The sequence below is a fragment of the Amblyomma maculatum genome, chromosome 1 (assembly GCF_055883805.1).
Source record: "Amblyomma maculatum isolate TAMU_Amacu chromosome 1, ASM5588380v1, whole genome shotgun sequence".
Lineage (NCBI taxonomy): Eukaryota > Metazoa > Arthropoda > Arachnida > Ixodida > Ixodidae > Amblyomma > Amblyomma maculatum.
This window is the reverse complement of record NC_139344.1, coordinates 413,174,201-413,244,804: the sequence shown is the minus strand read 5'-3', so window position 1 is coordinate 413,244,804 and position 70,604 is coordinate 413,174,201. Positions and strand designations below refer to the sequence as shown.

Below are 70,604 nucleotides of genomic sequence, written 5' to 3'. Positions count from 1 at the left end.
AGGAGAAAATAAGGTAGTACGCCAACATGACCTTGCCGCACGAACGGAAACGGTAGAACAAAACCGAGTCGTTGCGAACTGAGCGCAAGTATCAAACTGTCAAGAAACGAAAATCGTTTCGTGAACCTTCTGTGCGTACAAAATGCAAGGAAACGCAGAACATACATTTTTTCTGTTCAAGAAAGTTGAGACTGATGTTTTTGCGCAAAATCTGCGTAACTCGCCGCGACATGTACCACATGTGCGATGTCATTTTGGCAGCCAGGTGAAAACAAGCGCGTGTCTCACGTTTTCATTTCAGCCCATTCTGGAGCGTTCCGGCACAAAAAGACACAGAATGCAGCAATCCGGGAGGACACTGTTCCCACAAAGCGCAATATGCGTGAGAATAGGCTTACCTTTACAGACGATTGCGTCAGCCGCAAAGTACGCTGTCCGCCTTCGTATCACCGGCACCGAACCAACCAGTGCAATTTCAGCGAGAGTGCAATGTAGTCGGCGCATATACCTCTTAGTCACGCAGAAAAAAAAATCGTCCATGCCTTCTTCTTTCGAACATCTCAAACATAAAGCGGTGCAGCAGTCCTTCGGCCTGAGCAAAGCAAAAAAAAGCCCGGACACTTGCCGACACGATAAATGCCCGTTTGCGTTAAACACCACATGTAGAAGGCACTTCACAAGCGTACACACTTCTGTAACACATATGCATGGGAAATGCAACACATTTCACGAGGGTACACAATCGAAGAAGCACATTCAGCATTCGCCGAAACGTGGTCGAAACGTACCCCACAATGCTAACGGCCATATTGTGAAATTTGAAGAGCGTTCGTAGCTACCGGCGGCCTCCTGGCGGTGAAATTTTGTTTCAGTTTCTGTTTCATTTTTAGAAAGCACTCGTGTGTAATTTTAATTTTAGCGTTACTTTTGGTGCTTTATTTAGGTGTTGGGTTATATTAGCAGCGCCGCTTGTGTATAAAAGGCTACGAAGTTACGCAGCCATATACCCCCAGCATGTTAGGTGATATTGCTTGCCCGTAACACCCTAAGGCATATTCTCCAACCAAAGCACCCCTTTGGCATGCAAGAGGTCATATCCAATGGCACGAACACCCTATACTCAGGGTGTAAGGGTGTTTTGAATCAGACAAATGCCCAAAAAGGTGTTTTTGTTTTTACAGTGTATCCCTAGTTTCTTTCGAACATAATCCTGCCGACAAACTTCTTGTGACACGACATTCCCGACGTCTCACTGATGTATTTGGTTTTAAAGATTTAAATAATGAACCTGCATGTACACAATTCATTCCCCGGCGAGCGTTTTTCATCCTCTATCTAGCTCAAATGTTCATTTTCGCATCACTTGTTTAGTTCGAACGTAAGCCTGGCGACAATCTTCCGGAGAGCATGACCTTGAAATTATACCCACCTAATGATTACGTATTAAATATAAATATTGACTAAAATAATAACCATATACGTAAGGCATAATAAAATAAAAAAAAAACAAAAATATTATAAGGTAAAATACACAACATTTTAAGAAATAACAACGTAAAAATAACAGAAACATCTCGACAACGCTAATGACTTCGTATTCTGCCATTGCGGTTTCTGTAGTTACCTCAAATGTTTCCACTGGATAATAATTGACCACTTATTCAAAGTTCGCAGGAAACAAGCCAAGACAAGATATGTTTAGTGCGTTCCTTCAGGCACATCAAGCATTGGTTTTTGGTGGAAGTTATCCGTAAAGCCACACAATATATAAGCCTAAGGCTTGTTTTCACATTGGAGAGATCCAATTAAAAGGTCCGTAGACAGCCGACAGTGCAGTTGGGCATGCGTCTCTGACTTCAAACGTTTACTGGCTAGTTATAATTGCTTATATTTGTGAGGCTCGCCTTGATTGAACGTATTGCTTTTTTTTCTTTAGTATCGTTGGTGACAGCGCAACGACACTTGCAGTGTATGAAAAGCATGCGCAATAAAGTGGCGAATATATTTTTCTTACCCCGAGAAGCCTGATGATGTATTCACGCATATCACAGAGAGCACATTGTGACGTTAGACCGTAATGATACAGGAACCTACCACTCTGATTCGCCCTATTGATTTTCGTTTAGGTTTGCCCTCGAGCTGAGCATCAGAACAGCACATCTGCTTCCATTGGCTATCCCGAATCCTGTAACTTGATCGGCAGCGTCTCGCTCAACGAGTGGCAAGTGCAGAGTTTCGAAACTCTTGCCAGCATCGAAAGCAAGGCAAGTTCATTGTGAAATGCTAGTTTTCTTGTAGTATCGCGGTGTTTTTACCATAATGGTGACTCCGTAGAGAAAAATATTTCACTTCCTGCCAACCTTAGAGTATTTTGTTATTACTAATAATGGGTATTTTCATCGCAAAGACTTAGTAAACTCGCCCACAACTTCATACTTAGTGGTTTCACGAGCGCAAAATAACGTACAGCACAACTCTGATGATGCAGAAAGCCTTTCGAGAATTTAGGTCCGCAGATCTGTTTTTTAGAGGCGCTCTGCTTATCACCACTTAATTGTGATATACAGTTCCTCACTAATGCAGTCTCTCTTTACAGTGGCGTAAAAAGAAAATACGAAGGGGAAAATCAATTTGTAGTGGGTTCCTAGTAATCCTAAAAAAGCGTGCTCGTCGCTATAGTACAATAATTGTGAGAGGTTTTACGAAGCGGAAGACAGCGGAAACAGCACAACATGCAAAAGAGTTACAAGACTTCAGTGTGTATGTATGTATGTATGTATGTATGTATGTATGTATGTATGTATGTATGTATGTATGTATGTATGTATGTATGTATGTATGTATGTATGTATGTATGTATGTATGTATGTATGTATGTATGTATGTATGTATGTATGTATGTATGTATGTATGTATGTATGTATGTATGCATGCATGCATGCATGCATGTATGTATGTATGTATGTATGTATGTATGTATGTATGTATGTATGTATGTATGTATGTATGTATGTATGTATGTACGTACGTACGTACGTACGTACGTATGTATGTATGTATGTATGTATGTATGTATGTATGTATGTATGTATGTACGTATGCATGCATGCATGCATGCATACATGCATGCATGTATGCATGTATGTATGTATGTATGTATGTATGTATGTATGTATGTATGTATGTATGTATGTATGTATGTATGTATGTATGTATGTATGTATGTATGTATGTATGTATGTATGTATGTATGTATGTATGTATGTATGTATGTATGTATGTATGTATGTATGTATGTATGTATGTATGTATGTATGTATGTATGTATGTACAAGCTCAACCTTTTGGTCATATAAAAGCTTTTGCCGGAGGGGAGGAATTACCGCTATACATTTCCTAGACACATGCGTGATAAGTCCAATGGTAAAGCACCATAATTCGTCCGATTTTATTTCTTGGTTTGGTCGGTTTGGTTTATGGAGTTTAACGCCCCAAAGCGACCAAGGCTATGAGAGACGCCGTATTTTAGGCCTGGACAACTTTAAAAAAGCTGGGGCTCTTAGATGTGCACTGACATCCACAGCATATGGACGCTTAGCATTGCGCCTCCATCAAAAAGCGGCAACCGAGGCCGGGATTCGTTGCCGCATGCGTGACCACAGTAGTCGAGTGCCACAACCGCTGCGTCACCCCGGTGGGCTTTTCTGTTGTTGAGGGAACCAAATGCAAGGGAAGAAACAAGTCCTTAAACATGTAAAATAGAGCAAGCAACTCATATTCACGACACACATTTAGCATGTTAAATATTATCTTTACAGAGGACCAAAAGTGTATAGTTGAAGTAATCGCTAGTTTCCATGCTTAATTTATAGGATTTAATACCTTTCCTACTGTTGTATCAGAGTTTTTGTTCAGGTGATTTATCTCGTACAATAATGCCTTAGACGTTTTATTATAGAGCAATGATATGATATATGGTGCACTACTTCAGATTTTACGACCATAATATATAGCAGCAAGGGGAAAAGATAAATTTTTATGAAAGTTTCCGCTCGTTACCCATTCTTATTTCAGCATTTTATTTTCCTTGTAAGTTTACGTACCTATTTTTCGAAACTTCAAGGCAATTAACCCGTTTGCAGTCCTGTTGAACCGTTCTCCTGTGGTAGCCAAGAAGGTATTTCAGGCTCCTCTCCCAAGTCACTGCTCATGGTGCAGCAGATGTACCCGTCAAAAGGACGAAAATAGAGTCGAATAGGCTAAAGACCGCGAGAAAAGAAGGTGAATTTTTCTAATTCAGAGAGGGAAAACCAGTGCATGGCTAGTTCTAACAGTATTCAGTATCTTAGAGTATTACACCACTTCGAAATATTAGTGAGAAAGAAAGCACACATACCAAACGAAGATGTTTTCATTCCTACGTAAACAGAGAAAATAATATATTTTATGTCGAAGCGTATTTGCTCCTACATATAAGCGACAATGCGCCTTATATCCTAAACGTTTCTATATCGCAGTTTGTAGCAGAATGAATAATTAGTTTAAAATCGCAAACGCAAAACAAAAAGACGCGTCACAGAACAGTCATACTAGACGTTTGATGACTGCCTAATTGCGAAAGAAGTCACATGTAGTGTATCTGCTCAATGGCAGCACCAGAACTGCTTTACAGGCTTAACCACGTGAAAACATTCCAACCTACCAAGGCACGCAATTTCAGCAGCAAATTTCCTATATGGAGACACCAAATATGAGAGGTAAATATACAGCAGAAAAACGGAACTTTATTTTTAAACACAGTAGTCTCTGTCGGAGCACAGTGAATATACGAGTGGTATAGTGGTAATCTAGGTACTTGATTTTGTCTCTAGGAATAAACGCCATCTTTTTTAAACCTGCTGGACAGAAAAGGGTCTCACATACTGAAGGAGGCAGCGTTCTATGAAAGCATTTCTGTGGCAACTTCTCTTTATGCTGGTACCGAGACTAATATTTTGTTGCTTTGCGATAAAAAATCGTCTAGAAATTGTGTGCTAGCCGACGCGCAGCTTGTGAATTCTTCTATAGACGACACATTGCAGTAATTGCTGAAAATAATCTAGGATCGTAAAACAAATTTCAGGGGACGAGGCATTGTTACAATGCGTAACAAGCCAGAAACAAAAACAGGAAATGGAAGACAAAAAAACAACCATCAATGATAACACCCCTGAAACATTTAAAAACATTCAGGAAGGGCGAGGTATAAAGGAAAATTCGCAAGTATTTAGGGAGTCCTCAATCGTGTAGACGAATGCTTCAGAATATTTTCTGAAGAACAGCGCGACTTCGACAAGGACGGAAGGAAGACAACACGAACGGGCGCTGGCCATTTTCTGAAGAACAGCGCGACTTCGACAAGGACGAAAGGAAGACAACAGCGCCTGTCCGTACAGCGCTGTCCATGTTGTCTTGCTTCCGTCCTTGTCGAAGTCGCGCTGTTCTTCAGAAAATGGCATACCAACTCGCCCAAGCATCAGTTCTAACAGCTTCAGAATAGTATTTACTACTTCGACAGTAAGTATTTTACAGTAACGATTGTCGTCGATATGGCAGTAAGGAGCTGGAATATGAATCAAGGTTATTTTACCGAGACAATTTTGTGATTTGTAACGAAAAATCCCGGCGAGCCTGGCGCTGCCAGGCGGCAGCTGCAGCCGATATTGCCGGGCAATGACGGACATGAAGTTTGGCAGGAGCTGTCAACTCGGGTCTCTAATTTCATGTGGGCGGAAGGGTAATATAAGAATCTACCTGCCACGTCAGTTGCATTCACGTGACCCCTAGGCAACGCAGGCACTTTCATGCACCTCGGTTATATCCGGCCTGTATATGTGGGATGGTAGCCTAAGGTTTCGTGTCATACTCTTAAAGGCGGAACTTAAGTGTCCGCCATATTTTCTTGTTTTGTGAAGGTCGCTAAACAATGGCGACCGCGGCCACATTTATTTAGGGGAAAGCTAAAGAGGCTCCGACGGCAGCGTCGGGCCGAGGGGAAAGTCCTGAGCGTTCCGAAGCTCTCGTGCCGGCGCTACCTCCTCCTCTTCTTCTGTCGCGCGAGCGCATGTGATGGCACTACGTCGTATGTTGTTGCTTCGTCTTCCACTTCGTCTTTTGCCGTGTGGCAGACACGTGCCACGCGAGTCGCTATAGATTCTTAATTAGAAACAGGAAATATAAACATGTTACTAATGCTAAGTTTCTGCGTCGCTGTTTGAAATGTTATTGAATGAATGCTTCGTTCTATATTTTTTCTCTTGCAGATGACCCAGTCCTATAATCATCTGACTCGGGCGAAACGTCCCACTTCCTTGAGCTGGCTGCTTTTCAACGTCACTTCTTATGCAGTTGGCGACGCTTGCCCCACTGGACGCACTCGCATCTACAAAGTTTGGGAAGTTATACAAAGGTTTCGTCAGTAATAACAGAACTCTACTGATATTGCCCCTTTTTTCATGCAGTGCGTGCCGCTTTATGCAATATCCCTGATTTGGGATTCGTTTCGTGAAGACTTCAAACATGTCATTCCTCGCATTCTTCGTGTACGGGCCACAACTGTCCACGTGACGTTTTCGCTTGACGCATAAGTCAGAGGCTTCGAAAATATGTGAATCGTTCCAAACGTATCTAACAGGCCCCGCTTTCGAAAAAAATTGCGTTTAGAAAAGCAACAATTATCCAACGATTAATGTACACTTCAGTCATTTTCTAAACAAGGACATGCCACAACCATAAGACATAGCTGGACAACACAAGTATTAATCCCGCATTTACGTTATTACATTGAATATTGTATCATTTCCTCACGCATTCCTACCTCTTGGGGTAAAACGTTACCTCCGCGAAATATACGCACTTGTGATCCGGCATTTCATGCATGCCCAGTTGTTGTCATATGAGGAAAGGGCGAATCAGAATTATCAGGCAATATTTTTTAGCCCTGAATACATCTACTCGAGAACCTTTGACAATGATCGCAGATAGAAAGTCGTCTGCGTGTGTTTTTTTCTGTCTGTGCATCAATTTCCACAATCATCGCAACACACAGCCGTTTCCTTTTTTTTTTTTGTCGCGGTCACGAAATCTTTTTGAGTGTTTTTATCCTTTGTCATCGTCATTCCTCATTATCTGTTCAATACAGTGTAGATCACATATGCAACACCCGTCCATGCGAAGTAAGAGATATTGTCTTGGATTGATGGCAGGTGGGGAAGACACCGTAGAATATCTCTCTTACGGATTGGGGCTGCGTAATCCAACTACACTGTTACTGCCAACCCATGCTTATTACCGCACTGTTCTTGAGAGTTAAAGTGTGATCAGAGTCGGCTCAGCGCTGATATCTACGTCATGTAGGATGCCAGTCGAGTTCTTTACTGCTTGTTGAATGCAAACCTGTACGAGCTTCAAATCAATATCAATCAATATCTTGCAATAGTCCACTGCTTCCGCCTAACGTACAAAAAGATTCCGTCATTCTCCTATCAGCCAAGCGTACACAGTTTTCTTGCTAAGGTGACTCCCCTTAGCAGTGGGCTAACGCCCCATTAGCGGCCACGTGTTACAGAACGTCCGCAGTAAAGGCACCCGCAAAGGCTGACAGAAAGATAAAGCATGCAAGCACACACGCGAAGAACATATGCGCGCTATAATCGAACGGTACTTTCTTTCGCAGTTATCATTTCCTGGCGATAAAAATTTGATATTACTCTGTGTGCTTTATATAACGTGTTCACGGTGTTCGATGCATACGGAAAGGGTAAGCAAATTAGTCGGCATCACTCCACGCTCGAGACGCCTGGGCAGCAATCGCACGGCTTTCATTGAAGGCTACCTTAACAGAGCTGCACTGAAGAACTGTGTGGCTCCACCAGCCTGTTTACCATTCCTTAAATTAGTCTCGTTATTACCGCTGTTCCACATGGATCGCTGTCAACAGGGGTCGGTCAGTACCACCATTGAACGCCTGGCTGATGCAGCGAAAGCGGCTGTTTCTAACAAGAAGAGCGGTACCAGACGTCGTGGACGCTTTGAGGACGACCCGTTCGTTCCTGTCCAAGGTTCCAGCTCACAAAATGGCTTGGAAGACGGCACGACATCACCAACACCGTCTGCTTCCCGCGTTCCAGCTGCGTCTCCAGAAGCCATGGTCGTACCGCCTCTCCCGTTGGCCCACTTCGACGTAGCGGAGGACGCCGAGGATGATGTGTTTCGGGGCAAGCCCATCGAAATGTTGCGGCGCCCAGTGATGCAAGAGGCCGCTGAGAACGGCGACGCCGGACCAGCTGTTATTCAAGCCGAGGAGGCGGAACCGCTTCTCCCACGCAGGTCTCCACCGAATACATTACGGTACCTAACGTTTCGCCGACGTCGTCGGCCCCGCAGCCAGGGCCCTCGCCACGTGCCGGTCTGGTGGGCGCCCTTGCTGATGTTCGTGCTGCTTGTAACGGCACTGCTTGTGTGGTTGTTGGTGTATCTCTCGCGTCATGTGAGGCATCAAAAAGTGATACATCTCGAAGACTTAACCCCCACTGAGGTTTCTTATACAATCTCACCGGAGGTATACTGAAGAATGCGATGGCATACTAGCCCTAAATTTAGATAGACTATGCAGTCATCCCTATCTTCGTTAAGTTTTGCTCGTAATGATGGCATTTGGATGTGCGTGTAATGTAAGTAATATGGTGACGTAAGTCATGCAGTTTTGCATATTTGGAATTTCTCACTGCTGTTTTTATTACTCTATTGATACTCATAGCTCTCGTTACCATTTTAGAGAACTCGACGCATCAATAAAACTTGAGAAGTATATGATTTGTCTTCGCTTGTCTTTAATAGTGGGAGGCGTAGAGGGGAAGGTGGGTGTCGAAGGTTCAACGCCGACTACCGACGCTGCTTCGCTCAGTGAGCGAGCTATAGGCGATCAGAAGGAAAGCCAAAAAAACACCTTCGTTCGACGCGGCTGCACTGAAATTCAACGAAGCAAAACTCTCAGTTTCAGAACTTTGAGTTACAATATAAATTTAAACGTCGAAAATACATTCTTTCACGTGCTCTTTATTACTGCAAAAGCTCAGTCGAAAAAGAGTAGCTTTTTGCATTTTATACTCATTTATCGAATCAATCCCCCGTATCTTTTATACACTACATAGCAGGCAGTACAACTGAACACTTTTAATCTTGATGCACAAGCGCAAATATCGAGATAAAATCAGTGGCATTTCTACCGCTCGAGAACGTGCAGCCCTCCTTCAACACCTGGAACCCCAAACCAGGAACACAGCCATTTCTCTTGTATGCGTTGTACGATCCAATGCTATAGCTTTCCACCGTGATTCAGTAATAAAACCGATCGATTACTAATCCCTAGGATGCAAGGCGCAAGGCGCCCGTGGGCTGTGCTATGCAAGTGCACGCTAAAGGGCCCGATGCTTTCGAAACTAAAACAGAGCTGTCCACTAAAGCGTTCCTTTTAGAAGACTTTGTTTTGGGTTGTTGAGCCCTATATACTATATGGACCGCGAGATCGACTAAGAGATGGCGCCACAGTCGCTCCGATAGTGTATATCGACATCCGACGGAGCTCGCAGGAACGGACGCGGCACTAGTTTTTTTTTTTTTCTAAATTTACGACAGGCTGTGAGGCGAAGAAAACGTGCACGATCCAGTGGAGTAGTAGATTGCTGATTATACGTTTCTACATTTGGAGAAATATACAGTATAGTATATTATCGCAATACTGCATTGAAGAAGCGCGGATTGCAGATAAACACGACACGCAACTGCTCTTTTTTTGGTTTTGGTGACGTCGTTTGCACGCGTTTTGGTGCTAAATCCCTGACTTGATACGTGTATTAAGTGAGACATACAAGATGACTATCTTTTTGTCGCTTCTTCATCCTCTCGCGCGTGCCAAAATGGGGGCGTCAGATAATTAAATTCAATTTCATTCTCAACCAGTGCATTTCCCGACGTAAAATCTTACTGCGGCGAGAAGGTGCTGCACTGGGAACAACATTTCCATCCAAAATTTACTTTTCGTGCGGAGCGTATCACACGTGAGCTTTCCCTCGTCCCTTCCTATTTTTGTAAAACAGAATGCGGAGCACTCTGTTTCCTGATGTGTGTAGTATGCACATTGAAACTTTCTGCTCTCACCAGGGGCCCTCTTTCGACACACATGGGCGCCACTCAGCGCCGTGCTTGTTCTTTGATTGGTTGTCAAAAAAGTCACGTGTTTCAAATTTGTGGCGCCAAATTGTGGTCGGTCGAAATGGCCTTTTGTGGTGAAGTAATAATGACTTAAGCGCGAAAAGAGATTTTTGGCAGCTCTAATTATGATGCCAGGATGGTATTTATAGTATACTTGGTATAGGTTATAAAAAGGAAAGCACTTACGCTCGTATTACGAATGGGATGAAATGAACTGCCCCCTGTCAAAAGCCGCCACTTGAAATCTTATTGGCTGACGTTTTGAGGAGGGAAATGCGTCATGAATAAACCTTACATGTAAACTATGTGCTGCCATGGCTGTAAAAGATCAAAGTTGGTTTACAAATTTCGCAGCCCTTGCGGCGGCCGCGTGAACAAACTTGGCAAAATCGACTTGGAGTATTGGCTGCAGTTACCTCACCGTAGTTCGGTAGGAAAATTTTGTATTGTGAAGTAAGCTGACACTTCTTGTTCTAAGTGCAAAAAGCACTGAAATGACGTATAAGGGTAATTGTCAGATGTGCAACGTTTTGGAGGTTTCATGATGAAGACGCAAATTTACAGCCGCACGAAGGTCCTAGCAGCCCTCCGTTGCAAGCGTTTTTCCCTATAGGGAAACCATGAATCCGCGCCATTGTTGCTAAGCACAGCAATGGCGGCCTGCCAAATCAAGCAGTTGATCTGCGCTAGGCGAGGCATTTCAGAGAGCATCGCGATGCTTTCTAATTATCTGTCTTACGGTTTGTGAGTACAGTATGAGGGGTATATGGATGCGTGGCTCAGCATAAATTTTGCGTGACAGGCAGCGAGGGATCACCAAATACTGCCTTAAACATCTGCTCTAAACATTGCCTTTTTGTCTCACCACTATGCTCTCACTAGAATGTTAATGAGTTAAAGAGTCTTCCCACAATAGGGGAGGAGGAGGAGGGGAGAGCCAAGCAAATATAGTTTCTTTTTTAATCAAGGAATGTATGTGTCATGTACAAGGTACATGTTGGCTTGCCACGTGTGAAGTGTTTCATTTATATTTTTTGTTTTGATATGCATGCGGGCTCACCATTTGCTGATTTTTAAGAATAAAAAGTACTCCTCAGCACACTATGACGATACGATCTAATCATATGATATTTTTGACATTTTGGGTTGACTGCTTTTTTATAACAGCCGGAAAATAATCTCTCTTTATTGATTTGCCTTTTACCGTTTCGACAGTAAGACATACGCGTGCGCGGCGGCGCTTAGCTTCATACCACGATTTCCTCAGTCATAATTCTCTTTCTTTCCTTATTCTTCGCTTATCCCCTTTTGCACTTGTACGGGAACCTGGAAATTGCCTGGTTAGCCTTCCTGCAATTATTTCTTCTGTTTCTCTGTTTTTCTTTCTCAGACATTTTTTGCGCCTCTCAAGAGCCTTTCGCATGCCAGCGCATGAAAAGTTAACCGACTAGGTGTAAGGCTCAGCGTGTGCCTTCCACTTTGTGAGCGTGTGTATGTGGAAGACACAAACACTCTCCTTCCCTCTCTATCTCTATTCGCTGCTTTCCGCGCTATGCGCAACTCAGGCCGACAAAAGATGTTAGAAACTTAAGCAGTCTTTCTGCCCTGCCTGTAGCTGGTAATAACAAGGCTGTTCGAACAAGGTGGGCAGCATAGGTAGTACCTAACAATAATTAATACCTTGAGACAGCCACCGTTTTCCTCGGACATCCAGCAAGCCGGCGCGCCTGCGCCTCATCGTCAATGCCGGAGCCACTTCTGAAGTCTGTCGACTCCTTTTGTTTACGGCAAGGCCCTTAAACGTTTTAATTCTTGCATATAAAAGTAGGTGAGAAGTGAACGTGAGAGGTCATCGATCGGCGCTTATGAAGAGCGATTCTACTTTCCCCGCCAACTTTGCGCTAGCCCACTGCTGAAACTCTTCAGCTGAACGTTGCGCAGTCTCTCCTTGCGTAGCTGCTGTCGAATTTCCGACCTCAAATATGTCATGACACACTGAGACTGCAACGCCGTAACATATTTCACTTGCCCTAACTGCAACCCGAGGCTGCGGAATCGCGAAATTCACCGCAGCGGCTCGCTTTCTGCAGGGGCATCGTTGTTAATTTATATTTGGCGCCAATTTATAATAGAAGACAACACTACTTTTTTCTATCACTTTATTTCTATTTTTCTTCAGAATGCGTAAGCCGATTGTGTTCTTAAGTAACCTGGCACCGTCATACTGCAAACCTCACGCATACGTCACAATTTCAACAAAATGGTGAATTGTTGAAAATTGGGCCCCAGGGTTAGAAAAGAAGGCACGACCTCGTTCGCTATAGCGTCATCAGCTCGACGAGCAAGCTGATTAAATATTGTTCAGACAGTGCGTTCTCCGGCGGGTTGGCACAGACTGCGACTGCGCATCAACTCCGGCAGGACAAGCCTACACTGCTGCGAGCTATTCCCAGGAAATGACAACACGCTGATACACTGCATGGAATGTCACCGTGCTGGAAAGCTGATTGTTTGCTTGCAGCGCGCCGAATGGAGGCAGTTCGCTGAACTTTAAGGGCTGATTATGGTTTGCAGCTATTGTCAACGAAATTCGATCCTTGCTGCGCGAATGAATCTAAACGCTTATATGAAAAGGACGGTGTTCACAGGATCCGTACAAAGTAGGTGGCAACGTTTTTATATATGGTGTTGTATAGTGGGTAATTATTAGTGCACTATGGTTTGAAAAACAAACTAAATTTGGCTACGTGATAGAAATATTGTGAACTCGCAAAAAGAAAATATCTCTCAGAACTCAGAAAATATCTCTTTGTTAACGTGCAAGGAAGATATAATAGTCACCGCCAGGTTACGGTGTACGTGAGAGTCTTTGCTCGGGCAAGACGTGTTTAGAATTACTTATTTTAGCACTGTAAGTATAGAGCAGCGATACAACCTGACGCAAGCAAATATTTAAAATTGTGGTCTGAGCAGTGGTTGTATCTAAAACATCTTGAAACGGAGATGTTGCCCTATGTATTCTTGCTGGTATAAAATCTATATTGATAGATAGATGGATTTATTGAAAGGAAAAGCAGAGAGGTTTGCCGGAATAGTTCAAATCTGGCCTGCTACTCTTCACTGGGGAAGAGGAAGGAGAGAAGAAAGAAGATCATGATGGGTGAGGATATGGGAGAAGGCATATGAAATACATGTACAGGCACAGTAGCTTGCCTCAGAAGTGCAAATCAGGCCCGCTGGCGCACAAGAAACGGCAAACAGCACGCACTGCCTGGACACCCTTCCCCTTATCCTGCCAATCGTCCAGCAGCAGTTCCTCCGACAAAGGCCTCTTGTCCAAACGCTTCAAGGAAGCGGCTAGCACACTTCTTTCATCCGCATACATTGGGCACACCAATAATATATGGTCTCTGGGATGCCACAAGTTGAACATTCCGGTGAGTCCACCTGTCCAATTAAACGCAAGTACTTTTGCGTAAAAGCCAAGTTTAAACGAAGTCTATGTAGCAAGCATGCCTGATGACGCGGAATATCACGCGGAACATGAAATTTCAATGTTCGATCGAGCCTTTTTAGACGAATGTGTCGGGCTTCTCGCTGGGTCCAGTAAGCTGCTGTAGCATGCTTCATACAACTCGTAAGAAGGCATGTCGTATCCGCTCTTGAAAAAAAAAAAAACAGCTGTTTGGAGGCCATTGATAAGTGCGCTTTTCGCTTCAAAATCGGCCTGCTCATTCCCATGGAGGCCGCAGTGGGCAGGAATCCATTGAAACATTATCCTGTTACCTTGGAGCTGGGCAGATGTGTGGAGCTCCATAATGTTTAGTGCCAGAGACTGGTAGGCAGTGTGGCGTAAGAAGTTTTATAAAATTTGCAATGCAATGTTTGAGTCTGCGAATATACACCATTTTTGAGGTGGTTTCCCATATATGTAGCGAGTAGATTTTCGTATGGCTACAAGTTCAACAGCGGTTGATGTTGAAGCATGTCCCAAAAGGAAATGTAGAGTCGTTTTCTGAGCTGGTATGACCACAGCTGCAGCGGATGCCTGTGCTGACACAGATCCATCGGTGTATACGTGAATATAATTAGAATATTCTGACCAGATGTGCGCCAGGGCGGGACGATATGGGAGGGCATATCCTGCCGGTACCTGCGACTGATGGCAGTGGAGTCCACTTGTAAAACTGCAGTCCGGCCGTACATCCTGAAGCTGAGTGGGGGAAGACGGTGTCTAGTAAGTGGTCGTAAATATACACTAAGTGGTTCGTGTTACAAGTATATGGATATGAGGTGAGAGCATGTGCCTCTTCAGTTGTGGCTTTGTTAGAGGTGCATCTGGGCAGTCCAAGGCATATTTTCAGTTCCTGAGCTTGCATGCTCTCTTAAGTCCGCAAGCAGGAAATGCTCATACTAGAGAGTACTGGAAGACTGTACCGAACGTAGCCAACAAACAGAATCTCGTAAAGTCGTATTAGGGACCCCTCAGTGGTCCCCATTTGATGCCACCTATGAAACGAAGTACATGGCAAAAATTAATTAGCTTTTTCTTCACCATAGTAATATCTTGCGACCAAGATAGTCGGTGGTCAATAATTACCACCAAGAATCTGTGCCTGGATACGTACGGTATAACGACGTCATGAAGAGTAATCAGGTAACGGCTGACACATTTTCCCGTAAATGCGATCGCTGCACACTTCCCTGCCGCTAATAAAATCTATATATCCCCGAACTAAGCAGAGTCAAACAAGGACAGAGAGTCGTATAAAATGTGGTGTCAATATACTGCATTTCTCACAAGAAATGGCTTCGGGTGCAAAATGGCACCAGCAGTTAGCCAAATATTAATTTTACCAAAATTATTATTTAGAACGTATTAACGTTTTCTGTACAGTGCGCTATGTGGCAGAAAGGCCTATCAATCTACAGGTATACAATTTCTGAGCGGTTTTATTAGGTTGTATAAATGGCGGCAACCCGTAATTTTGGCCTTCACTCGGTGCCTAACGACACCATCGTGATGTTTCATGCACTGCGCATCAAAGAATCTCAAGCGCCGTAAATCGAGGGGGGATATCATTATTAACCATTGCACTCGGTAATGACCATTATTGCCTTCATTTCAGCGGGGGATGATAGCTTTTCACATTTATTTCGCAGAAGGTAGATATGTAAATAAAGCAGACCAGAAGTATTACGAAACAAACTTCAGACAAAGCAGACATGAGGCCGTACAGTGACGCGAAAAACTATTAGCACAAGTGACTTGCCCTTCTAGAACTATGATTTCTTACCATACGGCGCTGTGGTTCGCAGGCATGCCTATCGCACAGGAGAGGGGGAGAGGGGTGGATAGCAGGAGGTATTCTTCCGCAGTTGACTTCATCGTCCGCACTTAGTCTAATTATTCGAATTGATAAAACCCTCATTTACAGCGCAGGCACAATTACGTCTGACATACCTGACTACTGTCCTCATTTATTACACTCAAATGCTTTATAGCCGAGAAATTAACCCAAGACCCTATTACTTTCCAGATCATTACTGTAACCAGATTAGATACATTTACAGAAGAAATATTGGCACAAAACTTGATGCCAGTCCTTTAAATAAACACTGCACAGCCTGGATACAATAATTTCACTACACAGCTTGTTGACATTGAAAGAATGTTCCATTTAAAACAATCATACGAAAGAAAAAGAAGAAAGCCGTGAGTACACAACAACCATGTGGAAATAAAAAAAATTTAAAACCGTTTTTACTAATTTCATAGCGCACGCGCTGCGATGAATCACTGCGTCATTCTGAAAAGGCAAGAAATCAATTGAACGCTCAGTTAGGAACCAAGGTGCCTTACTATGAACACCGACATTAATGGTTGGACATACCTCCAATCCCGGAGGCCACTTCTCATAGTCGTTGCACAGCGCACACGTCTGTAATCTGCCGAGAAGTGGCGCTACATACTTATTCCCAGATAATCTGAGTCACTTTCATAATCAATAGTCGAGGTTATGTTTATTATACGAGCGGCGTATAAAATGAGATTTGTATGAATGCTGTCAGCTCATACTCATACATCTCTCCACTATATATTTCTGGTCAGCTAGCACCAGCTAGAGGGGAACATGAGAGCTATGTATGAAAGAATGAAAGCAGTGAAAGTCAATGAAGCGAAGCGGACCTTGAGGTGATCGCGTGCTCGGCTATAACTGGTTATGCGGATGCATGTCGGACGGAAGCCTCGCTGAGCCTTTCGTAATCTCTGATATATTGCATTATGCGATCTAGTTCACTAAATAAACTCGTTGAGACGTAATTGTTGCAAATAAACACAACCAGCAACTGACAATGTGCGCAGAGATCAGTGGTTGCAGCCCCCTAGAGGAGATCAGCGTTTCAACTTAACCCGTGAAATCTAGTACTCCACGAGTTAAAGCACTCTACCGTAGCGCCGCTGCTGCTCTTGCCCGCACATTATTGGGCAGTTCCTTTCCCTACGGGGCTGGGACGATAGGTCAACGCCACTCGCTGCGAGAGCTAGCCAGCCACCGAAATTTTACCTGTTGTAGGCCGTCATTGCACCTGCCATCCCTTAGGTGGTGGACGCCGGCTGTTGTTGCATCGCGTGTCTTTCTCTCCCTCTTCTTTTTCTTTCTTCTCTATTTTTTGTTCTGTCCGCACGAGGCAGCAGAGGTGGCTCAGGTACAGAGCCAGTAGCAGGCCCGTGCATTTTCTTTTCCTTCTTCCTACAGCCACAACAAGTAAAACGGATATATACAGGTTAGTTTCCGCTTGCTGCTTTCTGCGCTCCGATCGACGATGCTGCTCCAACGCGTTTTGCTGCCTCATCATGAATGAAGGTGAAACAGCGACTGTGACATGCATAAAGAAACGCATAGGTGTTTCGGATATTTACGACAGTGTGGGGCAGGCTCATCCGAGTGCGTCTTATGCGGAGCGGATCTGAGAACGCTAGCTAACACAACGATGCTTTTGATCAACCACCTCAGACGGCATCCAGGAGCCCGCAAAGAGTATTAGAGCGGAGAATCTGCTGCCCAGCAACGTTCTATATCAAAGGCCGGACAGTAAAATGCTAGTTCCTTTTTCAAGCCACAGCTGAGTTCTCCGAGCCCCCGCGCCAAGACAATTACAGAGATAATTGCTTCTCTTATTAAGTGGCCTGTATAGCTAGTGCATTGTTGAAGAGCCAGGATTTTCAAGAGCTGATGCGGTACAATACAAAGTCCCCTCTCGCACGACATTCTGGAGGATCATCGAGCCTGAAATGTACAACGCTCTCAAACACTCCGTCCATGAGAAGCTGCCCAGTGTCATCAGCATGGATGTAGGCTATGTAGGCTAGCTGACGGTGGACGTGGCGAGCTGGGGTCAGTTGCGTGTCGGTGACGTGCCACGTGTTGAGTGAAGACTTTGGCCCTCACAGTTTGGTTCTTGCGTGCCGCCACGTGTGTGGAAACCATTGTTTACTAATGGACGTTTTGAAAGAGTGGGACATAGCTAAGGACCTTCTTGATATGTATTGACTGGCAATGCTCGGCATTTTGTGTCCACTATTGGGCCAAGTCCCTGAGTGCACGTTCCTTGTTTTGCGCACACTTTGCAACTTTGTGTTCAAGACACGAAGAAAGAGAGCAACGGATTCGCAATATTACGTGTAAAACCACGTGCTGTCGTCGGGCTCCACAATCTAAGCAGCAGCGTGAGGACAAGGCTGCAAGAAATACAAAGGAGAATGGGCATAGCGGAGCCACTGGCGGTGATACAAAATGTGCCGACAAGATGGAGTAGCAAATACGCCACTCTAGCACGCTTGCAGAAGCTGAAGTAAGCTTTGACAGTATACTTAGCAAAAATAGATGCTGTTGACAGTCTGAGCACTCTTGAATAGCGTCAAGTAGCAGCGTTTGTGTTAGTGCTGCAACCGATTGAAGAAGCCACTACCGGTGCTTGTTCCGAGTCGCACCCATCATTATCCTTTTTTACTTCCCATGTTCACTGCATTCACGTGCTGGTTTCTAAAGGGCCAGTGGAGATGAGCTAGAGTTTTCAAGGAACCTCCTGGTGTCGGTGAAAGTGAGATTTCAAGATATGAGCCCACAGATACCCCATGCAGTTGCCGCTCTGTGCTTGATCCTCGTTTCAAGGATGTCTGCAGCTACCAGCAAAAAAAGGGGCACATGCGGTCCCTCTTGTATTCAGTACTTTAAGAACACGAAGTGTGAAGGCTGTTGCAGTTCGGCTCGCGAGAAACATATGAACAGGAGCAGATTGATCGGAGAGGAGAACAGTCACCCGTTCGGGGAGTGTTTATACCTTGATATCATCAAAACACAAAGAAAACCCTTGTTCTTTGATGCAAGAAATATCCGACTATCTTCAGTCCCCAGTGTTGCCACGGAACAGCAGTCCGTTTCAGTGGTGGCACACAGAAGGAAAAATCAAGTATACAGCTCTTTCAGCCAAGGCCAGAAAGTACCTTGCCATTCCGGCTACTCAGGTGGCAAGCAAGATACCTTTTCAACTTGCTTCAACACAGTAACTTTTCGGTGGATATCCCTTTAATTGAACTTTATGGAGCACCTTGTTTTCTTGCACGCCAACCCAGTGCGATCCAAGCTTCCATAACGTTTCCGAATAGACCTGCTGTGCAATTTTACAGCCCACAACCCTGTGTTGGTGAATGTGCCTATTTACATTATGAGGCCAAAAAAGGCCTTTGTTTTGTTTCCATAGTGAACACTCTCTCCGCACAGTGCTGCCATTGGAACATGCCCAGTTTTTGATATACTCACTTAAACATTTTTTCACAGCATCTGCCGTACTTCTAATGTTCCACCCTTTGCGATATCTGATTTTATTATTTTGAATAATCGTTTCTCATGACTGTTGCAACAAGTTTCATTCCTAGTCATTAGCTGCTCAAATATTTAACTGAATATTAATCTAATCTCGTACTTACATTTTCTGTCGGATTTTTTGGCAGTGTTATCCTTAATCTAGCGAAGTATTTTTAAGTTAATAATGGCTCGATGAAGAGTCTTGTCATAGCTGTTGTGATGTTGTTCTACTGATGCCATGTTGACAGTACTCAATTTCTATTAGTGCCAGGCTGTACTTCTATATAAGCTGCATCTAGTAACATTAGTAACCCCTGAGAACTCTAATTGATTTTACCGAGCGCTATTTTCTTTTGTTTATGGCAGTGTGCAATTATTTTGTTTTTAAAGATTTAGACTTGATCTGACCGGTAGTCAATGTTGGCGTAGCTGTGCATTGTTGTAAAGAATCTATCAAACAGAATTTAGGTAGCACGAAACAGTCTGTTTTTTTAATTAGCCTAGATCTGAGTTCCAAAAACGCCAAGAAATGTTCACTTTGTTTTTAGATTTCGCACGTATTGCTGCAATTTTCTTCCTATTCTCTTTCATGTTTCACACCCCTTCCGTCTTTTTGGATGAGAAGAGAAATATGGCCTTGTTGTAGTTATTTATGAAGATTTTAGAACTGGAAAAAATCGACCAGATGACCTTCAATCAGAGCAGAGTTCGGCTACCATTCGAGTTTACCTGTTGTCAAGGCACTATTGCAGAATTCCAGCTGCCTGCAGTGTAATTTTGACATCACTAAACATAGCATACCAACCAGCTCAAGAACCACAAAGGCATGGCAATTGCTCATAGCAGCTTTTTATGAAATAGCTTTGTCACATTTTAAAATTATTATTTGACCCCTTTATAACGCTTGCAGCATGGGACTCATTGTTCGAAATGACATGTAAATTCCCTCTGTTTTACTTGTGTAATTCAACAATTACCCGAATTTCTACGTGGTTCAGTAATATTTGTGTTTATTTTTTTGCAGATGCCATAGCGAAAGCAATTAATGGTTACTTCTGATTCCCAGGAATTCATCTACAAATATTTGCTGAATTTGCACACATCCTCGCCAGATAGGCAGTGTTCCCGTCTTTGGAGAATTTCCGAACCCCTGGGCGCGTCAAAATGCGGCGTAGCCTCACTTCCCCGGATGACCCAAGCCACATCCAAGAGCTGCTCCTCCTTGCATTTTTTACATAACGAGTGGTATCTTACAAATATTGGGTTACTTTGAATCGCCAGCAGCTGATAAATAATACAAGATAGGTATATTATTTTGAATAAATATGCACTGTCTATTCAAAGGCTATTTACACTCTAACGAAATAGCCAGTTGTTGAACCTCCCATCTTGTGCGCGTTGTGCCAGCAGGCACTGAATGCATGTATCGAAGAGTCGAATAAACTATTTTTCTGAATCATTTTGCTGCCTCTTTTTTGAGTGAGTTGTTGCTTGCGAGTAAAAAGGTTCAGTGCACTGGTTGCCACAGAAAAATGGATACGACAGGTTTGTCAGTGAGCGGGGATATAACTGTGTGCCCTCCTTACACTCTAGAATAGAAAATTTTAGTCGCGTAACCATGTAAGATAAACTGTTGCTAAGCTTGTCAGTGCCTACGAAATACGCAGGTTTATAATTTGACATAAATAGGGAAACCATTGATATGACAATATAAGAAAATCATTTATTTCCAACATTGGGAATGCCAATGAACTAGGAATGAACACGCTAATAGTAAACGCATTTTGGTAGTACAATAGTTGATTAACGCTGAACCAGTGATGGCATGAATGGTGGTCTAATATAAAAAAGTAGTAATTTTCTCTAAAGCCTATGTGGGCGGATATTTAAAGCTGGGTATTCTAACATTGGACCAGCGGTGCTCCAATAGCCGTGTGCTGTTTGGGATCTCTCTCGCCCCCGTAAACTTCGACATCATACATCTGTCAACTGAGGTAAGTCAGCTCTAGATGAGCGAAATGATGGAAAGTCAAGATAAATATTGGAAAGCCAAGGTTAGCCGTCCATTGTTCCCAAGCTAAACCACCGAATAATTATGTTCACACGTCCACAACTGACTTTGCGCCGACATTTAGTGTCAAAGGAATTGGGTTGGCACAGCTTCTCCTCCAGTGATTTGCCTTGTAGTGAAGTTCGTGTTTCTCCCTTATATTGGCAATAAAGAGAAAATATTTCTGTAGCTGCATGAAGGTACACCTGCTGTGGTGTGTTAAGCAGCTAACGACAGTGAAAAATTACGTTCCCTGCTTTTAATGTATTATTCCTGACCTAACGTGCTTCTACTCGCAAATGAAATTGAGCTTACTGTTTTACCAAGCCCACAACCAAGTTTCACCAAGTACGCAACAATGTCATTCCTGTATTTTTTATTTCGCTCAATGGAGCCGTGTGGGCATCCGTGCAGCGCTTAGAATGCATTCGCAGACGCCATCTGCAACAAAAATCATGAATGTTAGCCCCCAACAGCGTTCAGCGCTACATGACTGCGCCGCACATATCTACGGCCCAACAGCTGCGTGATCCCCGTGTCACGCGGCTAACGTTCCCGCGTGCTTCCGTTGTTATCATTTTCTGATGCGCCTGAACCACGTAGGCGTAATGTGTTTATCGAAGTCTACCATCTGTTAGGACCAGCTCAGCCGGAACCATTTTCGCAGAGTCTAGTTCGTCTCACGGCGCCAACGTCCTTCACGCACATATTACATTTCGGCGTGCATACCTGTTTTCATAACCCCCTCGCTTTGTTTAACCCCTACTAAAAACTTGGGAAAATGCATAAAGAACAAAATTCATAACAAAATGACAATGGTAAAATTGCGTCGCCAGGTGGTCGTTCATGAATCATGCAATGCTTCCAGAGGCATGAAAAGAACTCGAACGACCGCATCTCCATAAAGAAAATCTTTCGACTGCCCGTAACCGCAGATGTGGTTGGAATTCTGAACAGGCAATACGGCGACTGCTACTGCGCCATCAGCGTGACACTCATTTAAGTGCAAGCAACAGTGTTGGAAACGCAGATTCAGTTGAAAATTTGACTAAAAACCAGCATCTCTCAATAACGAAATTCTAGTAATTAAGGCGAGTGTTAAAGCTGAAGTATCCTTATGTCATCAAGACAGTCCGACAGGGCAACCCTGCTTTCAGCCACGGAGCACTTTGCATAGCTGCAGCGAACTAATAATATAATTTTTATAACATTTTTGCTCTGCTATGTTTTAAATGCTACATTTGTCGTGTGCTTTACCGAACTATTATTATAATTTTTATATTTTGTTTCAGTCTGTCATGTTTTAAGGGCTCCATTTGTCGCGGGCACTCCACAAGGACTGGAGCAGCACATTTATTGAGATAAATTCAGCATGACCATGATCATTGACTACGTTCTGTTTGTTTGCTTAGTAGCAACCAACTTCTCTCTGGGCTTGTACTTTTCATTCCGCCAACGTTCGCTGCAAAGAGGAAGCACTGCGTTGAAGGCGGAAGTATTTCTCGGAAGTCGAACGCTTGGAATGCTGCCACTCGCCGCCTCTGCCGTGGCTTCGCTTTTCTCTTCGACGGGCTTAGTCGGTTTCACTGCGCACTACTACGCCTACGGTTGGCACATGGCCTGGTGCGCTCTGCCGTCGATGGTTCTGCTTCCATTCGCAACCCACATGTTTGTTCCCGTGCTGTACAAGCTTGGCGTCACGTCGATATTTAAGTTGAGCATGATCATGTTTGCAACAAAGTTTTTCGAAGACGTATTTTAGTTCGACTGCAGAAAGCTACCTATTACTCGGCCTTTTATCGGTCAATGAACAGAAAGGCTGTCGACAATATAAACACTCGCTTGCAGAGCACGTGATCCTAAATATCCTAGTTTTGCTCATTTTAGTAAAACCCTAATTTCACTCTCCTGGCTAAGCTATGACAAAAGCTTGGATTTATTTAGGATAGAAGGAATCACTTTTGACTCGTTAGTGTGCTCACTCCCTTAATACCTGAAAATTTGTCCTGAATTTTCGCTCATTAGAAAATTTTCGGGAACCGTAGTTGTCAGTGCGCGCTTGTCCTGTGTACGTGGCTCCTGCTTTCTTGCGTATCTGCGTATGTCGTAACGCGACAATTCTTGAAATGGTAAACCAACTAGCCCCCATTGTTGCTTTGCTTGCAGAAGTAGTATTTGGCGGACTTCACTATACAGACATTGTAAGTAATACTTCCTGCGTTACAAAAACCTTGGTGCTCTCGAGCTATTTATAATGATACGTAGAAACCCACCCCTGCCGCTTCAAACTAAAATAACTGGCAAGAAGGTAAACTGCTGCTTTAATTATTACACATATACACGAGCGCAAGGATTGTATACAAAACATTAACATTACGAACGTTTTAGTATGCCCAGCGGACACTGTTGTAATTTGAAGAAAAATATACCATAGAACTCTCTTTTAACTATGTTTCATATAATCGAAAGCCATTATGCTCTGGGGCCATGCACTTTTGATTGGTTAGTGTGCTCACTCCCTTAATACCTGAAAATTTGTCCTGAATTTTCGCGCATTAGAAAACTATGTGTATATATTTGAATGCAAAGCAAGATGAGTGGTAACCTGGTTTTCAATTAAGTTTTTAGAGAGCTTGCAAAATGTTTTCTTTTAACATTGCTGGCGGTGCATCGTGACTTTAGTTGCCTATGGGCTCCAAAGCACCATACAATATTCAATATGTTATTTCAGTCACACACCTATGCGGCAGTTTACTGAATCAGGTAGATTTGCATTGTGTTAGCGCAATGCCGCAATGCCGCAAATCAGCTTTCTTTGTTGTGGGGCAAATACGGAGCTGTAGAAAATCACTAATCTGACTACGGCAGCACGGAATTTGGTTTCAGTACATTTTTCCAGATTTATTTTTCCTGGGCAGCATGTAGTCAGTAAGTTAGTAGTGCACTTAAAATCTAGAATTCAAAGCGTTGCGGTTCTACATGTGCCTGTAAACAAGGAAGGAATGAGTCCGACCTTTTTGAGTGCACCTTTATATATTTAGAACTATCGCTTGGCAGCGTACAACACGTGTTTAAGATTCTTGGTTCTCCTAATGAAAATAGCAATTTGTTTTATTTTTAGGAGATATATCTTCTTGAAATGTGTCCTGCTGACGAAACATTTTAGAGGGACGCCTAAATGTATTACGTGTCGACAGTGCGATATTATAGAAGCTATTCAGGCGTCTAAATCTAGCTGTATCACTTTTTCATAAAAGCGCTTCGGGTCATTCATCTATTTGTCCGATGGTTCTATGCAGAAATCTCAAAAAGCCGATTCAGATGCAATGCAAATGGACTGGAACGTCTTTATCTATATCTTATGAATGTCGACCTGACGACACGCAATAAATCACAAGCTTTCACATAGTTGAATGCGTGATGTTGGAGCACCTCTACATATTTGCCGGCACAGAAGCAATCATCTTTCCGCGTCACTTAAGTCTCTCTACATGAGGTGATACGGACGCAACAAAGAAAGTGCATCAAATCTATTGTCCTTACTGGACTGGAGGCGCCACTTCCGTCCACTAATTGAAGTCTGAGGCTCCGTTCCAGGTCTGGGAACATGAATATCCTCCAGCCAGCAAGCCAATTTACAATCGGCCAAATACTTTCATACCGGTGAGGCAACGCAGTCACGTTATCAAGTGCGTCGTTCGATTTCTATTCACTCTCGCTGCCGTGATTGATGTGATAACAATAACCATCAACCACACTGAGATGTAAAGCAAAGGCAGCGCCAGTAGCTTCTTCAATCAATTGTAGATAACGGCTGTGAGCAAGCTGTAACATTCATGTCACGGGTTATGCTCGACCTTGAAAAACTAATTCGCTTATAATTCGAATCTAACGTGTCATCTACGCGCTCATATTCGTGGTAGAGTAGTGCGATGTCACATTTGCTAAACCTAAATTTCATATTCCGTAGCGATGTGCGAACTGCGCTGGAGAAGCAAGACACAAACGAGAGTCATCGATGAGCTTTACACGCAAGCTTTTTTTTTCAAGAAAATTTCATTCTGTCTGAGATTTACTATTTTGTTTCTCTCGTTTCAGTACATCCGCCTGCGGTTTAATGCTACCACATCCTTGACAGCGTGTGCGATCTACATATTTCTGACGGTAACTGAACAGAAAGAATGCCTTCAATGCTTCATTTCTTTGGCCTCCGCAAAGACTGCCTCATTTCACTACTGTCATATTGAAAACACGGTGACCCCACCTTCAACTTTCTTTTTTTTTTTTCTAATTATTGTCTCTCATAGCCTGAGTTGCTTTCGGACGTTAAACCCCACAAACCAACCAAACCAACCAAAGCCTTCGCTAGCACATTTCATTGTCGCCCTACAAAGCTAAGTAGGAAAGTTCTAAAAAATCGTTTATATACCTTGTGTGCCACTTTTATTTATTTTTGCGTGCAAATCGCAAGATTACTTCTGCTGTGATCCCGAAGTTGCGCGCAATTCCGCAGTTAAGTATATTTAAAATTTCTGCAAAGGTTTCACTATCTCGAAAGGCAAAACAATTTTCTTCTTTTCGACTGAAGGGATGTCTTTTGGACGCTTTATAGGGAGTAAAGGGCATACGCATATTTCTATATTTAACCAGCTCCGCCTATGGAAGCGGGTATTTACCGAGAAGCGCGTGAGGAATGCTGGTTGATTGGAGCCAAACAATGTAGTGTTGTTCGTGCTGTAGCTCTGGAATTGAACACTTTAATTACTTGATACTCAATAAATTGTAAATAAATACAAATTTCAAACTAAGCATGTACAAAAACTTTTGCGCACGGAATGGTCTTTTCAGCAGGTCAGCACGCGATAATGAATCGCAAGGATGTTTCAGGTATGCCATCCTAAATTGCGGTAAGTATATATATATAATTATTTTACATCACGTATATGGTTTTCTTGATCCCGAAGCATAATATATTGCTACAGTATTAAACCTTAACGTTTGCTCGACTGGTTTAATACATAAATAGCTACTGCGCAGGCCTCGCCGGTGTACCAGTCCCATTGATTTTGTTACAAGCTAGACTGACATCCTAGCTTAATATGTAATGATATACCACTACGTGCATTGTGCAGTTTTTCAAGTGTGTCAAAATAATTGCGTACTGAACATCTATCCTTTGCAGCAAAGCATCGGTGCCATCTCCATCTTTGCAGCGTCGCTGACACTTGTCACCGGTATGGCTTACATTTTCGATGGCATCGGTTATAATTGAAAGTTCAGCAGTGGAGTATATCCTAAGGAAGGACTCATAGCGTGCATGCCTGAGTGACACTGGGTTGCCAGGCTCGTGTAATGTTTAGACTACAGCATGTTTACTTACAAATGATACTTCACGTACCCTCCTGCAAATAAGTACCTCCAAATAAATTACTGACCGTGAAAATGCGGACTCGAAAGCAGCATACTGCTAGATGGCTGGGTTGGATTTATGAGGTTTAACGTACAGAAGCGACTGAGGCTATGAGAAACGCTGTAATGAAGATACCGAGATATTTCAACCATCTGGAGTTTTTTAATGGGCACTCAAATAACACGGAACATGACCGCCTTGTTTTTCGCCTCCCTCGAAAAGCAGCCGCTGCGGTATGGAGTAGATTCCGCATTCTCGGGTACAAAGTCGAGCGCTCTGACCACTGTACCACCGCGGCTGGGCTGCTATGCAGCTGAGCGAAATTATTTCTCCTTGACCATTCGCCTTTATTTCATTTGCAGTAAGTTCGGCAGAAGATACAAGTGAACATGTGACTCCCACTTTTTTAAAACAATTTTTTTTTTTAATTTCAACACCTCAATTATCTAAATAAACTTACACACTCACGCTTAGAACAAAAAAAAAAACTGGGATAAGAAACGGCTTGCATAAAAGGATACACAACAATCATGCAGCACACATATTGGAGCACTACAGCCGGTTTTTCGACTGAGTATTTACTACTGCAACGTTGCCGGCGAACTGTTCAATATAGCCGTTAGTTTTCTCAAAGCATATTAACCCGTTTTCTACGACCGAACATCATTTATTTCCCCAATCTGAACAATGACGTTCCAAGGGGTTGTGCATTTCCAATGGGAGACATAGCTCACAATAACAAAGTGGCTCTGGTTGTAAAGAAGTACTGATAAACCCTGCGTTACAGTTAAAATCTCGGTTTATATGTAAAGTATTGTCATAGTATCTTTATTTCTTCTTTTGATTATAGTTTTCTGCCTTTTCAACAGAGGAATGCAAGGACGCGGAAATTTCCGAATTTCATGCTGGGTTTAGTTCAGACTCATAGTTCCGTCCCGTGTAGACTACAAGGACGTCCCTATTCTGTTCAACAAAACAGGCCCCGCCATCTGGTGGCCAATTAAAAAAACCTTGGAGACGCTCGTGCGTGCGCACTGGCTTTGATATACTGGCGTTTCATGGAGCGTGCTTTTCTGTTCGTATGTTAGGATCGAATCGGTTTCCCACCCTTTTGACTGCTCCTGGTGCACCCAGTTTTGTACTAAAGGGCTTGAAGCAATCACTCGTCACTCAATTCAGAACAGTGGATGCGGGTACTGTTGCGTCGGAAACTGCCAAAGTGGCGGAAAATGAACGCCATTAGTATGAGGCGGCATATTCCTCTGTTGAAGCCTTTAGAGAAGAATGGAGGGGAAAAATAATCGGTGCAAAGAAGGTGGTACCTAAGAGCAAGGTTCATTTTTTTAGTTAAGTAAATGAGGAAACTTTGTTTATGACGGTACGAGCATTTTGAACGAGGCGATGGCTTGCGGGTGGCGGTTTCCTGCTTTGCAGTGCTTCTTTAATTTTCGGTCGACAAAATTACCGTTGGAATCACGGGCATCCCCCTGCCAAAGTTAAAGAGAGCTCACTATAGCGTTAAGCATAACATAATATTATTAGTTGCCGACACAGCGCTTAGTGTTATGGCGGAACAAATGTTTTTTTTTAGAATGACGAACAAGTTACTGGCAGACGTGTTTGCCTCAAGTTGTGAAAAACAATACATGTTGGCCTAGAGCCATCCGCCGTATTTTTCTTACGTTTCTTGATCTGTTTTCAATGCTCTTTGTATAACTGCGGGATTGACACCGGCGGACAAGAAGCACCCCTTGCAAGTTCGATGCTGTCGGGCACGTTTCTTCTCCAGTGCTCTCTTTGCAGTCCTAATTATAGTTGCATTAGCTCTTTTCCGCCAGATCATCCAAGTTCATTTATAGACAAAAGAGAAATGTTGCAGGATGAGAGCGGGAGACAAAATAGTGCGTACGAAATGCGCGATAACTCAATGGTCAGGTCTCTCGGCTACTGAAAAAAAAAAAGGGCGTGGTGCACTCCCTGCCGCACAAGTTCCGTTTTTAAGGAGGAGAAATGCAAGGCGCCCATGTGGTGAACAATTTCAGGTAGTGTGCAATGTGAGTGCTCATTAAAGACCCAAGACTGTCGAAACTATCTACAGCCCTTTCCTAAGGTTAGTCGCTTTCAGAAGTTAAACCACATAAACGAAAGCAAGTGCGTGGCGTTAGTAATGCCCCGACAATTCGCACGCAAACCCTATTTTGCTGTTTTAATTGCGATTATTTCAATAGCTCGGCAAGCTACAAATATTGCAAGAGGTTGATGTCAATATTCATTATTTACTCATTTCGCGCTTGGCGACCTCTGAAGATGGGAGGGTGTGTTTTAGGTATTTTTTGAACGGTGAAATTAAATGATTGAAAGCCACCCAGGCTATGTGTAAGGACGATGAGAGGAATGTGAACAATGCTTTCTCACTTCGTTTCGCTGTTCGAATTTGTTCTCGCGCGGTGCAACCAAGAAATTCAAGACAAGGATAAGAATATATTGCGTAAAGTAAACAAATCTACAGCCTTTTTATACGAAATATATAAAAATGAGTACCGGCATTATAAAGTCTTTGCAGTGTGTAAAGGTAGGAAAAAGCACAAGAAAGCATAGATCGGGATATCAAAACATTCTACCTTCACCGAACTGACCATTCGCGATTGAGCCTAAAAGTTGTTTTTAGATATTGATAGCATACCGTGTTCTCCAGATACCACCAAACGAAATACTAAAACACGTGTGTTGAGTTTCTCTTTTTAACATGCTTCCTCAATATTTGTTTTTCAGTATTCAAGGCCCCTCTTTTTTGGTGCAACGTAGTTATAGGACTTTCTGGAACATTCTATATATCACTGGTAAGAGGGCATTGATTTCAACTTCTTTTTTATGGCTTTTCTCGCATATCTGTTCCTCTTCAAGCAAGGCCACATATCCTTTCTCAAAACCTGCCGAGGTGGATAAAGATAATTTTGCAGTGCATGAGACTATTTCCCATAGCTAAAACGTTCTAAAGCACCTGTTTTGTATTCCTGTTTTTATACAGGGTGGACTTCGTGGCGTGGTGTGGACTGACTGCATTCAGTTCCTGTTTGTTTTGGTTGCACCAGCAACGCTTATAACGAACGTTATATATAGACTCACTGTCCAGAAACTCATCAGTTAAACCAATAAGCAACGAGGATGTTCGGCAATACATTGCTGAGTAAGTTCGTTGCTTTATTTGCACTTCGTAGCTATTATATGCGTAAATAAAATAGTCGATTATAACGCACTGAAGGTCCGTATTCCGAGTTTGCGCGTTATCGTAACGGTCGCAATCTCCCTTACCTCGCGTTACCTGATTGTTGTAAACGTGGGAACAGGAAGTGGCGACAAGGAAACTGACATCCGCTTTCGGTACTTCCACCAGTTAGATGACTCAACGTCAAGGAGATAGCGACACTTTCAATTACGAAGGAAAATCGGTATAAGGATCCCGGTCTAAATTAACGCTCAACACTATAGCCAAACGGACGAGTTGTTGGAACATATTGGATGGAGAAACAGCGCGACAGACGAACACACAGCAAAGCAACACAAGACGAGCCCTTTTTTTTTTTTTTTTTTTTTTTTTTGCGGAGCCAAAACGGCTGAGTTATCTAGATGGGGTGAGGACAAATAATAGAGCCCGAAGTAGAAGAAATGAAGTTCAACACTATAGCCAAACGGGCGAGTTGGTGGAACAAATTGGACAGCGCTCGTCTTGTGTTTCTTTGCTGTGTGTTCGTCTGTCGCGCTGTTTTTCCATCAAAATTAATGCCCCTAACTTGCTGAATAGATTAACATAATTCTAAAAGCTTGAGTCAGGCGCTGGAAAATACCAGATTTCGTGTCTTGCACAATGAAATCCGCGAACTACTTAAGGGGTATCACTACGAGAAGGCGCGTACGCACATCTTTACAATTCGTCTTTTGCAACGTTCACTGGTCATAATGGAGTTGGAGTGAAAACGTCAATGTTCACAGATTGCAATGAACATTGCAATAATCGTAAGCGCAATCAAAAAAGCACCTAAATATAAAACCCAGAGTCAAAATACTTCACGCTCTAGATGTAACACTTACTTTCCTTTCCCCAGTTTCACCTTTGACCTCACCAACGACGAAAATGTTTGGTCTTGCTTCTTGGGAGCTATGACTACCGCACTCTATCGGCTCTGCCTGGACCAAATGGTTGCACAGAGACTTCTCGCTTCACGGACGCTGCAGGACGCCCGGAGGTATATATATACAGTATTTAGGCTTTTCCAAGACGAAAGTGCTCTTTTTGAATCCGTTCAGGCACACTAAACCCTTTCAGCTACGATGCGTGCGCTACCTATTGCAATCAGGTGGCCAAATTACGCAGCCACAGAAATATGTGCGCCAATCCATCCAATTTGCAAATGCGTACCAGCCTCGAGCCAGTTCATTTACTTTTTCCCTTACTGAAACCACTCAAAAACAGGCTCATCGATGTGCACTTCTTCCACCTCATCGCTCTCACACACTGGTGTAACGGCGGGCCTTTCATCCCAGCTTGCTCTGTGAACAAATTTGTAAGCACATATACACATATAGCGTCAACAATGCCGTTGCTGGTGCCAGTTGGTTTATCATCGTCGTTTCCAGCGGACGGCTCTTAGCGGCAACGAAGAAAATGACGCGGCACAGGAACAACTATCAAAAGAAAATTCTACGAAATTACAATTGTTTCTCTTAGAAAATATCAGACACTATACAAAGCCACATATACTTATCTGATCAAAGTAAGGACACATAAAAAGACGAAGAAAAATAAGGAGAACAAGGGCAGTCATCATTGGCTAAATGTAATTTTATATACAAATTACGATACAAAGCGTTTGTCGATCAGTCAATTATAAATGAAGTAGGAACGATGAGGCAATCGGCTGAGATGCTTTGAGGACCAGTGGCAGTCCATTTCCGCCGCTTGAACGGCAGGAACTTATAGCACCATTTCAGTGCCTCCCCATTCTTCTATGGTGTGAATGTTACAAGCTGGAGTTCATGTTAGCGGTCTTTCCCAGATGATAACGATTACCTTTGGCGGTTCGTTGCAGAGATTACAGGTAGTGATTTAGCTCTCAGGATAGATTTTGACACACAGAGTTCTATATCGGTATCTACCGGTCTCCAGGTTGCAGGCATGCTGTTTAGTCTTGCGTTCTGCTGGGTACCAGCGCAGGGACATTTCGCTGGCTCGTGTTACTTGTATTGAAGTATCGTATTGTTGTGGACATCCTCAGAATGACTTCTTGTCTCTACCCGGTAGGCCGATTCGCGGGTGGTACTAAGAACGGAAGCGGTGTTTTGAGAGGGAATCAGCTGGATGTGTCCATCAAATTCGGCACTTTGACCGTGCATTACGCGGCTATTTACTGTCAATTGCGCTATTCGGGGCATAATAGTATTATTGTATTTTTGGCGTAGTCAGCATCTGCGGAGGCATTTAAGTGTTTGATATCTGTATAAGGGATGCCTTTACACATTGCGGGAAATTCTGAAGGGCAAATGAGGCCATTGGCTTGATATGTTGGGAAAGGTTGAGGGTCACCGGAGAAGGAGCAGCAGCGAACGCGATGGTTAGATGGCACCTCGAGGCACTGCAGATGAAGTTATGCGATGTTAGCAAGATAGTGAGAGACCGAAAAGCGTGGCGGGATATGGTCCATAGGGTCACGAAGAGTCGGACACGACTGAACTACTGAACTGAACAGATCTGTTTGTTTGGGGACTATTAGATAAGCTGAAAACGTGGTCTAGCATCCCAAAAAGTATATTGCCATGTGTACAAAATGTTTTAGTAAAAATTAGTGCTGTATAGTCCTCTACTGACCTTTTACATCGTTACCGCCATTCTCATGTCCGTTGCAATTTCTAGTTCCTTTTCTTACGTTTCTCTTTGTGCTTTATATTTACTTTCCTACCATTTACAAAAAATATGTACCCCCTTACGTAATTCCCTCGGGCCCTTAAGGAATTAATAAACGAAATGAAATGAAAGCATTGGCAAGTGTGGAATGGAATCCCCTTTTCTTACAAAAGGTAGCTACTTACAATTAAGTGAAACTTTTGCACTTTTGTTTGGGAACTCCCGTTATGCTTCGCTAGACTCCTTTCGAGCAGTCCCAGACCAATGTTGCAAGAGGCTTGAAGGCCAACCGACTACTAGTAATGCCACGCACCTGTCCTTCACCCCGCTGAGATGGATGTGGCCACCGCAGTTTCGTCTGGCGCAGCCAAAATCAAGACTCACGGTATTTTTCTCACATAGAACCCATATTTCAGCTGTGTTAGTTCCCAAGTGCCCAACATTGGGCCGATGTTGGCCTCGTACAGAGAATGCGCGCAGTTTCCTATTTCGTCATGGCCTATGTGCACGCCTACAGGAATTTTAATGGGCAACCTCATTTTATCTTCCAAAGTGTTCCTTTCATTTAGTTTGCAGAGCCTCCAGCCTCTCTCAAAGACACTGGTCAGTTTCAGTGTAGGTTGTGTAACATTCTTAAAATATCTGCAACCGTGCATATGAGAGCCACTCCAGTAAAAACGAACGGTGATCCGTGCGAGGAGTACTATTATATAATTTGTGGTGTTAATTTAACAACGAATGTTTTGTATTTCTGTAGTATTTTTGAAAAGTTATGTTTTTGTATATTTTTGGTTCTCGGTACATAGACAGCACTTTTTTTTGGCAACTACAAAAATATCTCTTAATCAGGAAATGTCTGCTTCACTACACCTTCACAACCACATAATAATTTGTCTATTTTAACCGCAAAAAGTATAATTGTTGTTTTTTGCTCCTTGGATAGAAGATGTCAGGTGATTAGCCCTGTTAAAAATCAGGAAGGTTTACTCCTCCAAAGTACTCACGTGGAATCATACAGGGGGCCAATACGTTTTAGTTCTTTCGAAAATACTCGTGCTAGTATTATGAGTGATAGCCTGCCTAGCCTCCAAAGTAACCGTCGTCTCGTTTATTTTTTGCCCATTTAGCGCTGAGTTACTGTTCGTGATTCCTTCCGCAGGACTGCTGTAACCAGCTCAGTTTTGCTTTTGCTATCGTATGGCATGAGCATTATGATGGGAGTGGCACTGACCATCTGGTTTCGTGGCTGCGATCCAACTCTGCTGGGCGACATCGCGAACATTGACCAAGTGAGTCAATTTCTGGCTTGGCACGTCTCTTATGCAACCCCTATTTTGTGTGTCAACTGTTCACCGATGTACCTGGGTCTTTAAACATGTCTAATCATTGACAGGTAAAGAGTAATTCTGGCCCATCCGCGAGCACCAGGCCCCACAAATATGACTGAAAAGTAATTCCCGCGACTGCGGCAAAGGTATTTCAAAGATTGGTCAACTCAGATTTGATAAGGTTTTGTGGCTATATGACGACGCGACCGCACGGCCACATTCATTTGGTAGCTAAAAGACACCCTTAAAGAATGAACAGTACTGGCTATATTAAAGCCCCAACAGTATGAGCGACGTGACTTTCTTGAAGTCACGTCTTCTGCTTCGCCATATGTGTTTTTTTTTTTCATGTCTTCTTTTATTCGCCGTATAAGACGGGATGGTGCGCGAGATGAAGACGGGAGAGAATGCTACTGATGCAAAAAAGATCCAAGTAGGCGTGTTAGGAAGTTCTGGTTATGAGCCTACAGGAATGATGTGCTTAGGTTAGGAACTCAACAGCGCGGTTGTACGAGTTCATAATCATCATCATGCTTATTGAACCCATAAAAACCCTTTACAGTCTATCAGATCAGGAGGTGGAGGGCGACGTATATGGAACAATACATGCAACACGATGTAAATGATATTGCAGGACAAAACGCATTGCGAGTGGAACCTCATACATTAATTATGCGGCACGAAAAGCGCAGCATCAGTACAAGACAGAGTACAAAAAAGAATGCGATGTGTTGTAAGATCTAGTGAATGCTTTTTGTTGAATTGCTGAAGTCTTTAGGCACAGGTGTTTAGCCTTGGTGATAGAGGTGCAAGTTAGTCATGAGGTAACGTACTACATGACGCGCTGTCCCTTACACAACAATATAACTCATGCGTTCATCGCACCGAAACTTCTAAGCACTAACGTCCACCCTCGAACTGACGGAAATGTAGCCGCTAAATGCCACACGAATCCTTCTTGTAAGATTTTATAGGGGAGTAAGATTGCTTTGTTTGCCTCAATAGGAATCGTTAGATTCCCTTCCCTGCTAATAGCAGGATAGTTGGGGCAATCGGGGCATATATGTTACCACTTATACCATATTTATTCTGTCAATCTTTTTGTTTTTGAAAATCAGGGCAGCTTGAAGTTACTGCAGCCACGAAGTTTGAATTCCCTAAGCATGGCAGCAAACTGTGCGTAAAGAAAATTGCCTGATTCAAATAATAGACACCAAATTAGTCCCTACCTAACTCCCTGCTATAGAAAGGGACGATAAAGTGCAACTGTAGCGGTGCAAAGCACTATCGCTGCACTTCATGAAGAAAGTTTAATATCGCCCAATAGTCTCCTTAGCTAGGCCAGGCACTACCTGGATGACAAAGAGTTATATTCACATATACACTGATGGATCTGTGTCAGCACAGGCATCCGCTGCAGCTGTGGTCATACCAGCTCGGAAAACGACTCTGCATTTCCTTTTTGGACATACCTCTACATCAACCGCTGCCTAACTTGTAGCCATTCGAGAATCTATTCGCTATATATGTGGGGAACCACCTCAAAAATGGTGTATATTCACGGACTCGAAGACTGCATTACAAATTTTGGAAAACTTCTTACGCCACACTGCCTATCAGTCCCTGGCACTAAACATTATGGATCTCATCACATCTGCCCAGCTGCAAGGCCACACGATAATGTTTCAATGGATTCCTGCCCACTGCGGCCTCCATGGGAATGAGCAGGCCGATGTTGAAGCGAAAAGCGCACTCATCAATGGCTTCCAAACAGCTGTGCCTTTTTCAAGAGCGGATACGACGTGTCTTCTAAAGAGATATATGAATATTGCTACAGCAGCTTACTGGGCTCAACCAGACGCCCGACACATCCGTCTAAGAAGGCTTGATGGAACATTTAAATTTTATGTTCCGCGTGATATTCCGCGTCATCAGACATGCTTGATACATCGACTTCGTTTAAACGTGGCTTTCACGCGCAAATACTTACAATTAATTGGACAGCTGGACTCACCGGAATGTTTAACTTGTGGCATCCCAGAGACTGTGGACCATGTATTATTGGTGTGCCCAGAGTATGCGAACGAAAGAAATGTGCTAGCTGCTTCCTTGAAGCGTTTAGACAAGAGGCCTCTGTCGGAGGAACTGCTGCTGGGCGCTTGGCAGGACAAGGGGAAGGGAGTCCAGGCAGTGCGCGCTCTTTGCCGTTATTTGAGCGCCAGCGGACTTGATTCACGTTTGTAAAGCAAGCTGCTGTGTCTGTATATATATTTCATATGCCTTCTCCCACATCGTCACCCATCATGACCTTCTTTCTTCTCTCCTTCCCCTTCCCCAGTGCAGAGTAGCAGGCCAGATTTGAATTATTCGGGCCAACCTCTCTGCCTTTTCCTTTCAATAAATCCATCTATCTATCTAAATTCTGTAGGTAGGCTCTAAGTACATCGAGCAATATGATATGAGAAGCCTGGATGCGAAAAATATTCGCTTAACCGCTGTTTGTTCATCAACGGATTGCTACGACGCAGGATTGTCACAAAGCACCGACATACTCAAAGAAGCTGCGCACGTGGAACAACTCGAACAATAAGCACTTAGCAGAATAAAATGAAACAACTTCAAAACTCTCTACTACCGCTAGTATATGCCCCTGCTTTTCTACTGAGAGTTGCCGTGCTTTCGACTTGACTGCTGTATTTTTACTATATGTTGGTTTATACTCAGTCCAAATAAATATTTTTTCACATGTTATTGTAAAGGTCCTGTTTCATGACCCTCCAGCTATGGCCGTCGCATAGTGCAGTATTTTAAAATAGAAAAGCGCAATCTGTGCGAAGCTTTCAAAGGGGAGAGAGAGAGAAAAAGAAAAAGCGAATACACTCTCACTCAGCTTATCATAACATCTAAGCTTAACAGTAATGTAAACCCAAATATGACCTCTGAGTCGGTCATTCACTATGGTGTGTAAATTTTGGGCGCCCATTTCAATTATTTAGGTATAATATGAATCTAGAGATAGCCTTTTGAACACTGGCAATAGCACATGGTGGCAGAAAGTTAAGTGGGCGGATGAGATTAAGAAGTTCGCAGGGGTCAAATGGATGCAGCTAGCACAGAACCGGGTTAAGTGGAGAAATATGGGAGAGGCCTTTGCCCTGCAGTGGGTATATTCGGGCTGATGATGATGATGATGATGATATGTTATGGGCTGCCTGCGCAATTGAGATCCATGCTATGGCGCCACTGCTCAGTGTCTGTAATAACGCCCAGCGTGCACAATAATATCTGCTGAATAAATTCCGTACATGGCTGTTGAGTAGAATAAGTGTACATATTTCGAAATACAAATCAGCTATACCCCACCTCAGAAAATACACTTGCCTACTTTGGTACGGTCCCCCGTGAAGCGCGCTTCCAGCCATGGTGTTAGTGCGGAGACATCAATGCAGTAAAGAACTGATGACTGTGTACCTATTTACCGCTGTCAATTTCCGACTGGATTCTACTTTTAAGACGTTTTATCGGGATTTTATCTGAAAGATAGCACTTGCAGGTACATACATCATCGTCAGTGGCTGTTTACATCGATATAGAGCTATGACGTGTTAATTAGAAGGCTGCTTTACTACCAATTTTATATAATTAGTTATTCAACTATTGTTATTAAGCTCTGAACTTGTAGGTGGCTTCCATGGCGTTATAATTGATAACCATATCAGTTTTTATATATCTGAAAAGTCATTCTCTTCATGAATACAGTGCGAAAGTCGGGGCATTACTTGCACGAATGTACGTACACAATCGGCAGGCCGCTGACAATACGTGCCATGCCTACCAGCACATGCTTTGTAGCGGCGCACGCTATGCAGCACGTGTAACGTGCTCGCCTGATCATCGACCCCGCCTGAATGCTTCGGTAAGAGACCCCGGGATAGGCGCATCGTTTTGTAACGTACAGTCGTAGACGTGCCTATGTTCTGTGCTGTCGCTCGTATTGCTTTTGCCAGAATGCTGAACCTGAATCCTCGCGCTGTAGCGTCTAGAAGTAGGGCATTTTCGAGAATCTAAAAATTGATGCAACCCCGCCGGGGTGGCGCAGTGGTTACGGCGCTCGACTACTGTTCCCTAGGATGCGGGATCGAATCCCGGCCTCGGCGGCAGCTTTTCGATGGAGGCGAAAAGCAAGGCGCCCGTGTGCTGTGCGATGTCAGTGCACGTTAAAGAACCCCGGGTGGTGGAAATTTCCTGAGTCCTCCACTTCGGCGTCTCTCATAGCCTGAGTTGCTTTGGGACGTTAAACCTCGCAAACCAAACCAAACCAAACCAACAATTGATGCAAGTATTAATTACGGCGTCCTTCAATCACCTCAAAAATCTAATCGATTAAAAATTAAATGTTAAAAAATTATTTAGTTCTAAACAGTAACCAGCCTACAAGTTATTATTTCTTCCTTTCGTACTGCTGCACAACGCTTAATGCCACGTTATGCTTTTTCCATACTTGCGTTTTTTTTTTCGCCTCAGTGAGCTAAATGAAAATACAAAAAGTCAGCTATTCAGTGCATTTGCATTTCATGACCCGCTTTATCAGCTCATTGCTCTACCATTACGTTTCGCATGATTCCTGCAATGTTTCATGAAACGCTGGTAATGAACTTACTAATAGATATGAAAAAGCAGGTAAATACTTGCCTCCATAAAGATCAATGCCACGTGATGCCACTATATAGGGTAAGCTAGGCACAGTACTGCACAATGGTTGCTTAATTTAAAAAAGATTTAGGAGAGTTTTGTTAATAGGCTAAGAATGCAGCCAAGGATGTCATCTTGTGTCTTCTGGCTTCAAACATATACTGAATCTTTCAGCTAGGTCTTTCTGCAATTTTCAAGCAAAGTATGTTTGAATTGGGTGCCGTTGTATAGGGAAAGCTAGGCACAGTAGAGCACAATGCTTGCGTATTATTAATGGGAGTTCAGAAAGTTTTGTTAATAGCCTAACTCTGCAGCCAAGAATGTCATCTTCTAACTTCCAGTTTAAAACAAACTCTTTCAGCTAAGACTTTCTGCCATTTTCAAAGTATTTTTTAATCGGAAAATGTATTTCGTAATGATATGGTTACAAAACATATTTTCCAATAAAATTTTTGTTCTCTTAATCAATAGCGAAGAAATAATATAGAGTTAGCAGACGTTGAGCGGCGTTTATCGATTGGCTTTTTGTCCTTTATGTGTACAGATTTCTAGGCAGTGGGGGCTTGGGTTTGAGGCTGACAAATGGAGTGTGACGTTGCAAGAGCTCTCAGTGGTTACATGGTGTGAAACAGACTGAAATTAAATATACGCTGTTGCACGAACTCATCGATTGTTCGAACCTTTGCATTAACTTGTAAAGCTACGACCGTTTGATGCGTGGAGGTCATGTTATGGTCCTCTCGGCTGACTCCATCAAGGCTGTCGTGTTCAAGCTGCTCTTAAAGATGATGAAACTAGGCTTCATACAAAATAAGGGACTGCAGAATCTCTATCACGAAGCGACATGCAACAGACGAGCCAGCGCCGCCCGTTCTCGGAACAATTCATGTGAATCAAAATAAAGTTTAATTAACTTGCTTTTTTTTGCGTGGGAAACGAATGTTGCCGCCCATCTTGACTTGTTATTCGCGAAGCATAGACTTTTTACGCTCGAAGTTTCTTGCAGTGGGATACAAAATAAAAGGACACGAATTGGATGTGCATCACCTTTACGGCATGCCCAGCGTTTACCGACCGACGCGTATGTAGTTTTCCTAAAGGCTAACTGAAAACAGTTGGATGGATGCTATTTAGAAGTAGCATCCAAGCTTGATTACAGGACAGCCTCAGGAGTTCGCAGATTTAGGTAAATGCGTGTTTTCAGCCGCGATGTTATCAGCATATTGCAAAAAAACTAGTTTCGGGAACGTCACGATGCAGCCATAAAAGGGAGATGAAGGCAATATGAAATAACATTTGTCGCAGTACAGATCCCTCGGAATACCGCCGAGAGAAACAAATCATCTGATTGCTTCAATCTTGAGGCGTGTTGTAAATTTTCTGTCATTCGAAAATGATTCATAAAGCTGCGCACTGTCGCGGGAGACGAAGGATGTCTATGGAGTTCAGAAATGTAGCGCGAATGGTGTTGCAGTTCTAACATCAATTATTAAAACATTTTTGTGGCTGTAGGGGCTTTTCCTGTCTAAACGGTGCGATTAAACATTTTCTCGAAAGGAGACGAAATTGCGAGCGGAAGCGTTTTCGTGTTCCGAGGTTTAGCAAAACACGACCGAGACTCAACCTTCGATTTGCTACACCCTAATTCAGCATGGGGATGACGTTCGTTGTGCTTTGTTCTTCCCGAAATGGGGTCACAACTACGCACAGCCGGCGGGGTAGGCGAGCTCCCGTACCAACTGCACGCAGGCGTTACTCGTACGCGACACGTGTCCCCAACCCGTGGCGCAATGTCGCAGCCACGGCAGGTCCGGACGAAATAAGCAACGCACTGGGCACGCTAGGTAACAATGTATTACCCTAACGCAAGGCAACAACACACACTACGGAAGAATATTCTATCCGATAACATAAGAGTTCGGGTGGCTCACCGGGTCATCGTAGTCGTCGGCTGGTACTGGTAGGGAAAGTCAGGGTTATCCGCCCAGGGTCTCCGGGTGCAGGCGAGCCAAGAGAGGCTTTTCCTTCCCGGGCACCGCGGTTTTATCTCTCTCGGTATTGCATACCGAGAAGTAATCGGTTGCTTCTTGGGACCAGACGAGAGAAGCAATTCATTCCTCCCCGCGTTTGGAATGTTACCCTTTCCTTGGTTACCAGCGTGATGCTGTGGTGTCACAGCATTGTATGAGGAGCTAGGGAAAGGCTAAAAGCTTTACCGCCACCCTCTTCTGGCGAGCGCGCGTCATCTCGTGACTCGGCCGCGCTCATCGCTGGTTAGAAAGGACAGTGGGATAACGTGTGTCCCCGCACCACTAGAAGAATATTGTTCGGGAAATATATTGTTCAGCGCTTCAATTCTCCCGCAAATTGTGGTAGAGTCGAAAGCTTTAGGTCAACAAGTTGTTGCAAACTCTTATTGAGATTTTACCAGTACCTGATGAATTTCTTTATCAGAAACCAAAGTGTAAGCGTAATTAATTTATGATTCTTTACTTTAGTCATATACGATGCTAAACTGTGGTGCTAATCCCACTCCTGGTTGATCCATTTAATTGGTCTTTAATCCCAAAGTTTCCAGTACACTGTTAAAAATCTCCTGATTATATTGAGAATATTGTAAATCTAATTGGTCCCTATAAAGCGCAATTGTTATGTTCTGTTTTTCCTCCTATGTTTAATGGCATACACCTATTTTGCCACTGTCGGGTGACCGAAGAAGCATTCAAACTCATAAATATGCAAATCACTACGATATGGCTCACTCATAACGGAGAACGCTACTTGCACTCGAAATGTAGAGGCTCTTTTGTACCAACCAAAATGTTCTATGGAGTACGCACCAGTCATAATGGTCGCCATTTTAAGGTGCATGTAGCACAGCGAAAGACTGCGGGTATATCTAAGCGGCTCATTTTTACCTTTAGGGCTTGCACCGCTAAAGCTGAGTGTTGGACTGCAACAGTACAAAATCGAGCCCTTCACATTCCCGTCTACACCGTCAACGCTGGCTTTGCGGGAGAATATAGCTCATGAACACTTCACGCTTGCAGCTAACTGGCCATTTTTGAGCACTTATAATTTATATAACCTAAAAAGGCATATTGAAATGATTCTGATATCCTCTATATTATAAAACATAATAAGCAAAACTAAAAGTGAATGTTAAATATAGATTATATAAAAAACTACAGAACTTTGTCAAAAATACGACAAAATATCTTGTAGTTCTGTCGTAACCATCAGATGTTTCTGTAGTTCTGTAGTACTTTTCTGTAGTTCTGTAGTTTTTCTGTAGTATATTTCTGTTGTCTGTAGTTCTGTACCACTTTTCTGTTGCAACTTCAGAAATTTCAGATGTTACTACAGAATGTTCTGTTGTCACAACAGGTTTCCCGTCAAAACCCGCACAGAAATTCTGCCGTAACATCAGAAAATTTTCTGTAGTTTTTTCCGACTGGGATATGTCATATTATTGAAAACATCAAACAGTATTTATACCTTTCTTGAACCTCAGCCGCCTGTACATAATACGAACCAAAAGAAAACTCAAGCTTGCGCACTTTTTAACTACCACTTGAACTAAGATAGCATTGCGATAATTGCATACAAATAAATTTATTCTCAGCTTATGTGACCTGGCGACTACTTCCTTGCAGTTGAATTCTTATGAAACACTCGATACGTAGTTGAACAATATGTTTTCAAGGCAGTATTATAGGAAATCGGTATAGAACATAGCCTCAGGAATGTAAATGTTATTGCAAAAAAGCATCTTTGCCACTTCGATACAAACTTCAAGATCAAGATCTAAATAATACGTTTGTCATTTTTCGTGCAATTATATTCAGCTCAATTTAGAAAAGAAATATATTTAACCTAGATTTTGGATCTGGATTACGTTATTGGCGCGCGCTCATACTGTTTAATATCTTCATCGCGTTTTTCTGGACACTCCCTCCACTATGGTGAGAGAGCTCTTCAGTGTGCCAGTTGAGGATAATGGTAATAATATGTAGTTTGGACGTTGCGGGTGTTGTGGAGATTTACGAAAACAGATTTGTGCTTAGGGGGATAATTTTAAAAAAAGTTAAAAATGAAATACTATGTATCCGATAATTTTGAACGAACGAAAGCATTTTACTGCGTTTAGGTAATTTTATCTTTCTGGTAGTAAGAATTGTCAAGAACCTTTCGCATATTGTTTACTGTGTTGCCGTTACAGTATTACCCACATACGCCCACCACCAGGGCGCTAGCTGTGATTGTTACCGACTCTGCAGGCATGGAAGCTCGCACCATCTGGTGATTTCAAGGCAACTTGCTTTATGTTCGGAACAATAAGCGCATACTTGCTCGCTACGGGCGGACTCAATGTACTCCGGCAAAGGTAACGCTAGCATGGTACACTGATATGCAAAGCGTGTGTATTAAAATCGATCAATGAAGTTTCATTCAATAAATGGTATATTTATAATCATTCAATATAAATCCTAACTGGGGCGTGTATTTATTCCCACAATTCTTTGGAGATACCTGGGCACCGCCTAAAAGCTGAGGCGCTAGCGCGCGTGCTTTTCCAACACAATAGGCGACTTTTCGCGCTATGCCAGATCACGGCAGCAGCTGCCAATGGATGCAAAAATATGCATACTCTATCTCGTAAAAATAGCTTGGATTTTACCTTCCCTAAATTAATTGAGACGTGTGAAAGCACTGTTGGAAATGATTTCACATGGAGATTTGCAGTCGAGAGATTGGCAGTATTTGTGTCCCTTTTCAGTGGACTGCTACACTTATAAATAATAGCATACGATTGGTAGGACATAGGTCGTCGGCTTGATTTCCTATCGCAAACTAGCCTCCAACTTGACTAGCAGTTGAATGCTATATACAGGAAGCAAAAAAAAAAAAAGAGCGCTTACGTCACAGAACATGAAATTCCGCGCATTGTTTTTTCAAGCTTTGGAAACGTTCGTACGTTTTTTAAGGCCACAGAGACCCACAACGACGGAACGAGCTTTATAAATATCACGCATTGTGGTATTATTTATTTTGTCTATTTTTATTTCAACTCAATAGCCAGTTCATGAGAGAGTACCCCGCTCTATCAATCGCAGCGTGTATTCACGAGTAGGGCACATGTTCTATACTACACAATGACCTTCCTATCTCGTGCATTGGGAAATGATATAAAACATCTGTGTCAATCATACTTGTTTTTGCTACAGATTTTACCATATTACATTAAAACGTACCTCGTACACATACCTGGATTCACGGGGCTCTTTCTCGCCGGTGTCGTCAGCGCTGCTACAAGGTACACATTTCTCATATATTCATTGGTAGGCTGTTTACTCGCATAATAAGCCGTAAAGAGTTTCTTCATCAATTCTGATCTCGATCTGTTCATGCTGTGCGTTTCTTTATTGGTTCAAAGATTTCTCTTCGCAGTCCCGTCAGCAGGCTATGGCTTATTCTGAATGAGCTAAGCGTCTTTACGGCCATCAGTAAAAACCTCTAGGAGTGACGCAATTCATCCCGCTCCAATCAAACTATTCTGCATACTTTTGGAGTTTCGTGATCTCTCGACAACGAATATTTATTCAGCAGTAAAGTCTATTAGGTGAAGAACAGAAAAAGCCTCAGTAACTGCTCCAAAGGACTAGTAACTAAAAGAAGACACAAGGCCGTCTACCAATACTTGTTGCTTTCATTGTGTGGGCAGAGAGTATGTGATGTAAATTGTTGAGGTTCAAGCTATAATATTTAAAAAACTCTAAGGACAATTAAGATGCTCTCTAATATACAAATGTTAAGCCTGGCTATTTGAGCGTTTTTTTAATATACTGAGGCAAAGAATTTGAGATGCTTGTATGCATGTATTGTGGAGATGATGATGATGTCCTGAGACAAAATGGCACATACCCACGGCGGGGGATTGGCCAGGGTGCATTGCAGTTTGTAAATAATTATGTTCAAGGACTGGAGTATTCAGATAAATGTGGATCTTTATCTAGAATTTGGAGAAAATAAAAAAGAAAAGAAGAGTTGAAATCGTACTTCGCATAGGAATCTACCTGTTGAAATTATGTAATCATGAATGAAATCGCAAACTGGTTTTAAGGCATATCCCTCACAAAGTAGTCTTTATCTTTCTCAGCAACAATTACAGTTTCTCAGAAGAGAAGGAACAGCCACGAGCGCGCGAAACACAGTTCGTGGCTCTTTTTTTTTCTTTCAATAAATTATCTCACTCATGACTATGTCGTCGTTCGTGGCTTTCTTTAGCCTGGTTAAACAGACAACAACTTCTACGCAGCCAAGGAACTTTTTATTTGTGTCCCGAGCCAAAGCAAATGTTTCAGAAGAAAAAAATGAAGAGCCACGAGCGTGCGGCGTCGAGTTCGTTTGATCACGGATATTCTCCCATAAAATTCAGACCAGACAACAAGTCATATGGAGACAGCTACAGACAGGGACCTTTCCTAACCAAAACTACATACCAATTCATAAATAAGGATATGAATCTTTTCTGCCACTTTTGCGCGGAGAAATACAACTTCGAGAATATGATCTGGGCTTGCAACGCCCGTAAGCCTCCCTCGGAACTCTTACCTGATCCCTCTAAAAAGCTGGGGACCAGTTAAGGTCCAGCGATGACCCTGAAATTCCATGCAAGGCCGTCAAATGGGCCGGCGTTGCTAAAGGTCTCGCCGGCTTGCAGAATGCTAGCTCACTTCCCACTGTGAATAACGTTTTATCAGCCTCAGCCTTTTTTGAGTAATTAACTTTGGCTCGTGACTCTTCGTGGCTCGTGACTCCCTTTCGCTCGGTTACATCGAGGACATAGGCGACGCGGCTCAACCGCCAAACGGGCACATACAAGCTTCGCTCTAAAAACTTATTTCGAGGCAAGTTAAGCATACGCTGTTCGCTCCGTGGGAGTGTTAAAGCCCATCGTCAAAGTACGCTTGATGTTTCAGATTGATGCGCGTGTATTGCGGCCAGATAATTTAACACGTATCTAAAAAAAACACAATCCTACCAATGTATTGTGTCAATATTCAAACAGTTATTACTGACTTACACACAGCACTCTGTGTAGAGAGACTCAGTACACATTCATTTCCTCTTCAGATAACTTTCAATTTCAGTTCGATAGACCGCATCAAGTAAGCTCAATTCTGACTCCATCGGCACTCAGTAACGAGCTAAAATTAGAAAAGACATCTATATAATTGCCGTAAGCGGAACCTGAATAAGAAGCCTCAATACCAGTAAGGTTTTAAACAAAATGGTTCTAGTAAGCGTATTGAATTAAACATCAATTCAAATTCCTAAACTATTTTATTTACGGCGTGCAAGTTCTTCTTATTGACTCTGTCTTACGTTTCGCCCTGGTGGTCTTAGGGACAGTCTCAGCACAAAATAATGCGCTCCTCCACCGAGGAGAAAAGATAAAACATTGTTATTTAAAAAGGCAGCACTAACATTGAATGCGTTCAGCCCTCGCTTGGTTACTACAGCGACATTGCAAGGTACCAGTGACCCCAACTGTTCAAAAGACGCAGACTTCTACGGCCGCTTAGGACGAACTGACGTCATAGCTGGACCGCCGCCCCGCACAGCTCCGCCAGAACAGTCAGCATCTTGCTTAAGAAAGCGCCCCATGGAGGACGTGTGAATGCAAGACCTGGAGACCTATTCTCGACAATGCGCCATTTTGTTCATATTGGGACGTACGCGTGACGTGTGCTCTAGAAACAAAGACACTGAGGGGCATTCCGCGACGCGGAGGTCTCCAGCTCCATTATGATGCGAGTCAGCTTTGTTGCGGCGATGGTGTCATCGTGCAAAATATGGCATGCCTGTTGCCGTACATTCCGCAGCAGCTACGGAAACAGCGGCCTAGTGAGTTTATAAGACCCTTGGATCGTCTACCGATGAAGACATGAGCAGCACCGGGACTTTCGAAGTGGCTTGGTGCCGAATGAATGCGGAAAATTACGCACAAAATAAAGTTTATCCTATTTCAACCAGTTAACAAAGTTGCAAGCTGATAATGGGCTTTTGCCGTGCGAGGCGGACTTATTGTTGTCCGATGGCGGAACGGATCACTACCACATGTGCGAAACTAACTGGGCCGTGACTCCTTTTCCCAAACATTTCACCCCAGGAGAGCCGAGCACCAGGCCGGGGGATAGCTTGTACCCATTGAAAAACCAGGGGGTATCTGACGGCACCAGGGATCGAACCCGACACCTCGAGGCGGTTGCTCTACCACAAGGCCACCGCTATAATTGAATACAGAACAGAACATATTAATCAGGTGTCTATCTAAACATTTTTAGGCGTCTGGTTTAACTAAGATTTATCCTGGACTCGATATTAAGCACATTTAACAAATCTCTCCCGCACTGTAGGTTGTATGTTAATGAACACATACTATAATTAAATAAAGAATGTTGCGCAATGCTCGAGCATGTCTCTTGAAGCCAAGAATCTCAGATATGGTCGTGCACAATGTGTTTTCAGATACAACTAAGCGCCACCAATAATTAGCACAAAGAAAAAAATGACTAAACTTCAGGGAACTACTACTAATAAAAATGTTTTTCTATTTACTTTTATTTTGTCAGGGCGTCAATGAATTTTACAAAAAAATGAGGAAATCAATAACATCGCACCCGTTTCTTTGATATTTAATGCTGTCGGAATCCGGCGATGAATGAAGAACTATAGTAGGAAAAGATAACAAGCACAAGGAATAATAAAAATTTTAAAAAGAAGAGATTCGAGCCTGGTGTAGTCCACAGAACAATATTCTGTAGGTAGCAATCAGGACAGCAAAAGTAACCTGGCAAATGTACTGCTGGGACAGAAGCATTGCAGCCAGACTACTCTAGTGTCACACTCTCGCTACTCACGCAGTTGATGATCAGTTGAGAGCGCATATTGGGAGTCTAGCACCTTAAGAAATGGCAGCCAAGCCTTCACCACAGCATTAACGCCTTGAAACATTGCTGATTTGGGCAACGGCCAGAACACTTAAAGTCAAATGTTTAAGGCTTGTTGTTATTCCTCGCTGCCTCTCGCCGGGAAGTTCGTTGTCCAGCCACCGCGCCATATCAATCCTCAGGATGTCGCCCTCAATACCCACGCAGAAATAGAATTCGGAAATATTGATACGCTCACTGGAGTGCCCCATCTTGAGCTGCTCGACAGCTTGAGCTGGCCAAGCTACTGTAGCCAAAGTGGAGCAAGCCGACCGCCATTGCAACGCCTCGTAACAACCGCACGGATGGATGATGTTTCTGAGATAGGAGCGTCTGTAACGGGTAGACAGCTAGTGCCCTAGTGCAACTGTAAATTTGCGTCTTCATTACTAAAAATCTGAACAACTTCAAACTGCAAAGAAGCCTTATAACATCGTTTATGACCGTTCTACAATTACTACAAGGTGTCTCAAATTACTCCACCACGCAGACCAAATTCTAGCAATCTGCGGTGAGCTAACAGTCGCATATACATTCCGAATTCGCCATGTTCTTTTCAAATTCACTTCAATGTGTTCCCAAACGTGGCGCCCGAATTTTGTCATTTCGGTAATGGCAGCACATCTTCTACGTCATGAAACATCATTTTGACATCAGCGTATGATGCTTATGTATGACGCATTTCCCTGTACACAGATTCAGTCAATCTGATTTCGGGAAGCGCGCCACCACAGTAAGCAGTTCATTTCATCCAGTTCGTAATACAAGCTCAAGTACTTACCTCTCGACCATATATACTACCTTTCTCGCTCCACAATTATATCTGCAATGCAGACAGCACGAATACCTCTGCAAAACTCCGTTTTCAAGATCATGTCGTTTTTACGTCACAACAAAAAGCAATTTCGACAGATCACAATTTTCTGCCACAAATTAGAAACATGTGAATATTCTGCGAACCAATCATGGAAACTTTATGGTATCGAATGGCGGCATGTGTGTCGATAATGCGGCAACCTTTAACAGTAAGAGAGCGAGAACGGGGCCTAGTTGGTTACACACGCTGCTTTCGATGCGCTAATTTTTTTTACAAAACGGACCACATTCTACTTTGAAAAGATGAGACACACACTTTCTAAAGCGCATTAAAACGGGCTTTCCCCGCAATTTTCAGCAATAGTAAAATGACGTGAGCATCGTTGTAAAATCACAACAACGAAAGCTAAGAAGCTGATAGAAGCGTTTCATATGAAGAGAGAAGTTCGTGCAAATGCGACACCTCGCTTTCACGGCGCATGACGGAAAAGAAATTCCTGGAGCCTGTTATCATATTGATCTTGCTTTAGGATTTCTTGTCGGCGCATTTGATGTTAAAATGTGCGTGTGTGTTTGCGCGTGTGTGTTTATGTGCCTTTGTGTCTGTTTTGTGTGTGTTTGTGTGTGTGTGTGTTAACGCGCCTTTGTAGTAGAATGCGCCCATAGGAACAGGGCACTGTTCCAACGGCCGCGAAACATCCGCCACTTATCAGATCACACACCTAGTTTTTAGCAATCAAGAACTGGGGATTAATGTTAACTGAAGATTGACTGCGCGGGATACTAAACAATAGCGTTAAAATGTATGAGTGCCCGTGGACGCATGCGCTCGCGCACCCACACGTGCTCACACATGCACACGCGTACTCTTCCTCTCAATTTCGTTAGGACACCCGTATTGCAAAACCGAAATAGTTGTCTTCGAATTTCGCTATACCAGGTATCGTAATTGCTTGCCTTTTTTCTCACAATGGAATCGATAGTTGAAAGGGAACACTTCTAGCGCGAAGCAACCAGGAAGGAAGGAGGATAGAATGCATACACACAAAAGTAACAACTCGCCCAGCAGAACATTTTGTTGGAATTGAATAGCAGCAATTTCAAAGAACTTTACTTCTTCCTTTGTAATCGCATGGGTTACACAAGCGCTTGACTTTGTATGGCTACATGAGGCATAACATAACTTCTCTGGCGTGTTTAGGCCTAGCGTGGTCGATTGCGATGGCGATTCCATTCTTGCTCTTGCTCTGCTGTCTTGTGAATGAACTCACGTAGCAGCTGTAATTGGGTTCTTTTGTTTTTGCGGAAGGAGGGTGGGACAAAGTCGGCTTTTCTGTTATCGCCCAAATGATCTGTACCTCTGTCCCACTCAAGTTACAATATTTTCTCCTTATGTCTTTCAGCACAGTTTCATCTGCCATTAACTCACAAGCTGCTATCCTCTACATTGATTTTATTTCTCGGCGTTACAACAAGGCCGATCAGCATGTTCTGTGGATTACACGTGGCACGGGTGAGGAAAGATTGTTTCTCAACAGACTTGCAGAAGTGGCGATCACCGCTGAAAATATTCTGACTGGGTTTTTCAGCGCAATATTGACAAACGCAGAAATGGCCAAAGTTTCACAATTAAACACTACAAACAAGAATTCTCAGTGGTTTCAAAAGAAAAATACAGAAAACAGGCATCAGGTAAACCACACTGCGACCATTGTTTTGCCATATTACCAATGGAGCGGCACAAATTTAGTCCACTGCCTCATTTGTGTCAGTGAATCATATACAGAAATATATATAATTTCGCCATAATAATTAAATCAGGTGTTGAACTGAACAAAATATAATATAAACAACATGTAGATCACTAGAAAGCATTTTATGACGTCAAAACACCACTAGTAGCGCTAGCATTAGAGAATAACGATGACATGTAAAAGTAGTGTAACATATCTATAGCGCCTTCATTGCCGTTATAATCTTAACTAAAGCAGGTATAAAATCATTATAAACAAAAATGTCAATCGGGAATGAATACGATCGATGCTGCGCTAATTGTTTGCCGGGATAGTTTACGGAGCTGGATAGGAATTTTTTGAGAATATGAGTTCTTGCAGAATACCTTGAGCAGAATAGCTTATTTGTTTTGAATGTATGTTGCTATTTTATAGCTGAAAGTGTGGGGCTTTTTTCCTCTTACTTACAAAGCATCATACAATCGCAACAATCAGAAATTATATACTGTGCGAGTTCATGTCCAGTTCTCACTAAGAAAGTTAAGGCAAAGAAAAGTATGATATGTTTTTATATAAATTCGTTATAAAGGGCTCAATAAGAATCATAAAAACCACTTTCTAATATGGTGCATTGACATTTATTAAAGCTGCCGACTTGAAGTTTCAAATTTAATTATGCTATTGCCTCTAATTGTATGAAAGTATTGACTCTGCCTTCGTAGAAAAATTTCATTTTTTGCAGCACTGTTTATTGTTCTCATTTCTAGCAATACTCTTGGGCACTACAATGACCATCTATAGCACATTGTGCGCACATATGGGCTCAGTGACAAGGGTAAGGGCGACTTTTCACAGGATATGCTCATGTTTTAGACGTGAGCTTTGCAGCCATATTTAAGCTTGGTTTCTGCGAAATCAGGCATTCGAAGGTATTCATGCTGCCCTGAAACAACGACCTTATTTAAACCTTGGCTAGAATCTGGCTAAAGATAAGTGGAAGCCTAAACCGCCATAATAATTGAAATAGTAGAGAAATATGCTTTTCTTTAGTGCTTATTTTTTTAACTATTATTGTGTTGGAAGTAAAATCTCAATTTTCTTCTACAACTTCTGTGATAAATAGTTCTTCAGTAAAGAATGATATTTTTGAAAGATCCTTCACGTCCTTCCCGCGATCTTAAGCACTGAAATCGACTAATTGTATCGGAACAGTACAGTTGTGGTTGAGAATAACGTTATCTAAAGTAAATCAGCACACCGCGGAGAAGAAACACGAGAACGAAGTGTGCCTTCCTGCTCACGTGTACCTGTCTTTTTGTCAATTTCTCCCAAAGAATGGTATCGATCAGAAATCTTTGGGTAGTCGCTGTGTCCACTGCTCATGTTCTCGTCGTTTTTTTATTTTAGTGAAGTGGAGGAGTACATTTTCTGAAAAGAGGGTTTATACAGTGTTTTAGGTAGGAATTTCGTGAACCGAACACGGATCATATTTTCTGAGTTTTACAGAGGTGTGAACGTGCCGGTGAGGAAAGCCCCTGAAATAGAATTTCGTCCACTCGCTTATATGTCGGTTTTATGATGAACCCAAATTACTGCTCACTCAACATAAAAATCTGCATAAGTGTTGCTGCCAAGTACATGACCTATAGTCAGATAAGAAAAACAGACTGCGTCAAACTAGCTGCTTTGGGCCCTTATTTGAAGACAAGCTACTTATTTAGCGCAAATGCCTATATGATTTGAGTATTCTTTCTTTTCAAAACATGCACCTATCTGAGAGGGAAGAAAACGTTTTTTAATTCTGAAATAATTAAACACTCATACGACCTTTTATAGGTGCACGAGCTTTATGAGATTGTTGCATAGCAAAACTCCTATGCTATTCAATAATCCCAACATACCGCTCACGAGTAATTTTCACAAATAAACCACAAGCAACGAGGCCGCTAATAGTGCGTTTCGAAGACATATGAGGTGAGCTGAAAAATCTGCAAACCTTGCCCGATACTGCCACAAAAACATTCCCACGTTCTACGATACAAACTAGCAACAGTCTGTGACCTTATTCTAATATACTTCAACAAACCCCAAACTACTAAAGAGTACATAGTACAAGAATTTAGCACAGGGAAAGAAATGTACAGCAGATATAGTTTTTTACAGATGGACCAAAAACTTCTATTTATGTTGACTGTGTCGTTATGAAGAGCACTGGAAACAAATAATTAGGCTTCCTCAGTGCGCATCAATCTTTTAAAGATTGATGCGCACTGAATCCTATTCTATCCTGACAGCTGTAGAAAAAAGTGAATGAAGGCATTTAGAACAGTGACGAGGATTCATTGATTGTACTCACGGCTTTACATCACAGGAATGCTGCCATGCCTCTACTTGGTGACATAATGAACAATCTAAAATGATCATGACACAAGGACATAACATAGTATTCTGTTGGATCCCAAGTCACGTATGCACTGATGGCAATGAAAGAGCAGACGAATGTGCTGCACAAGCCCACAAAAAAATTGATTCAGAAAGTAAACAAGCCACATAGAGATTGCATAAAATAATGCAACATAAAAAGAACATTAAATGGCAGTGTTTTGGAAAAATCAAGAAAATAATAGGTCGCGCCTCATAAAGCCTGTAGTAGGATAACAGAAATTGAGCACACATCAACAGCGTTTTATGAAAGTGATAGCACGCCGTCTTCGTATTGGACATATGCATCTTCCACGCAACTTTATACTGATAAACCATAATCAACCCACTTGTGAAGAATGTGTTGAGATACTCATTGTAAACCACATTCTAATTACATATTCAAAACTTGACGAACTACGCAGAAAACATGTTACAATATTTTACAATCATACCATCCCATTCCACCACACCTTACCTTAAGGAGAAAGAGCAATTGCAGACGTAGCATCTGTTTTTAGTTGTCTACAAGAAGAAAACCTTTTAAACAAACTACAGATTTTTAGCATATAGATTTCCTCTTTTGCAACCAAAACATAATTAACCTTGCTCTTGGCACATGATAGCCTTAGTTGCTTATGCGCCATAAAAACCAACGCAACACAACACACACAACATTGTTACAAAGCACACATTTGGCGCTATCATACGTCGTAGGTATGAGGGAAACTTGAAAAATTAACATAGCAATATTCATCATCGTCATAATTAGCCTCACTAAACCCACTGCAGGGTGAAGGCCTCACCCATATTTCTCTAAGTAACCCGGGTCTGTGCTAGCTGCCTTCACAGGCCTCCTGCGAACGTCTTAACCTCATCCGCCCGCCGAACTTTCTTCCGCCCCCTGCTACGCTTTCCTTTCCTTGGAATTCGGTAGTACGCAGATCCTGACCATGAAAAGGAAATAACAAGAATAAGATTGGGATAGAGCGCATTGGCAAGCACTCGCAGATCATGACTAGCAGTTCACTGGTATCGCTCAAGATGAAAGTATACAACAGTTGCATTTTACCTGTACTCACCTATGGGGCTGAAATGTTGAGGCTAACCAAGGGGGTTCTACTTAAGTTGAGGACAACGCAGAGGACTATGGAACGAAAAATTGTAGGGGTCACATTAGGCGATAGGAAGCGTACGGAGTGGGTCATAGAAATAACTGAAGTCACTGACATTCCAGTGGAAATCAAGAAGAGGAAATGGGCATTGGCAGGACATGTAGTGCGAAGAGAGTATAACCCATGGTCGCTTAGGGTAACAAACTGGATAGCAATAATAGTCTTGCCTAAAGATCAAATCAGCTAGCATAAACAATTATAAAACGGATAGCCTTTTCTCTCTTAGTGGAGTGGAAGCAGACTCCAAAGCAGTATGAGCGGCTTAAGCTTTATTAATATTCCGCTTCCAACTTCCAAGTTTTGACACTCCAATCTGTTATATGTATTTACTGAACGTCCCAAACACTTCTTGAGGAGATAAATAGATTGCAGGAGCCTATATCGCACATAAGGTTCCTCTTAACGCCACAGCGGTCAAAGGAAGTTTGCTTTGACCATTGCCTAGATTAAGCTGTGCCTGCTCCAAGGATGCACCGTTATCACGAAAAATATCGGGTAAGCAAATGCTGCAAGCAAATGTCAGGCCTGACATCCAGATAACAAAGCTAATAAATATTTTGGCCCACTTGCTTTTGTCTCTAGTTAACGTCACTGGAGGATGCAAACAGAGCTGTTTAAAGATTTAAGCGACAGTTGACTGCTGTCCCAAAATCAAAGTTGGAAAAAGGCAGCCCAATACTTCTTGTTAGTCTTCTCAGCGGTAAATAGTTGCGAAATGTATGGACATCCTATAGATACATTGTGATCCGCGGATCCTACAAGAAAGATACAAAGAAAAAGTAAGCAGAAGTTGGTAATGAAATTGGAAACATAAAGCAACATAGATCGAAGAATTTGCGATCAATGGCAGCTGGCACGCCTTAAACCTAGAATCAAGGCTCGGGTATTTCGAGTGTATACCAAAATTCTGAGTAAAATATCAGACTGCTGTATAAGGTTACCTGTCAAATATAAAGAAAAAACGATAGAGTGCTTGTTTTTCACATTTGCACGACAAAGCATAAAAACAAGCTAATAAATGCTTTTTTTATTTAAGGCTTCTATTGGCGAGATCAAATTAGGTGAAACATTGATCATTTGAAAAGCTGCATATGTTAGATAACTGCGCCCAATAACAATTGTCTCTTTAAAATATATCCAGACAGAAACACAAATTTAAAATTTTACATTGCAAGAGCAACAACGTATTACATAGGCTGGCAATGTCTGCCAGGATATCAGGTAAAGGCAAGTCTATTTATGTGCTTTAAAGTTTTCACAAGTTACAATGAAACAATTTTTTCTTGGGTGCCGAAAAGTGTTGAAAAGTTTTCGCGGGGTCAAATGCTGCGTGACTATGGACAATGTTGTTTTACGCGCAGCATGTTTCGTAGATATGATCCTCAACTTTCACCTCTTCTCAATGTTTAATGTTTTTATTTTTTTTAGCTAATTTGGTTGCTAAAAACAGAAACCGTTATCCGTTTCGTAAGGAATACGGTGCAGTTTTTCTAGATATAAAGCGTCGTAGGTGTTATTGGTATTTTATATATTATTAAATTATATATAACATCCGCAACCGCAATCTACATTACGAACAATATTCGATATCGCGCTAGAGGGATGGACGTTACAATTCAATATCCTGCTCGCACTCATGACAATACTGAAAAGCTCAAATGGCCGGCGTTTCTAACAAATTGTTTTGTAGACCTGACTCAAAAATGTGACGCTGATTATCCGTAATTGAAAAAAATTATAAACCAAATTCAGAGGTCTGCCATTGCAAGCGCTACCACGAGCCTTCTTGCTGGATGTTCACTAAGCAATTTTTTTTTGAACAGATATTTATGATGGTCAACGCGGGACTGACTGGACCATTCGTGGGCGTGTGCCTTCTTGCAGTGCTTTGTCCGTTCGTGCATTCAAAGGTTTGTACCAGTTTCTTGCGATTTGCTGCTTGCAGCGCTACGTAAGAAAGGAGTGTTTGACAAGAAAAAAATTATTTTGGATCGAGTTTATTTCGAGGGAAACGTTGCATGAATGAGCACAGATGTAAAGGCATTAAGGCGAGATCCTTTTGTGCGCACATTTCCCAATATTATTCCGTATCGAACTGCATACAGAACAAACCAGTGAGGCAGCATTGTCCATGCAAGCAAGCCCATAGTACTTTTCAATCGATCAGAGAAAATGACATAACCGATACGGGCGCTAATGTTATAACGCGAAGCAAACTGCTTATATTTCATCGTTGGCAAGAATTCGCGACAAGCGCTGCACACTGCAGGGTGCTGGAGTAGCGACGCTCCTGACAGTCATCTACCAGATGTGCCACATGGTTGTGACGATGCAGACTAGAAGGAGGCCTCCACAAATGCCGGTGTCACTGGACTACTGCCCCCACAACCGGACTTGGACTAAATCCCTATCGAACTCGGAGCATTTTGCACCAGCTACAACGTAAGATCAATGCGCGTAAGAATATGTTCATAGGGATGTTTCAGTACGTGGGAACGCTAGAAAAATCATTCATGTCCACAGTTTCTACTAGACAAAGTTGATTTATTGAGAAGTTTTTGGCGCCTATTCATGGAGATGAGCGTCAATAGCCATGGTGATGTATTCGGAGAAGAAATTTGGGGCGAATCGGGAGCAAGACTTTCGGAAAATGGCTAAGAGAAAAAAAGAGATGAATTTACAGAAATAGCAAAGAGATCGTCGGCAAGAAAGCGGATGCAGAAGTTGCTGCAGCAGCCAAGATAGCGTGGATAAAAACGCCAAAATGAGGCCAAGCCGAACGAAAACAGGGCGAGCCAAAAGTGAATGAGCAGAGTACGACAAAAACTGTGGTGTTTCACGCGCCGTCAGTGCTGCCTGTTTGAGCCGCAGCTTTGACATACGCTGCCCGCACCTCAAATGACGCGGCAGTGCGCCACGACATTTTCCCAATTGAGCAGATCACGTCTGATCATTTTTGGTTCAAGTACCTTGAAGGCTAATTTGAAACGTATAATTGTGTAGTACCGTAACTGTTGCTAGGTATTTTATTTTAGGGAACATATATTCCCAATTACTGAGAAAATCATCGCGATCTGAGATTTGCACACAGCTGTTTTACACAAACTCAGGGTGGAAGCTATAATTTCGTACAACTGTGTTGATCGGAAGAAAGTGTATCCCACTTGCGTGAAGGAGACGCGCGATTTAAAAACGATATCGAAGGCAATGAAAAAGTTTGGCGGCTACACTAGTCGTTATGGGGATCATTAGCGCCACCAAGTCCAAGTTGTTCAGATTTGCAGCTGTTTCATTTTTTCTGAATGCTGCTCCTACGCATGAGAACATGACTACTCCTGCATGTTTTGGAGATGCATGACAAGTTAGTTACTATGTGAGGAATGTTTTGAAAATTGCTGGGCCATTTTTGTGCACCATGCTTACGACAGTGTTCCGAGAGTGTTCTTCCTTTTTTGACCGCTGCCTCGTGTGTGAGACCAGGAAATACCTCTGAGGTGCTAGAACTTGGAGGGCGCTGAGAAAATAACCATTGCAGAGCCTCCGGGAAACGATGCAGACAAGAGTGCTAACATACTCGACATCAGTCTTCGCTGTGCCTTGAAAGCGACGCTAGGTGGTATGCTTGCGAATAAGCTTTCGCACGAGGAGTGGAGGCAAAGATATTTACCTGGATTGAACCTTATAAGGTAACCATAAATATGTTAGTGGTCAGTCGCGTGTTTCGTTGTCGCTGCTAAACAAGCACGTAGACAGCATAGTGCTTGATTCTGTACTAGTTAAGGAAGGAATTGTAGCACTGACAACTTATCCGCCAGCAATCAAGCAATGATGTTCATCACAATAAATATTTCAAAGCTTGCTTGTAAATGCATGCTGCCACATAACGAATTGGCTGAAAAGGTTCACGGAAACGCCGTACACTGACAATGAAAATGAAAAAAAAAATGTGTTATGTTGTGTTTTATGGAACAAGCAAGGCCATCATGCACCAAGAGCCAAAAAAAAGATGAAAACTGTGGGTTACTAAAAATCTAACTTTAAGACTATGAGGCGGCAGTGTTCGCGGCTTCCGTTTGCGAGCACCCCTCGCAGATTCCTTTTTGTATACATGCACCATTACTGGCTTAACTGGTGATCTTTCATTTCTTGCTCAATTATCCCACTCATACTCACTAGCGCGATCTTAACATAATACAGTGAAGAAGTATCATTCTTTATAGGCATGGATTCTCACTTTAACCAAGCAGCAACAACTTCTCTGTATGGTTTATGAGCAGCGTGTCTAACTCGACATCAAAGAATCCTGGAAGCCTGAATTCCTCTCTTACCTGCACATTTCAAAAACGAAACCTGTATTTTCAACTCCTGCCAACTCGGCTGTGGCATGTGGTCTCCTGAGGTTGCACACTCTCAGGACTAGTCAGTTATCGGTGATGCCACCTGCCAGCCACTGCCTACCAAAGCCGCTTCCGTTCTTTTATTCTCACAACGTCGAAAAGCCGACACGTGATATACCGGATAGCAGGATCTTTAACGTCCCGGTAAAATGTTCAACACTGCAATGCGACGCAACGTTGCCCTGCTGATAGGCACGCGAATACATAATAAACAATCAGGCTGGCGACGAACTGAACAAGTGTATAGGGAGAACATGCTTATCAAGAAGAACACGCTATGTTGTCGCAGTAGGAAAGGACGCGATTTAAAGGAGAGATAAAAATGCCGCAAGAAAAGGGCATATAATAGATACCAGAAGTTTACTGAATACCTTAAAACGAAGAAATTAACTAAGTTTAAATGAATACACTTGTTCTCTTCGGCTAGACTGCGTGCTTCTCAAACTGGTAATCTCAATAGTCTTTCTGGTAGCGTGTGCTGCCGGCGGTTATCAATGAGTCCAGTAATATTTTCCCGAATTTTGGGAGTTAACGTGATTTAAATGTTAATCATGATAGTCATTATAACTTCTCGCACGTTCGCAGCAGTACCAACAAGGACAGAGCCAGCCAACGTCTACCGCGAGCATTGCTGATACTTTTCTCGTTTTTCTTTCAGATCACAGGACACCTTTTTTCTCTTCCACCTATCGTACTTGTGGACCAGCTTACTTGCCACCATCGCAACTGTGGTGATCGGCATCCTTCTCAGCGCTGTCACAGGTACTACAGTTATGTAAATATAAACATTTTGTGGCCTTTCTTGTTTAGCTTACGCTGTAAATGCACTCAATTCCATCTTGCCCATATCAGCACCCTAAAGTTAACCCAGCTAAAGGAATTGTTTCGCACCCCTCCCCCCCCCTCCCTCTTAAAAAAACCGTTTCCTGACTGCCTGGACACTACGAGGCCGTTCTGAACAGTAAAGAACAGTCCGAGCTGCGTAATAATAACATTCACCGAAGTTGCTTGCTGAAGACTTTCTGCATTGCTCAAATATAAAATTAAACACCCCTTATAAGTCTTTTCTTTGCTCAGATATCCTGCGATTTGAAACCAATCAGTGAAAACACCAGCAGTAACAGCAATTCAAAGGAAAATGATAAATTTTGTATTTTCAACATAAAATTTGTTTTCTAGACCAGATTTCAATGCTTAAAAACTTAAACGCCATAGCTGAGCCGAGAGTGCATTCTATCATTCCATCCGCAAAAGTGACACTGCCTCCTCCGTAATTTCTCCCTCTCCTTAATTTGTCCGACAAAGAGCCACCATCACTCACATAAGAATCAGAACGCCACTCATACATTTAAAACCAACCTGAATCCTTCACGTATGGTGCGGGCGCTTTTACATCATGGTAGATATTTCCCAGAAAACCTTATTATGGCCGGGAAATTCTGGGAAAGCGGAGTTTTCGAAGGGATGCAGTGAATAGCGCAATTTGTTTTCGCATACAACATAAACTGGAGGGATAGTTGGTCTGACATCTTCATGTGGTGCAGCGCCACGGCAAAAAGCCTAGATAAGAAAATGGGACCGGCACATCACTGAGCCAACACTTCAGGGGGAAGGATGCGCTTGCGAATGCAGAAACCCAGCATTCGTGGTTTGCACATGACATATGAAATAACACGAATGAAACGGGACGGCTGGTCGACAAAGACGAATACATAGACCCCCTTGTACTAGACATAAAGCTATACAACATGAACTGGAGGGATAGTTGGTCTGACATCTTGAAGTGGTGCAGCACAACGGCATGAAGCCTAGACAAGAGAATGGGACAGACACAGCGCTGAGCCAACACTTCAGGGGGAAGGATGCGCTTGCGAATGCAGAAACCCAGCATTCGTGATTTGCACATGGCATTTGTAATAACAGAAATTAAACGGGAAGGCTGGTCGACACAAGATGAATACACAGAGCCCCTTGTACTAGAAATAAAGCTATTCAATATGAACTGAAGGGCTAGTTGGTATGATATCTTCTGCGCTGTGTCGGTCCCATTCTCTTGTCTAGGCTTCGAGCCGTTGCGCTGCACCCCTTAGAGATGTTTTCGCACAATTCCCTCTAACAATAAGAAGGTTGAATTATTCATTTCATTTTTCTATAAGAGAATATTACAATATTCCAAGTTGGCAAAGATAAAAATTAACGTCCTAAAATGCCTTTGTCGGTTGTGGCGCTCGTACAACTTCGGTCAAAGTAGGCACTGAAAGCAAGGCCAAGCTAACCATCTTGCTGCAATGTAGCACTACACTTCAGAGAGTAGAAGTTTGTTTGTGTTAAGCTCTTTAAAATTTTCACACTCATTTGGATTTAGTCAAACGTGCGCCATATGTACCTACGGCCGAATATCAATACTTGCACATACACAACCTTCTGGCCTCCTACCGTCTACCGCCCCACTATAAACAGCGAGCAGATATAAAATGAATACTAATAGAAGGTATTTATTTAGTTGCCGCTAGCGGCTCTTCCTGCTGCTGGCAATTAGCCTCGCGCATGGGCTGGGCGACTTATTTGCCATTACGGCTGCAAATCATAACATCCTGCTCAAGCGGGTTGGCCACTTATATGTATTCCGACCTAGTGACCTTACTTGCTTACTCCTTTTAGCTTTATAAAGTTGAAGCCCTCTTTTACACCACATATTTGCCTTTATTTTCTGCGAGCCTGTTGCAGGAAAATAGTTTTTTTTTTTGCCAAAAAATTTTTTTTCTGTTTAAACGTTTTTGTCGTCAACACATCTGGAAAGAATAAAACAGAAACTCATTATCCCTCAAGACCATATTGGACGAATGAAAAGGAAAGCTCCAGTACATCATGGCTCAGCAAAGGTCTACCTGGGCGCCCGTCTGACCTTCAATGAGCCAGAGGTCACAGTGTGGCTACGTAGCTAAACAATAACCAGCAATTGACATTTGACAGCAGATACAGCACCACGCGTTCCCTCTTGTATTGACAGCGTCCTCGACTCCGTAGTCTCCGTAATTTAATTGCGGCAAACCCATGTCTATGTCTAAACCTGGGCCCTGCCAAAGCTGAACCAAGCAAACCGACACTTTGTCTTCCCCTAACTAGATTTAGCAATACAGAATTTTGCTTTTTGTTTTTCAACGCGAGCCTAGTAACTTGATGCATCTTCGGACTGTTCAAATGGTAATTATATTCAACGTGACTTTCTACAATGTTCTTCAATGTGGTAAAAAAATTGCGCATTCTATTGAGCTTTAACGCATCAAAGAAAATGTTTGTTCCTCGGAGAAACACGGACCTGATTCCGAGAGGAGGCTAACGTAGCAGGGAGGGCGTAAAATTCAGTGTGAAGATGGCATTAGAATGCTCGCAGAATAAGGTGGCCGCAAGTGGCACTGGACGAAGTAAATTGCAGGCATGCAGTAAGGATCTAGCACTGCAGTGGGTGCAGGGTAGCTTATAATGACAACGATGTATAACCTATATTGACGCAAACAAAGACAGGAGTTGCATTGGATGCAGAATTGATGTTTTTGCTCCTAATGTACGGGATCATTTGCTTTTGTCTCTGGCCTTATCTGGTGAACCTTTATCTGGTGAAACACTACACTACCTCCACGTCTACTGTTCCCGAAGTGTGGAGCACTAGGCTGTGTGTCAAGTTACTGCGACACTATGTCAAGGCTCTGATCTTTCTTCAGTGTATGCATTACCTTGCTTCCGCTCAACGTAGTAAAGGATTGGCGATGGCGTTAAAATTATGGGCTTCCGAAAACTTGAAAAGCATATGGTACTTCCCTCTTGAAGTAACCCAAGCAACTGCTTTGACCACTACTCGAGTGACAGCTATTTCAACAAAAGCCCAAATATAGAGACTACTTTGCATCATCTGTTATAGCTCAAGGTCTGAGTTGCAGACGCGAAAATAAATAGCAGTTATTTATATAATGTCAAATATTTTCAAGGAATGCAACGCACGTGAAGGGTATTTATTGTGCTAAAATAAAACAGATGACACTGAACGTTTCGTCCTTATAGGCGAAATTACGGAGAATACTGAACGACCGGAATTATGCAGCGATCTTCTAACACGCATTTGGAGAAAAGAGCGGCAGCCTTGTGCAAAAGATGAACAAGAGGTAAACGATCTAGAAGCGGAATGGTTAAACAAAAGGAAGAATTAAATGATCTTGCATGTTTCAGACTATGCCCACAGAAGACAAGAAAAAAAATCAGGAACAGCATCATGAAGGCGAGAACCTCCTGCCTCTGAATAAGGTTATTTTTACCGAAGTAACTTGCAATTGCGGGTAAAGTCGTAATATATGAAATACATTACATTTTCTAATTATATAAAATGACTGTCCACACAGCGGAAGCCTAGCGCGAGTTTGCCAAAATCTGGTAAGTTGACACAGAAAGAAGAGTGGTGCTTAAAACAGCGGGGAAAAGCTCTGGGTTTCGCTGCATAAACATTCAGTTGTCGAACAGAAGAAATGCATTACGCTCATTTGTAGCCCACAATTTTGATGCTCCATGTCGCTTCGCTAAATTACCGGGTCCTCTCGGCAATTCCAACAGACAGACCAACAGATGGTTCTCTAACTCCTACAGTACATATACCAGTTTCTTGATGCTTGCCTTACTGTTCGGGGAAAGGGTCGTGAACCAGTTTCACACAGCTCGATTTTGTAAATAAAAGCACGTTGTCCATGGTGCTTTTCGCTCAAACTCGTTTTATAGTATAATGAAAAGAACATAACCATGAACTTTCTGGAATTAGTGAAATCCAGAGACTGTACTTTATTCAGAGTGTGAAGAGCTATAGCTCACCTTCCTATGCTTCCTGTTCAGCATTTTCATATTACTGATGCGCCAGATATTACAGTACATGATTGTTGTATGGAAATGCCTATGAACACAAAATATGTTTGACTGAATTATTTTCTCTCACATGTTACAGTTTCGCTTTGAACTTCAGATCGATGGCTATGTCATCAAAGTTCCGTATTGTTCACCTGAGGGATAAAAAGCTGTGATGTACTCGCTAATTTGTCGTTATGATTCACTACGGCGTAAAAGATATCCTAACACAAGAGAGGAAAATACGAGTGAAAATGAAGCTCTATATAGACCTTTGTATCCATCGTGTCAGTTCAGTTCAGTCGTTCAGTCGTGTTCGACTCATTGTCACCCTATGGACCATATCACGCCACGCTTTCCGGTCTCTCACTATCTTCCTAACATCACATACCTTCATCGGCAGCGCTTCGAGGATGCAATCTAACCACCGCGTTCGCTGCCTACCTCTTCTCCGGTTGCCCTCAACCTTTCCCAACATCAAATCTTTCTCCAGCGACTCCTCTCCTCTCATCAGATGACCAAAGTAGCTGAGCTTTAACTTTAGAATTTGACCCTCCAATGAGCAGTCAGGGTTTATGGTCGACAATATCGACTGAGTTGATCTTCTGGCAGTCCAAGGAACTCTCAAGAGTCTTCGCCAGCACCACAATTCAAACGCGTCAATTCTTCGGCGGTCAGCCTTTTTCACAGTCCAACTCTCGCATCCATACATCACAACTGGAAAGACGATAGCACGAGTTATACGGATCTTGGTCGGCAGTTTAATGTCTCTGCTCTTTACTAGACGGTCAAGGCTAGCCATCGCTCTCTTTCCCAGAAGCAGGCGTCTCCTAAGTTCATTGCTGCAGCCTCCTTCCGGGGTAATCTTGGAGCCTATATGAAGAAAAAATCTGTCACAGCTTCACAGCCATCGTGTCACTAATACGCAATTTTGTCGTCATGAGCAAAACGGAAATGTTTTGAGAGAAGGCATTGGATTATAAATTATTTAGAGCTCGTAGGCTAATGTTGCACGAAACTACATGAATATCAGTGCAATAAACGTGATTGCACAGAATAAAACGTGCAACTAAAACTGTGTTGATGTACTCTTAAAGCAAAAATGTAATCTAGCTTATTTAGCCGGCCTACTAAAATTGAAAGCAGCAGCTTAGATATTTTGTTGCAGGTGACAATAATTAAGAACGATATTTTGGCACTGCTAACATACGTCGCCGAAAATAAACTAGAAAAAAATACTAACTTGATTGAAAAGCCGCTAATGAACACAGAAAAGCTATTCAGTGTTCTCCCAATCGAACGGATGCCTGAGATAAAATCATGTTCCGAGGTTAACAAATTAAAGATTATCGAGCCCCAGCAAAAAGAGAGAAGGAATTGAATCTTTATGCGGTGAACGTATAACCAATGGTACACTAGGGTAATTGTGTGCATGCTGACAAAACCAGTATGATGTCAAATGTGGTGATTATTAAGGGAAAGATTAAATAACATTCTAGGCCGCTGTGCCGATGGCTGGAATAACGGTGCAGGATTAGCAAGCGATGAGAAGAAAAAAACTCAGCCACTTGAATTTTCTCTACCTATCTATTTATAATGTTAATTGCGGTTCGAATACCAATCAAGTTCGGAAAAAGAACCTCCGCAAAAAAGAAAAAAATGCGGATTTATGTGTCACTGTTTACAGTGCTTCAGGAGATTGTAAAAAAGTAGAAAGAAGCGTTCAATACTTGGCGAACATCATGATGTGAAATTGATGTACTCTGGTGGAAGAATCGCCTAAAAGATCAACGTTTACAAATAATACGAGCTAAATACAAAACGACTTAAGACTACACCGCGGGGGGCTTACTCTTGGCTCAGCGAGCAGAGGCGAACAAGATGTGCGATCTTTTTTAGCAAGCATAAAGCTATGAACATAGAGGTACCTAACGAAAGCTTCGCTTGTTTTAGTTTCGTTTGGTTTAAAGGACAATGTCTCAAAGCTCCTCCAGCTATGACAGATGCCGTACAGAGGTGTTCAGGGAAGTACACAGGCGTCTCGCTAGAGCCAGTAGCCGTTATCTTAATTGAGCTCAACAAGTACTACAAATATAAAGTGACACAGGCAAAAACGCCTACATCCGCCCATTATTACCTGATGGTCACAGGGTCATTTTGTGATAGCATGAAATCATGAATGAGAAGTAACAGCGTACAGTGGCCTGATACGCAAATTAAACCCCAAGATGAGAAAGATGCTATGCTGCAGGCTAGGTAGTCGGTGACCACGGCAAAGTATCTAGGAATAATGCCGCAGAGTGGCGTTATTAGCACATCTGACAGGAAAACACGCTTGAAATAATAAGAACTTAGGTGACAATGAAATTAGAAATAGACGTGGATACGCTCCACCGGCGAGACTAAGAGTTTAGAGCACATAAGCTTCAAAGTTAATGGTGTTTATGGTCCCGCCTGCTCCTCACTATGCAGATCATAGTTCACGTACATGTCCTTTACTACGCAATCACTAGGCCATTAATTTGTGCCTCTATTTTCTGAGAGAGCCATTAGCATACTGTGTAAATATTCACATTATCAAAATTAAGGCGGGCACTAAAACACCGCCGTTATTGGTATGAGCCGGTAGCCAATGTCTTTTTTTTAGTTCATAACTTCTACTTTCATACCTATATCTATCATTAGAAAACATTGGCTTTCCAATTAAGGCAGCTGGAAGCTTTGAAAGCATGTTACATTTTTCCAAATATTTCGATAAATAATTGATCAAATGCGCAGTTTTCTTGACATCATCAAACATTGAATTTTCATCAGAGCACTTTGACAGCCGTCAGACTCGTTTTTTTGAATCTTCATTTCTTGAATCCTGCACATAATAAATTCATTAAGATCACCAAATAAGTATCAATCTCTAGAATCACAAATTACCAACAGATGATTTTTTATGCAACCCCCGAATATTTCCTACATGCTGTACAAATTATTACACAGACGGCTTTGAAGACGAAAGAGCTACACTTTTGTCTGCATTGTCTGGGCGTGCAGTGACTGAGTAGGGATCAAAGCGTGATGGAGAATTTTATTCTCATTTAACCCTACCAGCCAAGAGGAAGTGCCCGAGTTCACAGTGCCTCAATACTATAACATGTCATGTGATCTCGTGGCGGCATACAACCTGCCGAACATTCAGTTTGTTACCTGTTAGCTGCGACCTGGCAAAAACGCGACCGTGATTTTTCACACTGCGCTAAGCCCGACTTTTGTGGACGAAGAATGCTTTAACGCTAATGGCTTAAAATTAAATACAAAATTATACAGCGCGCGTTTCTAACGTCGTCCGGGATGAGGCTATCGATAGGTACCACTTATATATACAAAGGAACTAAAAGTACAGAAAGTAAAGTTGCTAGCAAAATAGGAGACTATCAACTAGCGGCAACAGTGAAAATGGAGGAATTCGCGATCTCGCTGTGGAACACATATTCGTGATTGTCTTACGGGAACGACCTTAAGTAATGCCGAAAGTTGGGTGAGTTGGTTAACATTCATGATGGAAAATAGAGCGAAGGTAGACGAAGGACGGAAGGAAGACACGGACAAGCGCTAACCTAATGCGTAATCACTAAGCACGAATCTAGCAGCTACTATTAAAACCCCAATTCTCTACAACCGCCCAAAAAGTCGGTTCTCTCCGGCTCACATTAGTGGGAATGACAGAGTACAGTGTCATCTCCGCCTGCGAGGTGCGCCGAGGAAATGCAGGAGAGCGGACGCTTTTCTCCCTCCTTACCAGCGAGCAACCACAACGTTTGCTCGAGAGCGCTGCGCCTCTCTCTTCCCAAAGAAATCGCAAGTGCGCACCGCCACGCGGCGAAGGTCGCTGTTTGCTCGAATGTGATCACGCGCAAATGCACCGAGATCGGAGGGTCTAGCCTAGACAGGAGAAATAAGACCGCAAGCCGCAACAAGGGGCGGGCGTAAGTAATTACTTCTAGCATTTCCTCTCTGTTGTCGCTATCATACCTTGTTAGCTACGCGACCAATTCAAACGGCACGATTGCGGCTCATCCTGATCCACCAGCCAACCGCTTTGGGAAACCCCTATAAGCGACTGGTACCGGCTAAGGTGCAATATTTGTTGCGGACCGTGAACGATAGCACGCCATTTGCGCTACCGGGAGGTCAGAGTCTGCTATTTAGACATCAGGATAGGCTACCTATAAGAAAAACCCCATATATTCAAAATCTAAGAGCTCAAGCATAAAACAAAGGAGCCCTTTTTACACGGTACTAAGGTAAATACGAGCTACGCTAGCACGTTCAGCACGTTTTTTTTGACATTTATTGCCTCAGGGCATCAGTAGGGTATGAGATGAAGGATGAATGATTAAATAAATGGAAAAAGGTTGGCTGATTTTATGAAGTCCAGGAGTGAGCGATGTCTCTGCATGTTTACTTTTGTTTAGCTCACTTCATCTGTGGCGACCCTAGGGCGTCCACATTCGAAATCTGGCAGTTTACAAGTTCCTTAATAGTGTTCTCGGAGTTATCGCCTTCCCGTCTTGAAGCTACCAAAACCAAAAGTGGAAGTTACGTGGTGTTGCCCCGTGATCTCGTGACGTCATAGAACCGCCAACCTATGAGTGTCCGGCCATGTCACCTGTCAGGAGCTGCAACGCGACACATTTTCTGTAGTGAGTACCAATTAGAGCTACTGCACCAGTGTTAAGTTCGATCAAGCTTGAGGAATGATCGGCGGGAAAATTGAGATCCGCACGCGAGACATGTTATCTATCGTATTTCCTTTTAATGACTGACCTGCTAGTTTCTTGCCCCCACCAAGTCTACTCAAGCTGCCCTCGTGTCGCACAGCCTAGGAGAGATTTCAGATTATAATAACGAAGAAACAACCACAGCACCATCATCTTTATTGGGGCAGAACGCTACCGATATTGCCCTTTAGCGGACAAAACAATAGTTACTTCTGAAAAGGACTGACTTCAATTGAAACATTACGCCATATATTCTTTTACTAGCTGAGCCGTAAATTCACACTGGAATAATCATGAAAGTAGATAATTAAATGTAGCATTTCAACATACCAGAACAATGACATCCGCCATTTTCTATTTCAGAAGTTTTGCGTGACGCAATGCATGTACAGATTAAAAAATTATTTAAATATGCGTCAAAATTCGCCTCCATACAGCCAAGTGCCAAACAATAACGAAAACAAGAAATCGTTCAGAATCAGTTGAACAAGCGCAGAACAATGTTCGCTGTTGAGAAAAGAAGAGAACGAGCCCCAGCGTCCAGCCGTGATAATGCAGGCCCTAAACTTAGTTCCTGCAACCGCGAACCATCCTTAACTCATACAGGGCTTCAAATACAGGTGCCAATAGTATTAGCTTTGTGTGAGGGGCTCAATTTGGTCCAGAAAGGTTTATGTATATGTCTAGCAAAATGCTCATCTCAGTTTAAATATAAACAGAAATATATCACTGAACGCAAATAATGTCTCCAGGGAGGTAGCAGGGAAAAGACCGTGTACCAAATTCGCACATAGAACGGAAACGCGAATGCCGCTAACGCAAGAGTGAAAATATTACGAAATGCTTCGGCATATCCCCGAAACAAATTTCACGTATAGCACTTTACAAGTGTCGGCGAAAATTATATCGACTGATGCAATTTTTCAGTGCTGAGTGATGTGCATTTCTTTAGCTGTCCAGGACACCGCTGTGGTGCTGGAGCCTTCTAGGAATTCTTTCCATGTGAAGTTGGGGAAGAGTCGATGCTCTGGGCCGCACTTGAAAGCAAGCCGGAAGTGAAGCGATGAAGGAAGGGCTAGGTTGCACACGCTGGCCTGCAAAGAAACATTGGAGCAGACCGCTTTCGGCAAATCTGAGAAGTAAGCATCGCTGCCACAGAAACAAATGTGACAGTATTGTCATTAAAAGCCTAATAATCTTCTTCCTGAGCCATAAAATCACAGTCGAAATGAGACTTTTCCTCTTTGACTGGCCGCCTCGTCACTAGACGTTAACGTTTCGAGACGAGTGCTTTAGGACGAAATAACATGTTCTATATTTAAGCAGAGCGCAGTGAAGAGCTCTGAATGAGATGTTAAGGTGAAAGCCTGTGGCGTCCGCAGAAAGTGTATTACGCTATATACTGTGTAGTACACTGTAAACGTGTGGGTGTCTGGTATACAGTCACCAATGGTTATAGTTAGTGACATAAAATGATAGTAAGTGGTGAGGAGAGGAAGAGGGTCTGAATACAATGAGAGGGTAACCCTTAATGGCTTGCTCCTCTATCTTTCCTTCCCCTCTCCCTCTCGCCTGCTCCTTATCCTTAAACCTCTCTCTCTCTTTCAGGGAGAGAGAGAGAGAGGTTCTTAGAGAGAGAGAGACTATATATATATAGAGAGAGAGTATTGCTGGATTACCTGTAGTTTAGTCTATTTGACAGGAACTGCCTAATTTATACAGAAATTCAGTTTAACGCAACATGCAGTGCGAGTAGCAACATGCAATGATACAATGATGCAATGAGTGAATGCGAAGCTCTTTGTTCGTAAAGGATAAAAAACTATTGAGCGCCACAGAAAGAAAAAGAATAGATTTCTGTATTTCATGTTAGCCAGCGTTCCACGTTCCTCACCGGCCCCACCACCACAACGTCATCGTCATCAGCCGATTATACCAACTGCAAGCCGGAGGCGTCTCCCATATTCCCCCAGTTAACCCGAACCTCTGTTAGCTGAATCCACTGGACCCCTGTGAACTGCATAACCAGATTCGCCCACCTGGTGCGCTTTCCTTCCCTTGGAATCCAAATTGCTACCACTAAGGTAACACATTGGTTGTCCTCCCTTCGCGCTACATGCCCTGTGCATGCCCCATTCTTCTTGATTTCCATTAGAATGTCAATAACTGGAATTATTTCTCTGATCCACAATGCACGATTCCTAGCTGTTGACGCTACACCAACCATTCTTTGTTCCATAGCCTCTGCGTTAACCTCAACTTAAGGAGAACACTTTTCGTTAACCTCCATATTTAAGCCCTAAAGGTGAGTATTGGTAAAATTCAACTGTTGCATTTTTCCTCTTGAGAATTACCATCCCAGCCTTATTCTTCTATAAAGTTGATTTTCAAGCCTACCTTTCTGCTTTTCCTGCATATGTCTTCATATAATTCTTTTTAGTTAAACCCCTTGATTTTCTTGGCAAGACAATGTCATCATGCAGTGCATTACAGATCACTCAGGTAATCTCCATGAACCCTTATTCCTAGCTGCTCCCGTTCCAAGTCTCTGAATACTTTCTCTAAGCGGGCTGTAAATAGTAGCGGGGAGGTCGTGTCTCCGCCTAACATCTATCATTATGGGAATTTTGTTACTTTGTTTTCGACGCATTATGGTTGCCACAAATTATAAGGCCACTTTTTTCTGTGGAAGGTGACCTTTATCCGACGACGCCAGCCTCTGCCCCTGCATGCGGCCCGAAGCGTAGAGAAGAAATGGGTTCCCCTGCTGCAGCCATTTCTGCCGTTCCGTATTTTTCTTCAGCAGCGGCTGCTGGAAGTCGTTTCTTAGCCTCTTTCATAACCAGCGAGGATAATACGTTACAGAAATATCCTTCGTGCATTCTGAGGGCGCATGGCCGACAATCTTCT

The 70,604-nt window shown here is 42.8% G+C and overlaps 1 protein-coding gene across 1 annotated transcript; it reads left to right on the top strand.

The window, feature by feature from the left end:
* Window positions 1–30,760: 30,760 nt before the first annotated feature.
* Window positions 30,761–63,088, top strand: LOC146208962 (sodium-coupled monocarboxylate transporter 1-like). Its single transcript, XM_084579598.1, has 10 exons — window positions 30,761–30,825; window positions 33,640–33,769; window positions 43,729–43,817; window positions 49,716–49,825; window positions 50,813–50,880; window positions 55,465–55,551; window positions 55,911–56,083; window positions 58,697–58,800; window positions 62,098–62,198; window positions 63,023–63,088. The coding sequence occupies exons 1-10, from the start codon at window positions 30,776–30,778 to the stop codon at window positions 63,086–63,088; spliced, it is 978 nt and encodes a 325-aa protein (XP_084435724.1). The 5' UTR covers window positions 30,761–30,775.
* The last annotated feature ends 7,516 nt before the right edge of the window (window positions 63,089–70,604 follow it).

Coding starts and splice junctions, on each gene's coding strand:
- LOC146208962 (XM_084579598.1), top strand. CDS start 30,776: ATGGTTGCACAGAGACTTCTCGCTTCACGGACGCTGCAGGACGCCCGG. Junction 30,826..33,639: donor ACGCTGCAGGACGCCCGGAG/GTATATATATAC, acceptor TTCCTTCCGCAG/GACTGCTGTAACCAGCTCAG. Junction 33,770..43,728: donor ACATCGCGAACATTGACCAA/GTGAGTCAATTT, acceptor TTTTTGCTACAG/ATTTTACCATATTACATTAA.